Source organism: Papaver somniferum, chromosome 1 (assembly GCF_003573695.1).
Source record: "Papaver somniferum cultivar HN1 chromosome 1, ASM357369v1, whole genome shotgun sequence".
Lineage (NCBI taxonomy): Eukaryota > Viridiplantae > Streptophyta > Magnoliopsida > Ranunculales > Papaveraceae > Papaver > Papaver somniferum.
This window is the reverse complement of record NC_039358.1, coordinates 74770512-74842600: the sequence shown is the minus strand read 5'-3', so window position 1 is coordinate 74842600 and position 72089 is coordinate 74770512. Positions and strand designations below refer to the sequence as shown.

Below are 72089 nucleotides of genomic sequence, written 5' to 3'. Positions count from 1 at the left end.
ATTTGTTTTGTGGTTGGTTTTATTTGCTTTGTATGAAGAGTTCAATAATTGTTCCAACAATTTCTGCCGGTGAGATAATAGGGAAGGCTTTTTAATGGATGAGAGGAGTATGAACCACCATTCTCATGGCCCCATTGCAAAAATTGGTGACACTCCATCATTAGTTGTTAGTAATGCTTCTCAATTTCATGTCTTAAAGAATCTGCTTTCTCCTACTTCGGAGGTTTGTGAATCAGTGTCACAGATTATACCAGATTCTGATAAAATAAAAGATTATATTTTAACAAAATGTAGCGAGTTGCCGCTGGTGCATAGCTCCTATTTTGACAAGTAAGTTTTTTTTTCATAACAAGTATATAATATCTTTTCTTAAAATATGCGCAATTAGTGAAAGATGTATATGGTCAAAGATATGCTTTATCTCAGGAACGTGATTGAGGTTTAGTTTCCTTTTATGTATATGTAAGTTTGTATTATGTATTTACTTCTGTTGATATCACAGTTATAATTATGTAAAAAACCACTACAAATTTATGTCTTTGGTTTGGTTTTCTCATCCATTGAGAAACAAAGAAATCTTTATGTCTTCATTTAGTATCATCCTCTTAACCGACCATATGAACTCTCCTAGTTTATAATCTTCAACCAACATTACACCTTCACCATATTATAATGTCCTAGTTTCTCAACTTCACAGTGTTATTACAACAAAACTTGAACATTCTAATTATATGTTATCGAGATTGGAATTTCTTCCTTTGAATACCATAAAATGGGTATATATCTCTATATATTGTATATGTTGTATGAATTGCATACTTGATTTAATATATAGAGATGTATGGTTGATATCAAGGTTTTGTTTGCAAGCAAGATACAATGGAACAATATGTATATAGATATATGATGATATCAATGTTAGTGTTATTTTCTTATTAAAAAAAAGAAACATTAGTGTTGATGATAGTTTTAGAGATAACAATCATTTTGTCCTTTTTAGCTTATTAACACATCTTTTTTACATCTTTTCTGAGTGTTTGGATCATGTATTTATACTTTCGTGGATGAAAGATGAGGTAGTCTTAAAAGTTTTGGATGCATATAGTTGTCAAATTATGTTGAAGGACCTTGCTATATAATTGACTTCCTAGTAGTTGATACAGTAGGAATTCAAACTTGACCTATGAGAGTGGTGTTAGTGTTAATTGTCCTCGGTGCGGTTGAAAAACGAGGGTACCCAAATACACCAAAATATTTTTATTTCAACCTATACGTCTGATACCAAGTGTGATCGCCTATGGACAAAGTCGAGACAATACAACAACTTGATATTCACTTGAAAATAGTTACGGTACAAGACCGATTGACTACAAGATCAAAGTCAAGTGATTAGGAATAACACAAAAGTGTAATTTACTTTATTATAATAAGATAATTATAATGCGGAAGTAAAGTAAATGACACAGCAATATTTTGTTAACGTGGAAAACGCAAATGTAGAAAAATCCCGGGACCTAGTCTAATTTTGAATATTAAGTCGTTATACAAAGAACAAAAGCCAATTTCGTATAGTTGAGACCAAGTAAACTAACCCTAGTTACTTAGTTTCCTCAGCATCCTTGCGTCTTCGACCTTTTGGTCACGCACGTGAATCTGAAGACATAAGTCACTATCTTGAGTTGCTTTACCAAGTAAAGTTGTATGTACTCAACTCCTTTTGATCGCATTCCAACCAGTAAATGAACAAATATGTTTGGTAACCACTCTATTTAATTTTTAAGTAAAGATACATTGAGTTGTTGACAAAGGTTCTTATGTTTAATCTAATAAACTCCTTTGTCTGGTTAGATCAATATGAATCTTAATTACTGAAATAATCAATTTTCGGATTTGCAATCAAACAATATAGAACTCAAAGAGAAACTATAAAGTGATGTCAGTCGTATCAACTATATAATCACAAGTCTATCAAGGATAAACAAGATCTAGTTGGATCCCTACCGATCAAGATGTGTGCACAAATAACGAGGTATGAAAACCAATAAGAAAATTTTTTTTGTCTTCAAATCTTCAATTTCTTTCTTAAATAACCTGGACAACATAAATTTGAATTCTCTTGTGATCAATCACGCACAGAACGGAGTCTGTTAACAATGTATTATCACAAGATGTATTTAGATCTACAAACAGTTCTAAAGATCTCGTCGATACTTTGATCTAGTTTGAGTGACCTTTATATCAGAAGAGAAGGCTCTCAAGAATAATCAAACAAGGTGCAATAAAAGTTTCAGCAACCGTTAGTCAATCAAATCAATAATCGGAAACTAAAATAATAATGTAATTATCTAGTTTCCCACCAACGGTAATCGTACAGCTTATTGACCCAACAGAAGTTTTTAAACGAGCGGTCGTAAGAGATTTCGCCTAATTAGGGTATTTTCCTCTTTGGATAAATAGCTCCACCAGAAACAAAAATGAAGTTTGCTTGGCTCTTAGGATAGTTTGAAAGAAATGCAAACTCAATTATTTATAGACCAAGGTTGTTTGGACAACAAGGAAATTCCAAAACCGAAAACATTCTCAAGATATGCAATAAAGTACCCAATTTCAGTTTTCCTGTTTCCAATTAATGTCAAACAATATTTCCGAAATATCTCATAAAAAAATTTTATTATTAGTTTAACACATTAACTAATAATCCTTTTATAGAGTATATGCTTTAATTGTTTGTAGTTAAAACATATAAAATCAAAAATCATGATTAAATGTTTTTCAATATTTCGGTTTGGGATCACTGATCGAATTTTATATAGTGGTAAAGGTTGTCGTTCACTCAGACTTGTTGAGAATTTGTTTTAAGACTTAATAAAGAAAATAAGGAAATTATATACAAAAATCGTGACGGGATGAAGAGATGACTGGGACTCGGGATTCCACCAATTCTCACATTCATGCGGTTCAACTATTAATTCCGGACAATTAAAGCTCATAAAATAATAAACATCGACTCTAAATCTTTGCCAAGGTAGATTCTATAATGAATTATATGTAAATCACAAGCATGACGCATCAAAAGTACCTAAGACTAAGCATGCGACATCTAACGAAATCACAAATAATCAAGAAAAATCATAAATCAATTATAATAGTGCAAATAGTCATAAAGGAATTAAATAGAATTACCACACGCATGAAGAATGACTTCCTCCGCCGTCCCAGAGTTGGGTTTAGCTCCTCATGTCGCAAACACACCCAAAAGATAGAAACATGGCCCAAAAGGTGTTTTTATTGGAAAAATATAATGCAGCGATTTTGTAACAGGGATAACTGTTACAAAACCAACTGTTACAGAGAAACCCTAGCAGTATTGTTACGAATTCGAAATAATTGTTGCAAAAGTTGTTACAAAGATAATGAATTTGAAAGATAAGGTAACACTTTATGCGACTGTCTTTGCTTGCTGTTCTCTGGTTTTCTTCTCTGCAACTCCTTCTGTTCTTCACTGCAACTTCCCAATCGGTCCCCTCAACTCCCCAAACTCTCCATCCCCTTCCTATGAACCTCAACACTTTATTTATACTCAACAGGGCTGAGAGATCACGCGTAATAACTCTATCTGATTTTTTTTTTCTTTTCTGCTGCTGCATGGGAATAATTTTCTTTTTCTTTGATCTTCACGTGTCTTCTACAGCTCAGCACACTCCAAACAAGATTTTGCACGTATGTTTATCCAGTATAAGTCGCCTCAGCACACAAAATCCTCCAAACATATCTCAACTGACTCATGGAAGACTCGAGATATCCTTGTGTCATGTTTTTCTCCAACCGTGAAAATATTCTTCTTTCCTTGAATCCAACTGACTTACCGATCCTGTTTAAGCATAACATGATATCTCCAATTAAAATCCTCGAGAAAATCTCACGGAATCACCAACAAATCTTCCACAGAAAATCACTGAAATTTGAACCATTATATCTCGTACTCCTCTGTTTATATTTATCTGAATATCCAGCCATTTTTAACCGTTTCTATCACTCTTACCAACCTTGTTTGTCCGAATATAATAACCACAGTAAATTCCAGTGATTGAGTCTCTTTAAATCACGACTAAAAACTCAACCCTAATTCTGGTTCGTTGCTGCCAGATTTTCCCGCCAGTTTTCTTCTCAAATCAAGGAAGAAGATGGAGTCCCCTTAACCAGTGACAGGGTGTGATTAGCAGGTGCCCAACTAAGGTGCCCCTTAGTAATTGAGTTTCCCTTATCCAAAAGTGAGAGTCCGAATAACATGCGCCCTCCGGGTGCCAAAATCAACTTTTCAAGCCGAATTTTCCAAAAATGTTTATTTCCCAAAAATGCCTACAAACACATAAAATACCAAAATTAGTACAAAATTGAGTGCTAACAATATAGAAAATTGAGGACAACTTAGACACAAAAATGTGTTTATCAATCACCTTGAGCTCCAAGGAATATATTTGAACAATTAATGATAAGAGTTACGCACATGTTCAAATAATGTCTACATCTACAAGTTTCATATCTTAGCAAACCCTAATTCCGAATTCATACAAAACATAAAGAAATATGTGAATTTTGGAAACTCGGTTTTGCATTTGGGACTGGTTCTACCATGACTCCCAAACTAAGTTAGTATCGCCATGACTCCAAATATAGGTTATGACCGGTTATACCATCCTTCCCAATACTAGTTAGGATCGGTTATACCATGTCACTAGATATAGGTTATGACCGGTTCTACCTTGTCTCCCAATACTAGTTAAGATTGGTTCTACCTGTCATCTTCGAGTAATACATGTAAGTCTCAACATTCCTACACTCTCTAGTCTAACCCAAACGAAGTTGACTCTAGTAATTAATCAAGCGACTCTAGATGAGTTTTGATACTAAAATATGACAACCAAACTTGACATACCGACGCATGGTGGATTTAACCGAGAAATGCTCTAACATCAGTAATCATGTCATCCATATACTAATGGTCTAAAAGCATGGTAAGCATAAGATGCGAAATTAAAATCCAATGATAATTTTCTGTAAGAGTAAGCTTAATATTAAATGCATCCAATATTCACCAGCAATCAAATAGGCTAAACCAAAGTCAGTTTCCCCATATTATTTATCGGGTCATATCAGTTGAGGTAAACTTCGGTTAATTCTCCAGAAGCAGAAGTCAATCATAGATGTCAAAGGCGGAAAAAAACATTGACTTGCGAAAAAGGTTAAGTTTTTTGTTTCTAATATCCATTTAAAAAAAATCCCAACTCAAATTCTAATTTTTTTTGTTTCAAAAAATCCAAAAATTAGTTCCACAGGTCTATCAAACACCATCTTAGGTCCTAGTGCAGATTACTGGTCGCAGGAGTCATGGAAGAAATTCCAAGTCACAATGACAGTTTTTGAGTCAATATGATTATAATGTGGATTTTGTGTCACTATGATGCAGATTACAAGTCTCCAAATACATCGGTCACAAGCAAAGTAATTAATATCGTGTATCGGTATCGTAACGACGAGGTATGATACACCTAGACAAATGATTATACCTGATTTTATCAGCAATAGATAATTAACTTTGTAATTTTATAATTTCTAGGTATATGTACATTAAGTTACTTAAAGTTCTAGTGGAAGTCATTTATAGTGTAAAAACATCAATTAAACTAATTTCACTTGATAACCTAATATCCCAAAATAAAATTTGTATTGGAAGAAAAATTTAAATAAAAAGATAAAAATAACATTGTTAATAAATATATTTGTATGCTCACCGATATTATCGGCCGGTATAATCAAAGTACACATGTATCACTGATATTTTATGCATCGTCTAAGTTAAAGACCGATAAACGATAAATTTCGATATTATCCGCATGTACGATTAATATTTATATTTATTATGTTGGTCACAACACAAATCTTAAGTCACTGGTGGCATATTTTGGGTCATAATGTAATTTAGGTTCTCTTGGGTTCATTATCGAGGTAGACTTTAAGTCACCGTGCAAATTCTCAGGGTCATAAGACAAACTTGAAGCCACTCAGCAGTGTTCGAGTCACATCCAAGATTTTGGACTAACGTACATATCTTTTCATTATGAGTTTAAGTGTGGATTGCAGTAGCAAATGAGGTGGCAGACCGCATACTTAGGTCCAGGTAGAATTTATTTAGTTCATTAAAACTGAATTGAAGTAACATTGAAACACCTAGGTCTCGAGACAAGTTTCAGGTCACTGCAAAATGAATTTGGATCAAGAGGAGATTTTGGGACCCACATAAATTTTTTGTCTCGGTATATTTTGAGTGTGAGTCATATGACTGACTAGGCATATTTTGTGTTACAGAGAAAAATCTTAGTTTTGGTGCATATTTCAAATCACGTGGTAAATTTTAGGTCTTACGATTAATTTTGGGCCGTGATGCAGATAAAGAAAATCACTTCGTATTTATCTACCCTCATTTTTTTTCATTTTTTTTCTGTTTTTGATGCAAAGAAAATCTATTAAGAAGTCAAACTGAAGTGCCATATAAAATAAGCTAGAAATAAACTCATGCAATTGTCCATCCAAGTAGCAGTAATCCCATATTTACGTGCATGTTTTGCTAAGGCATCTGCACACATATTGGCAAGTTTACTAGCGTGTAAATATTGTCAACTATCTAAACAACCTAAGTGAAATCTAACACTTCTTTTATTCCTCTGAGCTCCCAAAGAACATCCGACCTTTTGCATTCCATTGCATATATCACTCTTATAATCATTTTTCGCAGCAACATTCTTGAAATCCAATTCAATTCCCAAGTAACAGCATCCAGCACCACCAGACGCTCCAGGTGTTAAAAACCTAATGCCCACATTAGCTTGTGCATTCTGAACCAATGTGTGAACTTGCAAAGTATCAAATTATTAGTCCATAGCCACTGGTTTTAGTTCTTTTTTTTTTTGCTCCAAACAACTGAAATTTTATTAATCAATAATGTTCGATGAATCGAACGACAATTGAGTTTCAATAACAGAGGGAGGTCTTATTGACCATGTTTTTTCTACTGTATTTTGCAAGCTCATCAGCCGCTTATTACATGATTTATGAATAAACAAACATTTCCAACTAACTGTTTTGGTATTTAGATAGTTTATAGCATCTTGCAGAATAGGTTCATTCTCCCAGGAAATGACAGGAGAGTTGTTGTTGATATACCCGTCAATGTTCTTCAGGTCTGTCTGTAGGACGAGATGAGATATCTGCAACTCCTTGCTCCATGTAACCGCTTCCAAGAGAGCAAGACATTCTGCATGCTCTGAATTTATTACTCCTGCATAGCATTTTGCACGGCTGCCTCTCCAGTTTCCTGCAAAGTCACGTAAAACCAGACCAATTCCAGTCAGTCTAGCGTTTAAATCATAAGAAGCATCACAGTTAAGAGTAATTTAAGGTGCAGCATAAGGCTTCCATAATGCCAGTGGTATTTAGGGTATAGAAGTTCTGTTGATCAAAGAAGAATCCTTCTCATGAAGTTTGCCAATATAAATGGCAAAGTTGATGGCTTTGGTAGCAGTAGTTTTTGGATTAGCTTTTTTATTCTGGAAAACTACTTCACATCTTTCATTCCAAATGCTCCATGTGACCACCATTGCCATATTCAGCCAGTTGTGTTTATCACTTTGCACCATACTATGATTGTACCAGGTCTCAAACATGGCTTCAAACCCATTATTAGTTGCTGCTGAAAGAACATTACAACCCCCTGGAACTGACATCCAGACTTCCCTAGAGAAGGAACAATTGAAGAGAACATGCATTATTTCTTCATCATGTTGAGCACAGAAAGGACAAAGCTTTGAGAAGTGTCCACTATATCTTGTTAAAATCACGCTGGTAGGAAGTATATCACTAAGACATTTCCATATAAAATGTCTAACTCTTGGCCATGTATTGATTTTCCAGAACTCCTTCCAACTGATGTTAGTATTTTGAATAAAAGTTGATACTTGTGCATTGCCCAGACTGTTTTCAAAGAGTTTGTTGTAAGCATATTTAAGAGTAAAACTGCCATTCTTTGTTAATCTCCAGATTAGCTTGTCACCAGAATAATGTGGTATCCTCATTTGAAGAATAAGAGCAGCAATATCATCCTGGAAAAGATGTTGTACTAGATCCACATTCCACTGCCTAGCATTTGGCATGAATAAATCCTTAACCCACACAAAATTTTCACTATCTACAGCTTCTTGTTTTGGAATGGGTGGGGAATCCAGCCCAATAATCCAAACATCAAGCCATATCTTTATTTGATCTCCTGAACCTAGTCTCCAACAACTGTGTTGCTTTTATGAACTCTATATTCTTCTGCACCCCCTTCCAAGCCCAAGAACAATCATTCTTTTTAATGGCATGTAACATACTTGTATAAGGGAAATATTTTGCAGACATGCACTTGACCCATAAAGCATCTAAGTTTGTGCAAATTCTCCAAGCTGCTCTAATAAGTAATGCTTTATTTAGTATTCTCAAATCTCTGAAACCTTGGCCACCAATATCCTTATGTCTTTTAAGGTACTTCCATGAAACAATATAGGTACACTTTTTCTCATCAAAACCCCACCAAAAGTCCCTTTGCAAAGCATTAATATTGTTAATAACTTCCACAGGAATTTGTAGGAAGCTCATTGTATAAGAAGGAATGGTGTTAGTGACAGTTTTAATCATTTGAAACTTTCCACATTGAGACAAAGTACTCCCTCCCCAGATAGAGAGCTTATTCTTAACTTTCTCTTGTAAGTGAGTGAAGCATTGTTGTTTATTCTTGCCAATGAGCAGTGGAATACCCAAATATTTTTCATTTGGGTTCATGCTTGAAACTTTAAGTCTTCTTGAAAGAATTCTGCAAAATCTTTGTGGAACATTTGTACTAAAATGTACACTAGACTTGTTGAAGTTGACCGTTTGACCTGATGCGGCTCCAAAGTCTTCAATGATTTGAAGAAGATTGTTGACATTGACCAAATCAGCCTTGGCAAACAGCAGACAATCATCTGCAAAGAAGAGGTGTGAAATAGAAGGAGCACCATTGGTGTAGTTGCAGGAAATCCTACACTACACTCTTCATGTGATTTCATTATTAATCAACTCATGTTAAGTTTGTATTCTTAATTTTATTCATTAATCTTTGGATGTTCTTATAAGAAAAGATAAAGAATTCAAGAATGATCTCTGCTCTAAACTTTCTCTCTCCTATTTATTTCTTTCTTACTTCAAAAAAGATCTCTCTTATGTTTACAATTCGAACGACTATTTATAAGGAAATACATAGTGGATGACAGCTAATCTGTCCCTTATTTTCGGGTATGGTTTGCGACATTCTCGCAACCTTACAGATGTTAATTTCGCAAACTCTCTAATTTTCGCAGGATTATCATATCTTTCTCGTGATCTTAGCTGACGGCATTTATTTTATCATTTCTGAAATTTTTCTGCGACGTTGTTGTACTGTGTCACTGATAATTTCGCTGAAACATTGTCATTGCGAGATTCTGATCCTACATCTTGCCTCTTCTCATATCTTCTCTGCAAAGTAGAGAATGATGTGAGAAATGCCGCAGCTGTTCATCTTTTCATATTCTACATTTATCACACGTACTCTCTCTTCCATTTATTTCTTGACACGTCTTCTGTAACCGCTGCTTTTCAACCGCTCACATCTTTTCGTATTAATGGTGTTTATTTCTTCGAGTAAAAAATCTCCTTTATATACTCTTCTTACCTCCTTTTTCCACTTTTCTTTTTACTTTCTCTTCTATTTTTATTCTCTCATCTCTGCAACTCTGTTATTCTTCTGCAAATTCTACTGCTGTAATTTTTTCTTCCTTCAATCCTTTTACTTTCTATACATTTCCATACTCTATATTAAAACATGGCTCCAAGTGGTCATAGATATGAGAAGAATTTACAAGATGTCCAAAAAGATCTTGCTGATAAAGGTTTCACACTCTCCACCATTCCTGGTGAGAATGCCAAATAAATTCTTTCTGTCAAGCTTTTCTCTGATCAATCAATCATAATTTCGCTAGGTCATATTCTCGCAGGTCTCCCTATTCATCTTTATAACCCAGATCTTCCTTTATTTTATGAAATTCTCGCTCATTCGGGATTTTCGCGAGCCATCTTCCAACTGAGTGGGGACTGCATCCGTCTGATGCTAGAGTTCGCTAACCGTGGTGCTGGTGAAGGATCTCTGTATTCCAAAGAACTTAGGGATCCTAAATTCGCAGACCTAGAGATAATTGCTGAGAAATACACAGTAGCGAGTTTCTTTGAGAACTATGAACTGATCTCCATGAAGAAAAATAATACTTGCTGGGGTATTCGCTTAAAAAGGAAAGATAACATTGATGAAGCTAAAATTCTCATGCAAGACATTGACTGGCATTCTGGTAAGAACACAACTCCTCACCAATCCAAAGATGATAAATGGTGTGTTTTTCCTTTAATGCTTAAAGGACCTTACATTGTTGGGTCAAATGTTCTTCCTGCGAATCTCGCTGCATATCAACCTTGGGCTTTCTCTTGGCCCGAGAAGGATAAAGAGGTATGTTTCTCCCCTTTAACTCATTTTATATTTCTTTATTGATTTTTACTATTTTGTTCGCTAACTCTTGCGACATTCCGCAGATCCAAAAACTGAAGGATAGTTATAACAGGACTGGGAAATCTAGTACTCTATTAGCTCTTCGCTCATACACAGATGAGGTAAGAAATTTTCTATTATGATTTTAAATAGTAATGTTACTTCCATGCTTCCATTTCTTATTTCTATCTGTGTGTGAAGATTATTGCTGAAGTAGAAGAATCTGTTGATGTCGCGAAGATTGGTGATAAAGGGAAAGGTGCTCTTCGCAAGGAAAAATCAATTGGTCCTCCTCCAAAGAAAATGAAAGTTCGTTCTTCTTCCCCTTCAAATATTCCTCCTCACAAAAATTCTGAAAGTGATAAGGGTGATGAGGACAACGATGATATTGCTGCAAGTGAAGATTCTCCACCTGAATCTTTTATGGCTAAGTTATCTGGCCTCTTTTCTGATTCTCTACAAGGAATGAGAGATAGCCAATTCGCAGATACCTGCAAAGCTCTCGCTACCCTTTGCGATGTTCCTTAACTGGATGGTGATAGCTCTCTTCGTGGAGTTTCTATATCAGTGACTCCCGATTTTTTGCATTGTCTCAATAGTCTGGTATATTTTTATCCTTTTACTTCTTCATTTTTATAATTCAAAATTTCTTTCTATATTTATATTTTTTCGCAGGCTGGAAAAGCTTCTTTTGTTGTTGCCTCAGATCTAGAGAGAAGACGTGAAAATCTTGAAAAGAAAAATCTTCAATTTCGCAAAAAGAATGAAGAATTGGAAGTTGAAGTTAAAAATCTTCGCGAGAAAAACAGACAATTAGAAATTGATTCTTCCTCGTATAAGAACAAAAATTCTAGTCTTCAGCAAGCTAATAATCACCTTTACGGTATGTTACTTTTCTCTTTTTTCTTTATTCATTCATCCTGTTGTTTTATCTTATTTAAACAATCCTTTTTGCAGACATTTATGGTCTTTCTGATGAAGCTACCCTTCTTCGTTCATTTCCTAATGCCTTGGATAATAATACCCTTCTTGAGCGTCTTAACAATTCCTTAAATAGCTTCTAAAATGATAGAATTTCTTCTCTTTCTCTAAATGAGCTTAGATCTAAATTTCGCCTCTTAGAAATTGATCATAGATCTAGTTTAGGCTTAGCCAATCGATTTAAGCGTTTCATTCTTGATTCTAAAGAGAAAACCAATGAGTTAAGAACCAAAATTAGCGGTCTCATAGATGATAAGGATCGCATCTCTGATCAAGGTGCCAAGGCTTTGGCGAAATTCCAAGAGGCTCTCTTGAAGTTCAACTTGAACGAGATGAAGCTAACCGCAAGAAATTCGAACTCTGCGAAAGGGAAAATCAAATTCGTTCTCGTCTTCTATAAGTAGTGAGGATGAATTTGTTTGGGCTGCGAAAATTTAGATGATGCTAGAAAAGATTTAGGTGTAAATGTTAGTCTCCAAGTTGCATACACCTTGATTAGAGATATGATTTCTGACAGAGAAGGTTACTAACTGCTCTTCTTTACTAATTTTTGCTTCTTATGAATTTCATCAAGTTAATAATTGATTGTCTTTTGTTCGCAGATTCTGAAAATAATATCGTGAAAAGATTGAAGAACTGAAGCTGAAAAGGAGGAACTCGCAAAGAATCTTTCTTCTCGCAACGACAAGTATTCTAGATTAAAGAATCAAATCAAGATCACTGTTGCGAATTTTAAGAATGATGCTATGCATTTTCGCAATCAAACATCCAAATGGTTTGTGATGATCATAATATCCCACATTCTGATTATCCTTGTCTTTTGGAAGAAATCCCACAGAATACTCCCAGTTTGATTATCTCTGATAGCGAAGCTGACGATGAAGAATCTGATAGTGATGGAAGTTCTGATGGTGATGAAGATTCTGACGCAGAAGAAGGGAAAAGTCTGATGAAGATAATGAAGGATTAACCAAGAAGTAGTCTTTATTTCTTTCTTTGATTCTTTGTAATACTTGTACATTTATTTCTTCTTTCTGTATATTTGTGTTTCTTTCATTTTGACCTGCATTAAAAAACAATTCTTCTTTGCAATACAGTTAATCAATATAATCATTAATTCTTGAATTGAGTAAATCTATCATATGGAGACAAATAACATTTTCTAATTTCATACATTCCCATACTTGCCTCTGTTATTTGAATCCAAATGAGAGATTTCATAAAAAATTCTTATTGTATAACTTCGCAATCTTTGCGAAGTGAATTTTGTTTCTTTTCAAAATCTCATTCCTGTGTGGTCTTATTTTGCCTTCCTAATTAAAGGTCTTATTATGCCACCTCTTGTCATTGCGACAAAATCGCAGGACGTCCTTGCACTTTCATGCAAAAACCCATTGATCTTGCCTTAACTTTTTCTTTTGTATTATGGCCTCTTCAGGAATGTTGCGACAATATGACAGGCCTAAATATTCTTGCGAAAATAAAGCCCCATGACATTGCCGTCTTGCGACGAAATCGCAGGACGTCTTCGCACTTTCATGCGAAAACCCATTGATCTCGTCTTATCTTTTTCTTTTGTATTATTGCCTCTTCAGGATTGTTGCACAAATATGACAAGCCTTAATATCCTTGCGAATAAAAAGCCTCATGACATTTGCGTCTTAAGACACTTATCAGCTCCCTAATGGAGGGTGCCGCCCTTATCTCCCCCTGGTTGCCCCTTCAAGGAGGCGTACTTCTACCATACAAGGTTAGCTCCCATCCAGTCTTAACAACAACCAGTTGTTTTCGCAGCCTCTTATCCCTTTTACCTATAGGGCTTATGGTTACGAGACTGCACCCTAAGTGGGGTTTTCTTCAGGCCGAGTGCAGTATAAGCCAAGACTTGTCAAGAATGGCAAGGTACGCTTCAAACGTCCCTGGCACTCTTGACTCAACCGTGTACCTCGGCGCCTTGATCAGATCTGCACTCCTTGGGAGAGTCCTTATTACCTTAGTCGCCCAACCTAAGTCATATGCTTAAGCTGAGAATCCAAGGTGCCTCTCCCGGATGGGCTTATTGACCCCAAATCTCCATGACTCAGGTTCCGGTGGGGTGTAGCCTTTCCCTGAGCCATGCAACAGGTACCCCCTTATATGACGTACTTTAGGTCTTACATTTGCCTCTTGCGAAATTGTATTCGCGAACTAGGGTGTACGCCATAAAGGTTCGCCTCTTTCTCTTTTGTCATTCTTCTCTGATTATTTTCTGTAAAATTCATTATCTCTGCGAGAGTCTCGCAAATCATATATTGTATCTGAATTTCGCAATCTCAATTTTGTTGTTCAATCAAATGTATTTTTGAGAATTTTACTTATTGCGAGAGTATCGCAACAACTTAATCATTCATACATTTCTTGTTTTTATTACCTTTGCCATCCTCTGCTTCTTATTATTTTCTGCTACTGCTTCCTTGGTAGTGGTATGTTCATCATTTTTATTCTGAGCTAGCATTAATTTCGCAACATCTCTTCTCCTTTCCTTTCGATTGTATCCACCATCAACCTCTCACTTCTTTGTACATCTTTGATTTTGTGTCGCCAGTTTTCCTTCTTGTTTGCTCTTCCTTCGCAAGATTCTATCTCAGTTTCGTAACATCTCTTTCCTTCAACCCAATCTCCCTTTATGATTCCTACACCATTGGGGTGAGGGAATTTGATGCACTGGTGGAAAGTTGAAGCTACACCTAGAATCCCATGTAGCCAAGGTCGACCAATTAACGCATTGTAGGGTGATTCTACATCAACGACACAGAATGAGATTTCAGAAGATATTCCCTTCAATGGAATTCGCATAGTAACCTCCCCTTTAGGCTTGTTAGCAGTACCATTAAAACCATATATCTTATATGTTGATGGTATAAGATCATCATCTCTTCCACCCATGGTTTTATAAGTATGATAAAATAAGATGTTCACAGAGCTTCCAGTATCGACTAGAATTCTATTGATTGCCCATGAATCTTCAGCTTCATCATCCTCATCTTCTTTCGGTTTTGGATTAATTTCTAATTTTATTACCAATGGATTGTCATGCACCTCTTCTCCTTCGGGAATTTCTTCTGCGGTAAAAGAAATGATCTGTTTCTGCCATTCCTCTAGTGCGAGATTTTCGCAATATTCATAATTTCTCTTCCATCATTATCTCTTGCGAACACTCTACTCAAAACATTATCATGAAAATCTTCAATTGTCTTATATGAATGTACGATAGAGTGACAGAATAGATTTTTTGCTTTTGCACCAACTTCTATGAAGAATGTTTCTTTCTTTTTCATCGTATTCACTTTGTTGTCTGGTGGTGGTGGTAATGGTTGAGATTGGGATGCCCTACCAGAAAGTCGTTTAGTTTTCCTTGATCTATCATTCTCAAAATAATTCTTTTTACATTTCTGCAATCATTTGTGGTATGTCCATGAAAATGATGATAAGAAAAAATTCATGACTTCTGTGGTTTGGAGGTGGTTCCGTTCCCATGTTCCATGGTGTTGGTATATTTTCCATCAAGATTATAGCTTCCCATATCTTCTCCACACTTGCATTTAGAGGTGGCATCTTGATTTCTTCCCATATTACCTTGTGATCCTTGTCCTCTATTATAGTTTTGTCTTTGACCTCCATAAGTTTCTTGCGGTTGATCGAGTCTTTGAATCTTGTTATTTCCTCCACGATTGTAGAAATTTCTTTCTCTTTCATACTCTTCTTGATCTCGGCTCCCATAGCTACCAATTTCTGCTGATTGTTACTTGTCACCTTCTCTTGTTGTACTTGCGAAGTATTCGCCACTGTGTTTATTAGCTTGGGTAATAAGCTTGCATTCGCTGTTTGTGAGCTGGTGTTCGCAACTGGATATGATTCCATTTCATTTTGCCTTTCCTCTAGAGCAATGTATTCTTCTTGAAGTTCTCGCAATTCAGTCATTGTAATCGTATTCTTGACTCTGAAAATTTGGACATACAATAGGTTTGTTGCAAACATAGCATTGATAAATGATAATATGAGATATCTCTCATCTACACGGCCAGCCATTTCGCTACACATAGTTCTCCATCTTTTAGTCAAGTGTTTCAAACTTTCGCCAATCCTTTGTTTTAATCCAAACACATCTTCTATACCAGGTCGTGAGGAATTATTACTTATATATGCCCCAAGAATGTAGTCTGCAAATGATTGAAGGAGGTTATTGTATTCTTTGGTAACCTTCAAACCATTTTAACGCTCTCCTGTTAAGCTGGATGCGAAATATTTGCACAATACCGCATCATGATTTTCCCATTGTAACATGCACCTCACATAGGCTTTAATGTGTTGAATTGCACAAGTTGTTCCATCAAAAATGCTGGTTAATGCGGGCAAATTGCATTTCGGTGGTATTCCTCCTAATTGTACTTCCCTTGTAAATGGAGTTTTCGCAGCTTCTTCTATTGCTTCATCCAATTGTCTTCTACCTACTTCTCCTCTGTTATTTAGCATTCCTCTCATTTCTTCTAATTCTTTCAAGATTTGTTTATTTACACCTGAATCTTGATCCATTGGTCTCTTTAATTTTGCTTCTCTTCTTCTGCGTTCACGTCTATCTTCTCTCGCGAAATTTTGCATTCTTCTTCATTATCCTCATCTCGTCTTCTTCTGCGATTCTCTTCCTCATCTCTATCTTGAATTCGCAAATGATGATGTCTTTCATTTTCCCCTCCAATTTTGTTCATTTCTTATCAATTCAATTCGCTGTCTTTCAGCCATTCTCTTTACTCTATCATACTCCTCATTGAGATTTCGTTATTCCGGTTTTGTGTACGCCTTCTTTCTCGATTGTCATGATTGTTCTGGCGAATTGTCTCCTGAAGCTCTTGTTCTTCCATTTCCGCTCTCAATCTTTCACGTTCGCAGATTAAACGTGCTTGTTCAGCATAATGTCTTTCAATTTCTTCTTCAATTGTCTGTTGATTTCTTTGAGTTTCTCTCACATGTAAAATTCTTCTTCCTTCCTCTTGATTTCCTTCGCCATCTTGGTTATTTTGTCCCTGATTTTGTCCGTTCTCTTGATTTCCTCCAATTTTCCCATCATCAAAAGTTTCATTTTGTGGAATGTAACGATCATCAGTTCTTTCTCTATTTTCGCGATATTCTTCATTAGGATTTGATATTTCTTCTTGAATATTGTTTCCAGCATTGATTGTGGGTGAATTTCTCCTCATTTCTCTTCTAGTCGATCTTGAATATGATTTTGTAATACTTCTCGATCTTCTATTCTGTAGTCTTATATTCTCCATCCTTAATTCGTGATTTTGCCTTGTTAAATTCGCATGTTCTTCTGCCTCAGCTCTTCTTTCTTCATGTATTCTTCGTCTCAATGTTTCTAACGCTCCAATTTCCTCACGTCCATGAATTATTTCTTCATCTGCTTCTTGATTTCTCTATTCTTGTCTATAATTTCTGTTTTGTTGCTCTTCTTTTATTTCTTCTGCTGAATTTGATCGCCAAGTGTGTATGCTCACCCTGTCATAATCTGTATTCCTCTATTGAACTAGTGTTTGTTAAATAGGTGGTTGAATTTGACTTTCTCTATTATTTCTTATTCTAGTAGATTCTCTCATTTCACTTCTTTCTCTTCCAGCAATTCTTTTGCTTCTTCTAATAGTAGTCGGTTGTTCGGATGTATTTCTTCTTCTAGCCATTTCTTCAATGTTAACAGTATTGCAAGAAATTATGAAAAATTCTTAATCAATCACTTTAAATTTTCACAAATCTCAATATCAATATTTAGCTTTTTCTAGAATAATCTTCAACTCCTCCCTGCTTCTAGCGCCATTATGTAGTTGCAGGAAATCCTACACTACACTCTTCATGTGATTTCATTATTAATCAAATCATTTTAAGTTTGTATTCTTAATTTTATTGATTAATCTTTGGATGTTCTTATAAGAAAAGATAAGGAATTCAAGAATGATCTCTGCTCTAAACTTTCTCTCTCCTATTTATTTGTTTCTTACTTCAAAAAGATCTCTCTTCTCTTTACAATTCGAACGACTATTTATAAGGAAATACATAGTGGATGACAGCTAATCTGTCCCTTATTTTCGGGTATGGTTTGCGACATTCTCGCAACCTTACATATGTTAATTTCGCAAACTCTCTAATTTTCGCAGGATTTATCATATTTTTATCGTGATCTTAGCTGACGTCATTTATTTTATCATTTCTGAAATTGTTCTGCGACGTTGTTGTACTGTGTCACTGATAATTTCGCTGAAACATTGTCATTGCGAGATTCTGATCCTACAATTGGCAATTTTAATCCCCTCAATTTTATGATTTTGTTCAGCTGTATAAAGTTGTCTTGAAAAAGCTTCCATGAAAATAATGAAAAGATAAGGTGACAAGGGGTCACCTTATCTAATACCTCTTGTGGGATAATAAGCCTTGCAGGGAGAACCATTGAGAAGAATTGAAATCTTTGTGGTACTAACACATTGCATTATAAGATGGCACCATTCTTCACAAAAGCCCATTTGAAGCATAACATCCTTCAAAAAAGACCATTCAAGCCTGTCAAAGGCTTTTGACATATCTAGTTTCAGAGCAAGATAATTTCCTTCATCTTTTTTATTCTTCATAGTGTGAATGATCTCTTGAGCCAACTGTATGTTGTCTGATATTTGCCTGCCTGGGACATAAGCAGCTTGTAATGGTGAAATAATTTTATTCATCACCTTTTTCATCCTTGAAGAAAGAATTTTTGATATAATCTTCTATGAAGTATTGCAGAGTGTAATTGGCCTGAGATCAGAAGGATATTGCTTGTTTTTGGTTTTTGGAATTAAAGAAATATTAGTAGCATTTAACTCCTTTAGAATGTATCATGTTTGAAAGAATTGGTGCACCATCTGAATTACATCATTCCCAACAACATCCCAATGAGATTTGAAGAAACCAGGTGGAAACCCATCTGGTCCTGGTGCTTTCCAAGATTTCATATCTTTCAAGGCTTTGAAGATTTCAGCTGCACTTGGTATTTGAATTAATTCAGCATTATCAAGAGAAGTGATGGTGGAGGGTATACACTCAAGGATTGCATTATCTCTTGGGGAAGAAACTGAAGTATGCAAAGAACTATAATGATCTGTAAGAAGAGTTTCCAGCTCCAGTCTGCTTGAACACCAGTGGCCATTGTTATCTTTCAGTGCAGCTATATTATTCCTTGACCTCCTCCTATTTGCATTAGTATGATGGTATTTTATGTTTCTGTCCATCTCCAAATAATATTGGTCTCTTGCTTTTTGTCCCCAAAACTCACTCTGAATTTGATGTCAGTGCTCTATCTGTTGCTCCACTTGTTGGATTTGAACAGTAGTAGTTTGGTTGGGGTGTTCTTCTTGCTAGATGGCTTCGAGTTGTTGATGTAAAAGTAGAATATTGCTTTGTATATTACTAAATTTCTCTTTATTCCAAATGGATACAAACTTTCTGGTAAACACCAGTTTTTTTGAAAGTTGGTAAGCATAGGATTCATTAATGTGTTGATTCCAAGCAGCAATGACTTGATATTTTAATGTATCATCTCTTTCATAACACTGGAGATACTTCCAAAAAAAAATTCTATCTTCATTTGAGGTTGTAGAATCAATTAAAATGGTACAATGATCAGAGCCCAGTTGAGGAAGTTGTAAGAGCTTTGCATCAGGAAAATGTAGTAGCCATTCACCATTTATGACTGCCCTATCAAGTCTTGATCTTATCACACTTGTGCCATGAACATTACTGGGCCAAGTGAGAGACCTGCCTGTGTACCCCATATCTTCCAGACCAGCTTCATAAATCATATTGACATAAGGAGAATTTCTTGAAGAAGAAGCAATGTTTCTTGTATAGGAAGCAGCATATCTTGAAGAAGAATTATCTTGAGTAGAAATCGTATCTTCATTGTTAAAGACCGAGTTTAAATCACCTATTACCACCCAAGGCTTTTGAATGGTTTGTCCAAGTTCCTTGATGTAAGACCATTGTTTCTCCTTATGCTCTTGATAAGAAGAGCCATACATGCAGGTCAGGAGCCATTCTGGCTTAGAAGAATCTTCATGAACTAAACAATTTATAATCCAAGTATCTGCATTAACAACCTGGAAATTGAACCCATCTTTCCAAAGAAGTATAAGACCTCCAGCAAGTCCTCTAGAGGGTACAAGCTTGTTGTTTGGATATTTAAAGGGTTTAATTAATCTAGACAATTTATCAGCTCCTAACTTAGTTTCAGATATAAAGATAATATCAGGGTCATACCTATAGATTAAGTCCTTAAGATGATCTCTAGTGGTTTTACTATTAAAACCTTGACAATTCCAAGCTAAAACTCTCATAGTATCAGTTTTTAAAAGATGCAGATGTGACTTATTATGGGGAAATCTAAGAACAAAATAAGAATAATTTAAACAACTATAATGTGAAGTAATGATAACATAAAAACTGTAATAGTAAAACCAGTAAATTACCTTAGCTGCAATGTTCCCTTGATCTTGTATGGTTTCCAACTTAGTGCTTTCTGCTGATCCTTGAGGCAAGTCCATGACTATGCCCTCCATGATCTCAGATTGAGTGTTGTTGCTGGCAGTATGATCATTACAAGGAATGTTACCACCATGGGTGGCAACAATTGGGCCTGAGATTGAAGGATTGGTTCCTAACATTTTATCAGTTTGATTCCTAGCTCTTTTGGTGTTTCTACCTTCCTCCAAAGCTTCATTATCTTCCATGTTGTTGTCAACTAGCACATATTCTTCATTAATGGTTTCAGCTCCATCCTTCTCAGTACTTTCTCCATTCTTCTTAGCCATATGTTGCTCATACTCCTCCTGTGTCATTGCTCTTTCCTTCAAGATTTCAGCAATTTCCTCACAAGTTTCATCATTATGGTCCACTGTATAGCATTTGGGGCATAGGCTATGTGGTTGCTTTACCCAATGATACTTAATCCAGACAATATCACCAGAATTAGTGTTCCACCATTATCCTCTCTTGAGTGGGGTGTTAAGTTTCATCTCAATCCTAGCAGTGATCATGTTACCTGATCTAGGTATGCAGTTAGGAGGGTTGGTAGAGATTTTCCTTCCAAGATCCTCAATAGCTTCAGTGATAACAGCTACATGGTGGTACTCTAGCAAGAGCCCCTTAAAATGCACATTTCATTCTTGTGTAGGGAAGGTATACTCCTGGTATTGCTTTTCAGTAGTGTACTTTTCAAGTGCAAGAAGGCATCTTTGAACATTCCAAGGGGATTGTTTGAGAACATCCATCATGTCTCTTGGAGTGTTAAACTTGAAGACATATAAGTGGTTTCCTACAACCCTTGTAACCCTTTTCCTATAATTTCTCCATAAAAGATTCAGCTCATCCTTGACATCACCAGTTTCAATCTCCTCATTATTGATGATAAGTTTTCCAACGAGACTGTCTTCCCATTCTTCAGCCGCTTCAGAAATATGTTTCGAGGAACCAATGGCACCTCTGCCAGAAGGTTTCTTAATCACTGCACTTTTCATCTTCTCAGTGATGTCATTCACTTTGCTGCTGATACTGCTAGAACTCATTTTTCCACAGGTATGTAGTTTTTCTCTAGGGTTTATGGTTTCTTTGTGTTGAGGAGAACAAGTTTTGGGATAATGCTTTATATCTAGGGTTGTGGATTGATAAAGAGGAAAGCAAATATTTTGTTTCCTTGAGGAAAGGCGAAAAATATTCGTAGGTATATTGAGTATAATTATGTTGTGGAATGACAGCATATCTTCCGAAGAATATGGAGAATTCCCATGATTCGGAGCTCTAAGGGGGGAAATGTTGTTTTTTGAATTTCTTGACTTCCAATCAACTGAATCGGTTGAATCAGGATAATTACAATGGGTTATAAAATCTAATAATGTAGACGATCATACTGCAACACACTATGATTACATATTGTATAAGTTAGCAATACTGCTTGATTGGACAATACTGTCTGGCTCAAAACTGTGGGATTTGACAATACTGTCAATAGGATGCAAACATTGTAGGTAAAAACCCAATACTGGATTGAAACCATGTTTATCGATCAAGGGAAACCTGCAATATTAGAAAATCATAGTTCAGAAAACAATCAAAAAGAGCAAGACAAGATTAGAAGAAATGACCAAGAACAAAACTAAAGTAGCACTAAATCGATAAAAGATAAAATAGAATATAGATTATGCAATAATGGATGATATTTTTGAATGCGATTGAGAAATTCTTGCCATAAAATGAAAGAATCAGTAAAGATTTAAATGTAAAAGAAGCTAGAACAAGAGAAAAAGATTGATTATAGGTTAAAGTTTTGAGATTTTTTCATTACTGAGTTAACTCAGTAATCTCCCGATTTGCAGAGCCTTTTTCATGAGCTAAATTCCTCGTTATATGCTGCAACCAATGACGACTTTATGTGAGAAGCTGATAGCATTTCCACGAGCGTTTTCATGTCCACTAGCTTTAGTTCTAATACAAAAAGAGACATCACAGTTAATCTTAATAGAATTTTTACTTAGTGGAATCCACCTTAGTATATTTATATTGCTAATAGAGTTAGTAGTAGAATTATTATAAGTAACAGAGACATAGTTCTCTAAAAAAGAACTTTATTTTTTGAGATGTCTGTAAAGAAATAGCTTGCTTATTGTTGAATGTGAAAAAGCGGGGGTACAACAACCACACCCAATATTTCGCTTAGCAATATGTATGGACAAACTCCAATATACTTTCAAGAGAATCAATAAGATTCAATCTTAATAAAGTATATCAAAGAGTCATATCTCTCTTTCTCGATTCAATTCTTACTCAAGCAAATAAAAATTTGCGAGTCTAATTGAATACAAGAGAAATCACTTGAACGGTACCAAAGACCAATGTTCAAGGATCAATCAATTTCAATAAACAACCAAATGTCAGATTTCCAATTGATTGATTCAAAAGCACAACCTGTGATATTTTAATAATATAACAATATATAATGCGGAATAGAAATAATACAGACACCAGAATTTTGTTAACGAGGAAACCGTAAATGCAGAAAAACCTCGGGACCTAGTCAAGATTGAACATCACATTGTATTAAGCCGCTACAGACACTAGCCTACTACAAACTAACTTCGGTCTGAACTGTAGTTGAACCCCAATCAATCTCCCACTGATTCAAGGTACAGTTGCGTTCCTCACGTATCTGATTCCAGCATGATACTACGTACTTGATTCCCTTAGCTGATCTCACCCACAACTAAGAGTTGCTACGATCCAAAGTCTAAGACTTCAATAAACAAATCTGTATCACACGGAAAATTCTACAGAATAGATAAATCTATCTCCCATAGATAAACCTAAAAGTTTTTGTTCCGTCTTTTGATAAATCAAGGTGAACATGAACTAATTGATAACCCGGACTTATATTCCCGAAGAACAGCCTAGTATTATCAATCACCTCACAATAATCTTAATCGACGCGGCGAAAGAAGATATAGTAGAATCACAAACGATGAGACGAAGATGTTTGTGACTATTTTTCTTATCTTGCCTATCGGAGATAAAGATCTCAATCCAATCGTTATGATTGTACTCAACACGGTAGAATCAGCAAGATCATATCACACAAATACGAGAAAGTAATATCGGTCTGGCTTCACAATCCCAATGAAGTCTTTAAGTAGTTAACCTGGTTTAAGAAGAAAACCTAAGGTTATAGGAGAATCGACTCTAGCTAATACAACTAGTATCACACGGAAGGTGTGGGGATTAGGTTTCCTAGTTGCTAGAGTTATCCCTTATATAGTCTTTCAAATCAGGGTTTGCAATCAATGTTAGCTTGGTAACAAAGCATTCAATATTCACCGTTAGATGAAAACTTGATTAGATTCAAGATAATATCTTTCAACCGTTAGATCGAAAACTTAACTTGTTACACACAAATGGAATGTACTATTTTGGGTTTATGTAACCGTACCCAAACATGAACATTTGTTGGTTCAACAATAGTTAACCAATAGTTAGCCATATGAGCACTTTCATATCAACCATGTTCTTCTTCACCATAACTAGTTCAAATGACTCAAATAAACTAGTTAGAGAGTTGTTCAATTGCAAGGAAATCTTATGCAACTATACAAGACACAATCGAAGCAAAAACGATTTGATTCACTCGAATCGATTCATGAACTATATAGCCGCGGTTTGCATTTATCATTCCTTAGTTAATATGAATAAGTTCACAAAAAATCGTCTTTAAATATAACCAAATCAAGTTCGCAAACTTAGTTCGCGGACTTAAGTTCCCGGAAGGAGTTTACAAACTCCAGCAGATATTCTCGGGTCGATAACTTTCGCCAGTTCGCGGACTGAGTTCGCGGACTTAGCTCATACTACTATTCCGGTTCACTTGATTAACAAAGTTTGCAAACTTCGGTTCAAGGAAAAAGGACTTATACATATATGTGTTACCATACAATACTTATATCCATCACTGGTTATATAATCTAAACTCTTATTTCAATCATTGAAACATTCTCAGAGGACATTATATAGTTGTTATTCACAAACCATTTTTCGTCAGAGCAATTTCAAAGTGATTAAAACATAACATGACTTTTGTCACTAGGTAAAGATGAACTTGGCCAAATCAAAAGCTTACCAACACATATTTTGAGAAATAGATAGGCGAGATAAACTCGGCTCGAAATAGCAAATGTGCATAATCAAAGTCTATATAGAAAAACGACTTTTGTCTCAAAATAAGAGATAAAGTAGATAGGCTTTTGAGTGACAGATAAGTTCAAGTCTCCACATACCTTTTAGTGGATGAAGATCCACCAGTTCCTTGAGTAGTCCTTCGTCTTGTATGATGATTGCCATGGAGTTCTTGAGCTCAACTAAACTTTATATCCTAGTGCAAGACTTAGCTATAGTAGACTAGAAATCAAGACTTATAGTTTTGATCACTAACATTGACAAACATTCTTGAGATAGCAACGCATGCGAGTTCGACCGAGCAATGCTCTAACAGAATGATCAGATCTATCCTTCCGTATAAAGCTAGCAACATTAGCTATTCTGACAACATCACCAGCAAGGTTAAACCCATTCTTGCAAAGAGAATCAGCTATCAGGAATGCATTTATACCCCATTACACTGAACCATACAATATAAGCATGGAGACATTCCAAATTCGGGATACTCCCCTAAATTCAATGTCATTTTGAGAATATGCCCGAAATTCCAGTTTTTGATAATATGCAAACTTTCTCATCCATCCGAGTTGAAAAGTCAAGTTATCACAATTGACCGGTCAAAATATTTTTAGCATATGACACGTGCTATAACGAAAAACCTGAAGTGACAGTTTCGCATTTTCACTCTTTCTCTGTAGAACCCTTTTCTACCGCCATCGAACCATTGACAGAGAAAATATCACAGTCATTTATCATCAAGATTCAGACCTAATCTCTAATTCAGCTCGTAACCCTAGTTTTATACCTAGGCATTCTCTGAACCGATATGGAAAGGGTACTCCCAGCAGATGTCACAGTAAACATACTTTCCCGGTTACCTACCGAATCAATCTACCATTGCAAACAAGTATGCAAAACTTGGAGGAATCTCATCAACTACGATCAGTTGTTCGCTCAGAAATATCAAAATCGTGTCTATGAACAGAACGGTGATGTCGTTGTTGCTGCTTCATCTTATGGTAAGATGAGTTTCTCTTCTATGACGCTACTAATTTTGATATGCAGAGACAATTTTACTATGCTAAATATACTCCACCTGAAAGTTGCATGAGATTCACAAGGATCAGTTTAATCCCAATGGACGAGTCAAGAATTTATAGAATTCTTGGTTCTTGCAATGGTTTGAATTGTATTTCTTCGGATATCGAACACAAATATTTCATGGATAAGCCTATTTACATATGCAACCCTCTTACAAAAGAATATCTTTTACTTCCACGTTTGAATGATGTAACATATGGTTCATCTGATTATTTCAGATGTGGATTTGGTTATGTTCCTTCTAGAAATGAATACAAGGTTGTTAAAATTCATAAAGGGTGGGTTTATGTGTACACTCTTGGAAGTGGTAGAGGATGGAGATACATTAGAAATATCACCTGCAAACTAGATGTAATGTATCTAAATCCATGTGTATTTGTGAATGGGCCTCTTCATTGGGTAGAGTCTACCATAGGAAATATTGTTGCTTAATTTTGATTTGGAATAAGAAAAGTTCAGTATGATATCCTCGACACCACCTTGTTTCATAAGTAATTGTCCTTTGGGCACACATCACTGAATGAACTACCAACTTCGAGTCTTGGGAAGATCCTTGTGCATTGTCTATAAATACGGAATTTTATGTGACATATGGTCATTAAAGGATGGGGATAAAGGAACTCAATGCAGTCATTGGAGTAAGTATTTAAGTACTTCTGATTATCCAACTGCCGCCAAAATATTCGTCATTACGAAGGATGATGAGGTTCTATTTATCGATGGATACACTTTCTACCGTCATGACTTGAGATAAATTAGTGATAAGAAATTGGAATGTCTTGATGAATTTAGGCATTATAGGCCTAGTGAAGTGCTACTTCATGTGAATAGTTTTGTATCACTGAAAGCATTGGGAGAGGAAGATATGAAGATTTTGGAATTAACTGAAGGAAGATAAAGGGGGAGCGAGTAAAGATCATCCGATGTGTATATTATCGCAAATGAGGATTGAACTACATTCTATCACAATGATGCGGGCGGGAGGAGAGGTAAAGAGGGTGGAGCAATAGAGTGACGCACCGGTATTGTAAAATCACCTGACTCATGTGTTTCTTATACACACACCTAGTGCACGAATTTTATTATACCTACCATGTGTGCTACTATGGCATAAATATATATATATATATATATATCTTCGTAAAAGAAAAAGAAAAAAAAACTAATCATCACATCTGGTAGGAATCCTCAATTCAAAGAGATCCAACACTATTTCCTGTTTTTTGGTCACATTTTTTTTTTGTTGAACAGACAATCTTTTTATTTTTTTATTATGGCTTATTCTTATCTAGTTTGTCCCACCAAAACCTCAACTGAATTGAGTTTAACTTGTTAATAATTTCCTCGAGAAGCTTAAAAGAGGTCGTTTGGTAAACTGGAATGGTGCTGAGAACAGTGTTCACCATAACTGACTTTCTAGCTTCTGCAAACACTTTTCCTCTCCATTTAGATGTCTACTCTTCGTATTATCAAATTGGACTATTGAAGTAAACTTTCTGTCTTCTATTTAGAATAAGAAAAATACCAAGACATTTCTCGCGTGGATTCTCTTAACCTGCAATATGTGAGTATATCTCTACTAACATGGCAACCAAATCATCCTTAGTTTCACTTATGATGGTTCTCGTATTTGTATGTCTAATTGTCGCCTTTGCAAATGCAACCAGACTAAGAGTCTTTAAAGGGACAGGTTGCACCGCAGAGAGAGAACTTCTACCCGTTGTGGTGTGTGCATTGAAATTCCCGATGGCTTTCGTCAGGGTTATTTTACACTAGATGTACGCCCGTGCGTTGCACGGGTTTAGATCGGTTTCCCAAGTCTTAAACTCCATAGCTCGTACAACAGTTTTTAGACTTGGGATTATTTAAACCCGTGTAATTATTATTATGTATTCTATTCTAAATTTTTTGAAACAATTTCCTATTGATCTAAATATTCTTTGCGGGACCGGAAGCTCTAAAATTTATTATTATATATTTTAAATTTTGTATAATAATTTTCCTACTGGTCTAATTATTCTACGGTGGGGCCAAAAGCTCTAAAAATCAAGTTTGATTCAGTTTTTAACCACAACAGAGAAAATTCACCTAAAATCATATTATTAATTCAGCGGAGGAAATGTAGCTACGGTTTACACTGGCCATGGGTGTAATGCTGCAGATATTCTAGATGTTTTTTTGTTGAACGGTTAGCCAAGTGTGACCGGTTTAAAATCCGAAGTAGGAGACTTATTTGTCCTTGACCACCTCGTTTATATGCCTCAAAATATACGTGAAATAAGTTCTCGATGTTGTCCTTTATATGTTTTCTGCTTTGTGGTTTCATGCAGTTTGTTTGTATGTTTGATGTATTTGCTTAAGTACTTAACTTAAGGTCAGGCCATTACTCTTTCTGTTTGTTCATATTCTATAAATAGCTAGCTATTGAAAATATATGAATGTGAATATGTATTTGAATTTGAATTTGATTTTTTTGCATTGGATCTTTATTCAGCGGATTTTTCATTTTATTTGATGTCGATTCAACACAAAAAAAAAAGAGTGGGAAGTGAACAAATACGTGTATCATTGATGAGCGTTTACGGATACCTTACAACTATAATTATAACCCACTTTTCGGAAAGAAATCCTTATTTTTCATAATTTTTTATTTAACCTTCGGTATCTTTTACATCTACTTCAGTTCTTCGTGAAAATGAAAATTAATCACACCCACCACCACAAGTTGATGTACGTGCTCTACTGTGACTCATAAGACCCGGTTCTAACTCAGGCCCGAGTGAGTGAGACTCAAATACTCAAGGGTTATTTGTAATTCCTAACTTAACTGGAAGTTCAGAAATAATTCAACAAAAATGAATAAAAAATTCCCACAAATCAAGTTTGGTTCAACTTAAATTTAATCATGAGATATTACAGGAAAAAAAATTTCTCATGACTTGAGATGTATTATGTTTTCCTGACAGAACTCAACAAAACTGGCAAAGTGAAAAATGGGGATCACATATTCACAATAAAATATTTAGTTTAGACAATTTCACCTAGAGACGTCGGTTTGCATCAAGGAGACATAAGGTAAAAGAATCTCCTATCCCACATCCTAAAAGGTCCTAGGGTCGATCCTCAAGAGTGTAGATGGGGCAAAATGAGTTGTTGGTTTTTACGGAATTGAGGAGATGACCGTGCGGGGGAAACTCCTTGAATCGAGCGAACTGTCAAACCTCACACAGATGCACTGCAATAAGGGAGTGCTTTGAATTCGAGAGATCAATCTGTAGTACTCCGGCCTAAACCAAGACAATGGTCGTTCCAGAGTAAATTCGGTCACAAGAAAGGATGGGTCGATCTGTAGGAGGGAAGCTGAGAAATGTGTGAGATCAATGGTGATCGAGATTGTAAGTGCGTTGTGTATTCTGCGTGGGAAAGTTCTGAATGATTGAATTTGCTCAGTTGAGAGTGATTTCTCAGACGATGAGTTCGTATAGACGAAAGATTGTCTGTATGAACTTGTCGAAAAATTCTTGTCTCCCTCAATCATGATTCAGAGACTTATTTATATTGCTAGAATTATGAACACCTTGATCCCATGAAGTGTGACAGTTGCTGGAGTCAAAGAGTGGGGAAGTGGGAAATCGTGTCAAAACCAGTTACTCATCGTGCGGAGACTTGTTTGATTTTCCATCCACTACTTTTCTAACTCCTCCAACTGATTGCATGACTTGCTCACATTCTCATCATGTGTATGAACACACGTGCCATAGACCTCCAGACCAAAACCCTAGTTAATATCCCCCAATGTGACACGATTGATGTCTCGTGGTTTTAGTTAGTCAGTTGTTGACTTCGTGGGACGATGAGTCCATGTATTGCTTAGTTGAACGTGATTTGCAAACGTTCTGAAACTCACGTATTGAACGTGTCTGTTGAGACAGAGATATAATTCTCGAATAAATATTGATGGCTAAAGTGAATAAATATTATTCATTTGATGAGTTGTTGAATATTGATAATTGAACCAATATTCCTTGATCTGAGCCAATATTGCTCATCTGAGCAAATGTTGCTCGTTTGATGAATTATTGAATATTGATAGTTCAATTCGTGAACCAATATATTATTGTTGAGCCAATATTGCTCATCTGAACCAATAATTTATTGTTGAACCAATATTTGCTCATCTGAGCAAATGTTGAACCAATATTTTATTGTTCATCTGAACGAATGTTGCTCACTTGGTGAATTTTTGAATATTGATAGTTGAACTAATATTCCTTAGTATGAGCAAATATTGCTTGTCTGAGCAAATGTTGCTTGTTTGATGAAGTATTGGCAGCAGGACCAAATAAATATTGATTTAAAATAATGGCAACCAAACCAAGTATAATTAATTAGAGTGCTGATCACGGGATCAACATAAAATTTAGTGTTTGAATCTGGAATTATGAACCTTGGACTCAAAACCCTAATTTTGATCAGTTGTTGAATTAATGATTAACTGACGATTTATTGAAAATCATTCATGAAATGAAGGAGGGACCGGCTACATGGGATGATGAATCGACCATGTAGCGCCCAGATGCTCAAGTGAGCAAAATACCAAAGTCTCTTGAAGACCAGTTGGTGAAAGGATGATTAAATGTTGGTTTAATCATTTGTTAAAATAATGCTCGTCTGCTCAGGTGTTAAAATCTAATTATGAAGGGATGAGGGACCGACCAAGGGATCATGAAACCGACCCTGATTGGTCACGGGATCGACTGACAATCATTTTATGAAGTTCCAAATTGTTTGGAAGAGTTTGAACCTAATATGAAAAAATTAGGTCAAATGATGAAAATATATGGGACCGGCCTCTTGCAAGCCAAAGAGCCAACCTTGGTCGGTCAAGGTTGTATGCTCATGTTATCATAGCGTTTGTGTCTCAGTCCTGAGAATTTTGATATTTTCTAATGTGCGTTTGAGCAATATTTTGAGAAGAAATCAGGGATTTTTGCTGAAACTGAGAAAACTTCATGAGATGAAGAAAAATAATAATAAAAATGAAGGAATCATGAAGAGTGGGACCGTCTATTGCCAAGGCATGGCCCTCCGGCCAAAGAGCCCGGTCCCAAGATACTTTTTCTGATTTTACAATATTTTTCATGATTTTAGGGAAATATCATAAAATCAAGGAGTTTGTTGAAATCAAGGAGTTTTCATGCGATGAGGAAAACATGAAAAATAATAATAATAAAATAAGGGGCGTGTGCGACCGGCTAAGGCATGACCGGCCGGCTAGGGCCCAGTCCCACGAGTTTCCCTAATTTTATATTATTTTTCATGGATTGAAGGAAATATCATGAAATTAAGGAGTTTTGTTGAAATCAAGGAGTTTCCTTGAATTGAAGGAGTTTCCATGAGATGAAGGAAACATAAAAAATAATAATAATTAAATAAGGACGTGTGGGACCGGCTTGGGCATGACCGGCCGGCTAAGGCCCGGTCCCACGAGTTTCCCTAAGTTTATATTATTTTCATGGGTTGAAGGAAATTTCATGAATTTAAGGAATTTTCATGAAACGAAGGATATTTGCTCAAATGAAGAGATTTTCATGAGATCAGGGAAAATAATAAAAATATGATAAAATATAAAGTTGGGCGTGGGATTGGCCACGACACGACCGGTCGGCCGGTGGGCCCAGTCTCCCAGCGCCATGATTAATATTTTATTGTTTATTATTTTCTTCCTATTTTGCATAGGTTCATCATTCCTTCGTGTTTTTGGAATGCTCGTTCGTGCATTCAGGTGCTCGTTAGTGCATTATTGCTGAGTACACTTGCACCATTTTGGTCGGGGCTTATTCGATAGTGCTCAGATGCTCGTGTGTTGAATATTTATTACTAACCCTTGGAATTCTGTTGGGAAGAACCATGAATTGAAGTAACGAAATATTATGAAAAACCTAGAATATTTTCCAGGGATTCAGTTAACGAATCTAATAATTTAGGAATAATTAATTGAGGGCTCTATACTAGTACGATCGTCTAGGAACATTAATTTTTCAGGAATTGAGTGATATGAGCTTGTTGAAGCATCATATTTCTTTTATATAGTCAGGGAAAACATTGTTACATCCTGAAGACGTTATTGATCTATACTAGCAGACAAGCTTTCGATTCTATATAGAAGTATTTACTAAAATTGCTCAGTATTCATGAGATATGTCGTTGTCTCAGCTGAGAGACTACACATCTACATATACCCTGAGAGACAGTATTCTCAGTCAGAAATTCTTGTGGCATGAGCTTTCATGTTTTCGATAAGAGACATGAGCCTCAATACTCATCTGATTGCTGGATCAGGAGTATGTATAATTATGGATTTACGATTTTAGTGTTTGTCGAAAATCCACCGTCTACAAAAGAGCTACGATATAAGATGAAATCCAACAGTGTTGGCTTCGATATAAATCCGCCCAACACATTCAGTTATGGCGCGAATCCGCTAAAAAAAATGGGCGAAGAAATTTGGGAGGAGATTCAGAAATCAAATCTTTCAATATCTTCAATTAGGTCACTAATCGTAAACCCTTCTACTTCTAAACACATCATCTCTGCTGTATTCAAAACCCTAACTCAGTATCTACAACAAGAACAAGAACAAACCTTAGAAAATCAAAATCAAAATCATTACCTCAAACTCCTCTGTGATATAGCTACTCATCATCGTGACTTCACAAGTATCGTATTCGACACGGTGCGCTCTTTCGCTTTCGGTAGTTCTGTTAATTCGCAATTTAAAGTTGAATCTCTATCAGTTCTTCTCACTATTGCTGAGCACGATGAAAATTTAGTATATGCTATTACTGAATTTGATGAGAATGTTATAATTGAGCTTTGTTTTGATTCATCTGTGTCTGTTAGGTATTGGATTTTTAAGAATTTGTTTAGATTTCGGATTCGAGATGAAATTTTACTTCGAGTTTTATTAGGTTTTGTTAATGATCCTTATCCTTATGTGAGAAGAATTTCTTTAGATGGTTTAGTAAGGTTGAGTAAGTCAGTTGTGGAATTTAAGAACGGTGGATTGATTGCGCAAGGATATGATGGGGCGGTTGATTTGTTTGTTGATAGAAATGATTGTGTTAGGGCGGCTGCAATTGGTGTGGTAAGTGGTCGAATCGATTCTATGTTGTTCTTAGTTCGATGTCCGTGTGTATTGTTGAAATGAGTTTATTGTGAATTTTAGGTCTGTGAGTGGGGGCAGATGTTACCGGATTCTGGTATGGAAGTTGGTGAGCAGGATTGGTCGGATTCGGTGTTTGTTCAGGTAATGCTTGAAATTAGACAGTTAATGTGATTGAAAAATAGATTTGGACACCAATTGGTACCATGTGTCTAGGATTTCTTGCGAGTCTCTAGTATGGTACTAGTTGGACTTCAAATTAGAAGGATTGAAATGTGAACATATTTGATTTTGATAGTTAGAAAATTGTGAAAATCATTAGGAAAAGTGTGAGTGCTTGAATTTCGAGGAGGACTTGCTTGAGTTGTTTTCTAGGTACTTGTATGACTGAATTGGAACCAAATGTTGTGCGATGAATTATGATTAATCCTGTTTTGGGTTTTTTAATGTGTGTTCTTTTTCAGCTGTGTTCCATGGTAAGAGATATGAGTATGGAAGTACGGAATGAAGCTTTTGTCTCTCTTGGGAAAATGAAGATGGTGTCTGAAGATATACTACTGCAGACCTTGTCAAAGAAAGTCCTGGGTAACCTAAAAGAAAGAAAATTTCCTGGGAAGAGGAACGCGAAAAATTTGGACCTACCAGCTTCAAATGCTGCTGATGCTTTTATTCATGGACTTGAGGACGAATTTTATGAGGTCATTCTATTAGTATTTGCAATACAATCTGCTTTGTTGACTACACCTTGTACTCGACTTTCTCACACACTGCACTCTTCTTATTGCTCTTGTTGAAGGTCAGGAAGTCAGCATGTTATTCCTTGGGGATGCTTATAGCTTTTTCTGTCAGATTTGCAATTGATGCCTTGGATTTGTTAATGGACATGTTGAATGACCATTCTACGGTTGTTCGGTTGCAAACATTGGAGACAATGTATCGTGTGGTGACATGTGATCGTCTAAAGGTGCAAGAGGCACACATGCATATGGTATTCCTCCTGTCCATTGTACTTTCTTTTAATGAAACCAAGGAGCATCCATTAAACATAATACGTATAATTGCATTTTTGGATCACATTGTTGGGCAGTGGCAACACATTCAACGAGAGAAGTTTTTGGTTTTCAAAAGTTAGACCTACCAATTATCTCATATCTTGTACTGGGCCTATCTTTGCAGTTTCTTGGTACCCTGGTGGATGCAAGTAACTTGATTAGACATGCAGCCAGAAAGGTCCTCAGTTTACTGGAACTGCCATTTATGAAGATTTTTAAATCATCAATTAATGGCCTTCTTACCAACTTGACGACTTATCCTGAGGTGTGTACATCAGTTACAATTTTTTTTTTGTTGTAGTTTTATTCTGGTTGACACTTCATGATCCCGAACAAATTTTATAGAGTATAACTTTTTCTCTGTTCTCCTCCCAGGACGAAGCTGATATCTTCTCTGTTTTGTTTTATATGGGTAGAAACCATGGAAGTTTTGCCGTCAGCTTTGTTACAGAAGTGTCTCAAGAGGTTTTTGTCTTTTCTTGTCTCACCATTTAGAATAGTATCAAATGTAAAAGAGAACTGTTCCCTTATTTTTGTTTCCCTTCTGCCCTGCTTACAGATAGAACCATCCTGTGAAGAAGAGCTCAGATTTGATAATCCAAGAGTAGCTGCAATATTGGTTTTAGCCATTCATGAACGTCTTGCATGCTCGATTCCAACAAAAGTATTTTCATATGCAATTCCTTTTCTTGGAAGAATTGTTATTTCTTTAAAAGATTGTGCGACTCAAGATGCCCTTTTGGCCTATTTGTACAAGTTCAGTAAAATTACACATGTTCCTGCATCTGTAGAGGATGATCTCTTTCATGTTGCTGGAGGAAAGCTTCCGCTTCATAATATTGATGAGATATTCAATCAAGTATTACCCCTGCAACAAATTTGTGGTGGAGCCTCTGAAGATCAATTTCAAAATGATATGCGAGATCTAAGGCAAACAACTTTCCCTCTATCTCATCAATGGAAAGTGATTTTCACGGACGAGGAGGCAGAGAAAAACGTGAATCTTATTCTCAGAACAGTAGCTGCTACCTGGCAACTGATAAAATCAGGGTTCACAGATGAAGTACAAAAGACTTCGAGGTTCTATTCTTAAACTAATTTCTCATGCAGCTCACTATTTCTTTACTTATTCGGTAAATATTATGATACTCGCTTTTCTTTTTTCTTACATATAGGAGCTGCAGTAAAGAGCTGGCAACAGTAGCTGTGAACTCGAACAGATCAACTGGTTTGTTGGCCTTTGCGTCTCAATATGTTCAGGTAGTCCAACATATAGCAGAAATATGGATTCATTTTCTGCCATTAAGTAAGTTCCATTATCTGAAAACAGGAATGTTGGATCATTTATTGGAAAAGCTAGATTATAATCTTAGAAAGCTAAGGTACGAGTTTTCAGGGTTGAGTAAAAAAGAAGAACTACATATCTTAGAATTGGTACTTCTTGCTTGTGTTGTGAGGTTGTCCGAAATGGAGATCTGTTGTAATGTTAATACATTGAAGAGGGTGCAATCTACCATCTCCGTCATTGAGCTTCTCTGTGAGGACTTGCACATTCAACTTTCTGAATTTGCTGGAGAACTGAGAAAGTCATTGAGTGAAAGGGGATACATTGATGATGGTGCTTTGAGTCAGCAGTTTTCGTTTAAAAGGTTACTTGATTTATTTTCACTTAAAGAAATGGTGTTTGATGGAATGCTAAAACACATCAAGGCAGAACTCGGTGTACCAGGTAACAACTCAGAAAACCCTCTTTCCTTTGTTTCTGGATTGCCCGCCGGTGTTACATTCCAAATCACATTATTCAACATATCAGACAAAGACAGATTGTGTCTGAAGATGTCTGTACAGGAGGCGGGTCTATTTCAGTATGTGTTTCTGGATATGAACCAAATTGGAGGGTATAACGAGATCAACAAAGTAACATTAAGTGTACCATTTTACAACACCCCTAGAACAGCTTCTTTCGTATTGAGAGCTTGTGTTATGAAGGAATGTCCATCTGAAGATGTGGGTCAACGAGCAAGAGGTTCTGGAGGGCCAAAATGGGAGCGCATCATCATCAGCAATATAACCAAAATTTATTTGGTTGCAGCCAAATGTACAACCTGAAGGGTGGAAAAAGATTTATTTCACTAATCTCCAATATTCTCTGGCCCAAGAAGAAGTTGTTCAGTGGGAGCTGTCGACAGCATTTCTTTTCATGTCATGGATTTTTGACATGTAAAATGAAATCAGAGAGCAAATGCCATTGAAAATTTAGGTTGTTGAGGTGCCAGCTCTTAAAGACAACTATCAGTTGAGAGTCAACTAGAATGATGAGATTTATCGCACGATGGGAGAGAGGATTATTGGACTTCACTGAGTTCGGATTCTGATCGGTTGGCAAAAGATTTTTCTCAGCTAGGCTTGCATTTGACTTGCATTTTCTCAGCTAGGCTTGCATGTATTAGTTCGTGAGTACCAATTCTTTCATCGTCTCTGTTATTTAGACCTCTAATACGTATTGCTCTTTCTATTCACGAATCTTACTTATAAATACAGAATGCATTTACTTCGGAAAATAGCAAACAACTTCGATTTACTTCCCAAAATATTTTCTACTCATATCCATCTACCTCTACAAGCAGCAGGACTGAGCTTCTCACCTGATATTATCCAAGTTAGCGTTGGCAAAAATATCCATCTACCTCTACAAGCAGCAGGACTGAGCTTCTTACCTGATATTATAAGTTAGCGTTGGCAAAAATATGGCAGTCATGTTCAAGAAGACTGATTTGAGGTGCTCTTCAACAACCATGGGTCTTGAAGAAGTCTCCGTAGCAATAAAAAGGAGGTACAGAGAGATTGGAGATTCGATCTCCTTGCCTTGTACTGAAATCTTAGTAGTTGAAATGCACTGCAAGACCAAACCGCATCATTTGCCTCCAAATCCGATCCTTTTCATAAAAGCAATAAGAAAATCCCACTGGTATTGGACATCCAGTTTGAGTGCAAGATAAATCCCCCTTATTCTTTTTTTATAGTAGTATGGTAGTATAATCTTATGTACAAGAAAAATAATATCAGAACACGCTTATAGTTGTTGCGTATCAGAACACGCTTATAGTTGTTGCGTCATAGAAATCCGCATGTTTTGACATTCCGAGAAAATTTTGATGCTCGAGGAATGTCATAAGACGGGATGTTTTGCCAGGATATTTAATGGCAGCTTTTGCCAGCAAGGTAAGCCGGGAGGCTGGTTAAATTTTGGGTCACAGACTCCAATCGGTTCATGGTAGTTTTTAACAGCTAGACGGTTAGCTAAAATCACCGTCACCACCCAAACCCCCGTCACCACCAATAGACTATCACCTATTGTATGAATAATTAAAATACACCCATAAAAATAAGCACACAAGCCAAACAAGTAAAGACGTTGGCAATCTACGCTTTAAGCTTAGCACCATAAGATGTTCTGGTTGTTATCAATCCTGACTGACGACTTGGTGAAATAAAATCCTACCCTCTAGCTTTCTTACTAAAAAAGAGGAAAAGAAGGTAAGAGGAAAAGAAGGTATCCGAACATGGCAGAAAAATATGAACTTTTACTAATCTAACAAATGTGAAACTTTCAACACATTATTGAAGAACTGTGAAGGGAATCCAAAAACGAAACAGAAAGAATTCGCTATGACTGGCTGAGATGAATTAAGAATTTACAAAGCCAACCGAAAGAAGAAGAAAAGAAGCTTGACCATTCTTCAGTATGGGACAGCAAGAGAATCATTTCCTCGAGCACGATTGATGAAAGCAATCTCCAGAATGTTGGTGGAGTTTTGACTGCGTTGAGTGCTTGTTGATATAGAGCATATACTATGATAATATATACTAACCAATGGAAATTGGCTTGTTGAATACTCAGGATAAATCGAATGATCCCTGCCCCTCACTGATAGCATAAAGCAGTTTCGTATACATAATTGCCTGTCGACACAGAAAATATTAATGAAGCTACAGTACAAAGATAATGAAATATGTTCGACATACTGCAATATTCAATTTACTAAGTATGGATTGAGTACCTTCGTTGAATATGGAGGAAGCTTGAGGTAATTAGCACAAGTCATCACACTGGGCAAATCATCATCTGCTGATTCTGAAGGACCATTTCCATTTGATGTCGTGTTTGAAGCGGTTGAAGAGAGCTGTACCAGACATGCATTTCATTATATATACAATCATCATTTAAGCAAAGAACAAAATGTCTGCATGTTATGGATAAAGGTGAATGAACAAAATTGCACAGTTTTAGCCAAACACCAACATATGGCTAGCATTCTGTGGTGTTGCTGACCTACAAGTGGAATACCATTGCATTCCCAGTAACTAAGCTAACTTATACACCTGCAACTAATAAGAAATATCAACCACATACCTTCCTCACTATAGTTAGCTTGGGGTTCAGAACAGCCAGGCCACCAGGTGGAAGCCTGGGAGCTCCTGTTACGAACTGACAGAAGGCACGCTGTTGCTCTGAGGTGAATTCTCCCATGATTTCAAGCAACTGAAGGGAAAACAAACAACACATTTTGACGAGGTCAGATTTCAGCATATAGAAAACACCAATTTCTCCTTCAAACACAACAAGTGTAGAGATCATACATTAACGATGGCAGGGCTCTTGGCAGTGTAACCGTGGTCGAACTTTATATGATCAACAAGCGTATCAGCCTGCAGAGTTATCAAGTTCTCAGTTCTGAAGGATAATCATGTGAAACAAGCTAACCAGATACAAGAGAGCTCACTTACCTTCCATAATTCTCGACGGCCACATAGTAGATAATCTAGTTCATGTGGAGAAAATATTTGCAGCGATGAAATGTCAAACACCTGTTGTGTTTATTTTGAACGAAGAAGAGAAAGTTCAGACTTAATTTATCAATTTGGACCAAAATAGTGACAAGTAGAATTTCTAATCTTCAAACAATATGCATTTCAATTCCAAAATGTCAGGAGTATCAAACACAACATTCACAAAAGTAACTGCCCCATTTATCCAAGAAAGAGGAAAGATTTGTAGATGAATGCAAACTATCCAATATCATATCAAAGATGAGGACTGTGCAACACTAACATTTACCAGTCATAGCATCCAACAACGATTATCAGAAAATTCGCATTATACAAGCTCAGTGCATGATATAAACACAAGCATGCGAGCTAAGTGCATGATATACAAGCTAAGTGAAAATCGTTACCTGATTAAATCCTGCTCTAAATGCTTCCACTTGCCGCATGATTCCAGTCTTCACAGTAGCATCCACCACCAAGGAAACGTATTCTTCCAAGTTAGTAATATCCACCTAACCAACAAAAATCACAATGACATTCAGAATAACTGTAAATGATGCTGGAACTAAAAGATGGCATGCTGATGTAAGATGGGACAAATCAAATGTTCATTTACATTTTCTTCCCCTGGTTTTAAGATGTACTCTGGATAGCCAGGAACAGTAAAATCCAGACACAAATCTTCAATCGGTGTTCCTCGGAAACGTAAATCGGTAACTGCAATACCACCGTCACTACCTACTTCTTCCAGATGTTGTTTCCGGCAAACAAGAACTTGTAATTCTTGCAAAATCTTCCCGAAGTCGCTATCGAATGATAGAATATCATGCAAATCAAGCTCCTGTTGTGAAGTAGAATGTTAAAACCTGATTGAATACCCCCATGGTATGTAAAGTATACACAGATTCCAGAAAGAAAAAAACTTAATACAAAAGAGAAACAGGGACATGAAACAAGTATTGCAGTTTCTCTTACTTGGCCAAGCACCAGCTTATAAAACGCTGTCGACAAAGGCAGGTCCAGAAGTCGACCATCTTGAAGAGCTTTTGCCATAACTCGTCCAACCAGCCGAAAATAGTCGATCACTTTAGAAAACTGATTACCATCAGAAGCATCTGAATTCAGAGGCCATGGGCGCGGAAATAACCCAAGAGGAGCTTGTACAAGATCTCTTCCATTAGTAGCATTATCCTGTTCAATTTTCTTTGCATCTCCAGGATCGCCACTTCTACTTTTCTTTTCATCTAAATCAACTTCCATTGCAAGTTTTTCTGACGATGTCGAAGACCTCCACATTCCAAGGCTGACCTTTTGCAAGTCATGACTTAAAAGGGTGTAAAACTCCAGAGTGGGACCCAACCCAGTGCCAACCTCTCCGAAGTATTCGACTTCAAGCACAGCCTTCTGGCTAGAATACATCTCCATAACTTTTGCAGCAGAATCCAAAATGCGATTCCTAGAAACTCGGACCTTTTGTCGTTGTAACCTCCCAACCCGAACCTCTCTTTCATTCGTTGAGCCATTACCATCTGCACCTTGTTGCTGCTGGAGCCGATGAAGTGCACGAGATAATCCGAAAGCTGTTGAATAAAAATACTGCCTCCTAGTTTCAAAAGGAAACAAGAATGGACAAGCTTTGGTCAACTGATAACACCATGATGGAAGACTACCACTGCAGAGTGCTAAGGCATCCTGAATTTGCCGAGCCAATTTGGGCGTAAGCTTGTTATTGATGAATTCTGCGGAAGGAACCATGGAGCCAGTCGTACTTAGTTCGTCTAGACTAGAAATCTTTCCCTCTGAGAAGTTATCAGACACCGTTTGTACTCGTAGACGGGCTGCTAGCTGGTTCAGACCCTCCAATACACGCAACAAGGCTAGTATGTTATAGGTAGGGTTTGATCTCTCCAAATCACAAGGGAGCTCTCCTTGCAAGATGCTGTCAAAAAGTGAGATTTGCTGCCATGAGGGCTCAGAACTGGAGTTAGAAGCGGAACCAGCCTTCACCGTTTTTGCTGTAGCAGAAGAAGATGACCCTCCTGTAGACGTTCTGTCAGCTTGACTTTCTGCCCTTTGATACATAATAGTGTACATGTCATTCCAGAGCCTGTTCCCATCACTTGATAAAAAGTCCGACCCATTAGACCTGTCATCACCATCCTCATCTTCATCATGCACAAGTTGACGCTGGACAGCTTGATAAATTGTCAGATTCCTGTTAAGCTGCTTGCCACCAGCTGAAAATACCAACTTAGGAGGATCATTAGAGGCACCACCTACTGGAAGCCCACGGCGATCTCTACCTCCTCTTAATCCTCTTCCACTACCAGAGGTAAGCCCAGCCATAGCAGCTGCAGCGAATGACATTGCACCCTTTGTGCCAAAAGAGCTCCCCCCACTTCGGAAGTCACCCGACTCCATGCCTCTAAGAGTGGAAGCCCTATGACTAGAACCAGCAGGAGTGGTCTGACTATCCCTTGTCGCAGACGCATCCTCGGTTGAATCTCCAAGTTTCACATCGTGTACCTTCTCAGCCATGCATAGGCGGACAGAATCATCTCTCAATACCTGAAAAATATGTATATCACGCAGTTCAGACGAAAATTCAACATTCACGTCAGCCCACCACCAAAATACAGTTTTTAATACTGACAGTGATACGACATCATTCAGTAAATCCGTGTTTATGTAGATTAGCCACCAACTGAACTGTCTAAAGAAAAAGCTAAAAGAAAAAGGGTGGACGCAAATGGTACTTCCATCAACTACATAACATATACCTCTTCTTCATTGTCATCATCCTCATCCTCGGACAGATCATCCTCCTCAATCACCAATGCGTCATCAATTTCCACGGGAGAGATGTCCAACTCCTCGTCCTAGGGGATAAAAGATGTAGCAGTAACATGTCAGCATGATACATGAATGTGTTTGTGTGATAACCATGTAAGAACAGGAAACTAAAACAACAACTCTTGATAGAAGAATATCCTGCACCAGGCAATATGTGAAGATATCTTAAACAGCTCTAAATTAAATTATGCATCAGACAGGAAGTATAGATGAAAGGGTGTGGCCTTGTGCAAAATTGGCATACACGAGTACAGCCACTCTTTCACAGTCGGATCTGCATCATTCGCTGTCTATTTGTATATTTCTATGAACTTTGTACATTTCCTAGTTCTGTTAACTTAAACAATTTGTTGCCTGAAATACCTCACTCAAATTTGAAATCAACATGATAAATGGTAAACAAAATATGTCCTGAATTTAGGAAAATGCATGTTGTTTTTGTTGTGCTTCTGGTTAGCTACTTCTCAAACAGCGCAAAGCCGCAAACCATTGCGCAGCCCGTAGAGTAACTTTTATTCATAGATATAATGTCATCGGCTCAAGTGATGAAGATATTCATCCATCACAGAAGAATGCTTCAATATAAAGAAAGCAAGATAAATGACAGAAAAAACATGAGCAGACTACGTTGCACTAGTCCAAACAAAATATCGAAATGATTATTAAGAAATTTATATCAGAAGTTAAAAGAGGAGAAGGAATCAGTGAAACGGGGTGTATGCTATGTTGTACTAGTCTTCATAATAATTTAATCCGAGAGGATAAATCATGCAAGATAAACGGGGTGTGTTAACTTCATTAAGCCATGTTACTCCAACCTATATATTTCATACAGTGGTTTAGAACGACAACATGTATTTACCAGCTTAGCTTTGTGACCGAGTCGTCAATCAGAATGACATGGAAAGTGGTCCTTTATCAACGGATCAACTATCAAGTAGAGGGCTGGCAAGTGGCATTTTTGGAAACATGATGTAACGAAGGGGTACACGTAATGTTTAATCCTATCATAATTCTAGTCACCAAATTGGTTTCTTAAATGTTAGAATAAGCCTAAAAACCTATTTCTTCCGACTACAAAGCATGGATACCAGTTTCGATTGTTATCGCACAATGGCCATACAAGATTATGTACAGCTAAAAAAACGCAAAATTAATGGGATTGGGTCCAAACCAAAATTTAACCCATGATGACTTGATTTTACCTAATTACAATTTCCTGTGGAGTAAAATGTGTAGCAAAGTTTCTTTGTAGAGCCTACATAGTATGTCACTTCCTCTAAATTTCACCAATTTTTTTAAACATATGATATTAAACACAAATATTTCAGTATCATATAACGCAACAATGAGAGGCTTAATGATTGGGCTATATGTACCTCAGAACTAAAGTCTGCCTGAGCAGGTTTCGGTTGTGCATCTTTGTCTGTAGCTGCCCTTCTACGTCCAGCATTTCTTGTTTGGGGTCCTCTTCGCTCATCTGGGGAAGATCTCAAAACAGCTTTACCTTTCCCTTTGGAAGAACTTGCATTTCCCTCCTGCGGAGGGTCCTTCTTGGCTGAACCTCCTATGGTCACTGATGATCTGGATCTTGTTGAGTGCCGACGTGCAGATGAAGCCGGAGTAGAGTTAGATGGTGATGATACATCTGCTCCCGTAGCTGCCGTAGGATCAGTATTCCCTGAAGCCTTATGTGTGAGTTCACTACGTTGGACCCTGGGCCAAAGAAACTCCTCCACAGCTGCTAAACTTGCCAGTGGGTCAATGAGTACAATATTTGAGGAATAATCACGAAGAGATTTCTCCCCTTGAGCTCTGCAAAGACGCAGCTTAAAAGGCTGGCATAATGCACTCAACCCTGAGGAGAGGCGTGCATTACCACCAGTTGACCTAGATGCATGGCTCAATACAACTGGAAAACGCTCTAAGGAGGATAATGCATTTTGAAGCTTCTGAATAAGGACAGCCATTGGAACCTCACTCCCATCATGAAAACCAGTAGGAAGAGCAACCGCTACAAATGACTTGAACCTTTTAAGAGCTTGTTGGCGCAGCTTCAGCAAATTTGCTTCTGAAGCTCTGTCCTTAGAAAAGGTTCCACAAGAAAAATAATTGAGTAGAGCTGCCACTACTCCACTACCGATGAACTCAAATGTGGAGACACCATCTCCTTTACTAAGCTCCGCTAGCAGCTCCGACATAACACCAACCAAATGCTCCTCGCTGTCGTCAGAAACATCTAATAAGCGAAGAGCAGAAGCTTTTGATTTACCCTTTGCTTTAGACTTTTGATCATCTACACGGCCATTCAGTTTCTTGCAAAGATTCTTTAAGCGTAAAAGGTCATCAGTTACACCAACTTCAGTGCCTGTGTCAGCAGAAAAATATTTATCCTTGAAGTCTTTCGCTCTTGCACTAACTGTCGCACGAAGACTAGAATTAACCGATGGAATTTCTACAGTAGCTGGGGGAGAGCCAATATTCATGGGAGCAGAAGACTTAGATTCCTCCAAGGAATTTCCTTCTGCATTCGAGCCAGCAGCGCGCCGTCTATAACGCCGAGAACGTGTTGCTGATCCAGCTACAGAATCAGATTCCTTTTCAGCGGGAGATGCCTGGAGAGCAGAGCTTGATGAATCAGACACTATAAGAGTCTCCACAGCATGTACCACCCCTTCTCTAACAAACATCTTTGAAAAGGTCCCAGGAAGTTTCTCCATGAGAATTTCAGCTATCTGAAGGGCAGGAACTAAAACTTGTGGATCCTTCCATGCGAGCACACCAGCTAAGAAACTGGAAAAACAAATAAATTCAAACACTGGTGAATCAGCATTTGGAGATTCAAACATATCATGTACATAAGAACGTAAACAGAAATGCAAAGAGAGTACCTCGATATATTTGTTACACTTATTAGAGTCTGAATCATTTCTGCGGAGCTGAAATACATCAGTTTGCCTATAACTGACAGACATTTATGGCGAACTGGACCGTTCACACTGGAACCATAGATCTGCCAATGTGGAAGACAAAAGAAAAATAAATCCATGAAGCACCGAGTCATTACTGGTTCACACAAAAGCAAGTGAGTAAAAATAACGGACCTGTACGAGAACAGGAAGGAGGTTGATTCCAAATTGCTGCAGAAGCTCGGGTTGCTCACGCAACAGCTTCTCACGGGCTGAAACCTCAGAAACAGCCCCGTTCACCTCTTCTTGTTTACTAGAACTGCCTGAAGGAGTCTTCTTTCCAATAGATCCTTTGAGTGAAAAATGAGCGCATGATGGCAGAGAAATCGTTCCTTGTGGCAGTGGTGGGAGAAGCTCGTCGGAAAGGTTCACAATCTCAAAAATCTATGTGATAGGACCATAACAATCAGAAAGCAAGGAAAGCAGAATGCTAAATTGTCAATAGAAATGACCTACTCCAAGGGCAATGGAAGGCAAAAACGGAGATATTGGCCTTTCTAGAGTACTAAGGTTGAAGTTCCAAGGTCCCAGGAAGTTTCATGCACACACTACTATTTTGTTTCGAGGAAGATAGACTAATCCAATTTGTTAGAAGAATGAGATAACATATACCTAACACATCTACAGTACTGTTTGCATATTCTCAATGCTTCAAAATATTTCAATCAGGATATTTGAGGTTGGTGCAGAAAGAACAAGAAACAGTAAAAAGAAAGAATGAAAAAACTAGCTCACACCTGTTCTGCTGGTCTGGTTAAAGCAGGTGAAACAGACAATCTTGCATCTAGGCCAGCTCCGGACAAAATATCTTTGAGAGTGCCACTTACACCCAAAAGGAGCAGTGTCTTTGCTCCAAGAGGAGAGCCACTTGCACAGGTCGAAAGGAGTCGGATTAAACCCTGCATGAGCTTAGATGTTAAATAACGTCCAATGAATCAATCAAGACTACTCCATAGTGTATTTTCATTTACCGTATATGTAGGCGTGCTAAGGGATGCTTGACCACCCCCAGAATTAGCGATTGAAATCAGTGATGCAGCTTGAGCAACCAGACCATGATTGCAGAGTTCGTCTAGTTTATCAGGAGAGGATGCAAACGCCTCTGCAATCCTAGTCAAGCAAACAGAGGCATGTTCTAGAACCTGTGAAGTACAACATTTTAACAAGAAGTAACAAGTAAAACTCTTAAGTTCGACATTAACTTGGAAATAGTGCCCTTACCTTTGAATCGTGATACTGGAGAAGGTTTGTAAGCAGAGGAACAGCTTCCATCACAAAGTCAGACGCATCCGAAGGGAGTTTCTTACACATATTCGCAGCAGTGGATAACGCTACTCGCTAAAACAAACAATTGTATACTAAATAAACATCCAAAATATGAAAATCTGGTCTCCATAGTCAAAAGATAATCAACTAACACTAGTTATCAGAAGAATTTACCTGTACTCCTGTGGAGAAAAAGTCAAGATATGATAACACGGCCATAAGTGCACCAGCACGTAGACAAGCAGTTGGGTGTTCTTGGGATATCTTCTTGAGAGCTTGAAGCGACTGCATGTTCATGGAACTCAATTATCAAACTTAATACTCATCATTTACAGCATGCTAAAATGATAATTGGGTCTTAATGATAATAAAACATCAGAAACCCAAGTTGCATAACACTAAGAGAAAAAGAATCCACATTATTCTCTCTTAATTTACATTAGTTCCTTGTCACTGAATTTTATATGCTCATCACATGTAATAAAAGGAAATAACAGTAGAAACAAAGAACTTTACCTGCTCTGCCAAGTCCATGTACTCAATGGTGAGAAGCCTAGCACAGAAGCATGAAACTGCACCATAATGAACAACAGCAGCACATGACGATGGGAGCACATCACATAAATGAGTAAGTGCTCTAGCAGCAAGCAACATGATATCAGCATTGCTTTCATGGTTAAGTAATCCAACCAGAATAGGCACAAATGAATCAACAGAAAATGTGCTAAGTGAATCTTCAGTCCCAATTGATAGCATTTCACATAATTGGGTTAATGCTTCAACCTGTTTTCCTTCTTCCCCATCTGCTCTTAACCCAGACAAAATCTTTTCAAGTCTTCCATTCTGATGCGACGAAGATGTAGCCATTCCAGAAGAAGGCAATAGATCATCTAATCCAGCACCAAGTTTTCTTAATAACCCTTGAAGGGCACTACTAGCTGATGTTAAATTCTGATGCAATATTCCAACAGCTCCATCACTATCATTATCATCATCAATCCCACCATCCATACTTAGTCCTAAACTCCTCTCTGCATCTCTTTCCCTTTCTCTTTCTCTTTCCCTTTCTCTTTCTCTAACCCTAATTTCAGGTTCCTTCTCTTTCCCTTTATCTGAATCTTTTTCTCTCTCAACAACCTGATTTTTTCCTCGCCGTTCACGGCGGGCACCAGAACCGGATGATTCAGTGGTTGAATCCATTGGAGCAGCAGCAGAAGCAGATACAGATGATGAATCTCGAGAGCGTGAATTCTGGCGGGAACGAGTTGGGATCGAAGAAGGAGGAGGAGGAGGAACTGATGAAGACGAAGATGTTGTTGTTGATAATCTAGCTCTTTTACTTGCACGAGTTGTTGCTGTCTGTTGTTGTTGTTGAGATGATGAAGAAGGGGCTGCTGAGGAGGCCTCCGCCCGCTTACGACTTCTCGTTTCCATACAAAAACTCACTCAATACAAGATTAAATCGCCACTCGCCTATTTGGCGGGGCGATCAAACACTACTTGATCCACCAATTTCTATCATATCTTAATCACCAATTTTTCCCCAATTCGAAAAAATCCCTAACTTTTTCTTAATCGACTCAAACAAAACCGAACCCTAGGTTTTCAGCTTCTCTGAAGATATAAGGTGGTAATATGTATTTTTTGTTAAGTGCGATTAAACAATTGGAATCCCGAATATGAGATTGTAATCTTAAGAGTGAGTGAGAAAGAAAATTGTTTGATTCTATTCTCTCTTTAAAGTTTTTAATAAAGCTTTCATGACGGTGAAGGGGGGTTTCCTTTTTCACCCAACAATTTTTATTGTCGTGACAAATGTGCTTCTAAGAATCTCAAGGATTATCTTTATCAGTTACAACACACATTTTGGGTATTGGGTATATTATGTCAACATCTTTGTTGCAGCACTACCTGGGTTATGCGCGTCTAAGATCTCATGTTGTAACATGTATATACTATCAACAATGCGCTTAAAAAAATTATCTTTTTTTTACACGTGCTTAAAATTTCATTTATGTGTATTTTGACATCTTTGTTGCAGCACTATTTGGATTACGTGTGTTTAAGATCTTATGTCTTTGCATAATACGTTTAAAAAAATTATCTTTTATTTTACATGTGCTTATAATTTCATTTATGCGTATTTAGAAGTTGGACACTTCATTATTGTTGATTCAATACTATAACACTAGTTTTGTCGTTAAATGTTATTACCAAATTATTATTATTTTTAATAAGACTACTAAAATTGTTGAATTGGTAATGTATCAAATCACAGCATTGCAACATTTAGTGTTGCATCAATGCGTTTGTGATGCACAATCAATTACTCACCTTCTTTAATCAACTTACCCAAATGTTTAACTATATATATTAGTAACTTAAACTAAAACGGAAGATAGTTTCTTTGTCAAACTAAACAAATAAAAGAGTGTAAAAGGGTTTTTTTTTTCACCCAAAATTTTTATTGTCGTGACAAATGTGCTATTAAGAATATGAGGGATTATCTTTAGCAGTTACTGCACACATCCTGGACATACATGTCAACATGTTTGTTGCAGCATTTTGAGTAACGCGTGTTTAAAATCTCATGTGTTAGCACGTATTTACGGCTTTATCCACACTGTTTTTGATTTTCTAACGCGTGTTCAAGATTTATCCATATATATACGAGTATCTTTCCCGGTGCATACGCACCGGGCGTGTCAGGGGTTGACAGTGCAATATTAAAATATATCCTGACATATACTATTGAATAACACAAAAATATATGGATAATAGTTACATTCGTTGGGTTAAAATCTATAATTAATGTTAGTGTCATCGCTCTTTGATCTAATTTATTACCTTGGCTACTTGGGGATATCCGATAGGAGTATCTTTTTGCTACTTCCAAATGACTGTTAGAGTCGCTTAGTGTGTTTTTTAATGTTAAATGACTGTTGGGATTTCCCGTTGCCAACTAGAAAGTGTCTTCCAGGATTAGACAATCGAATAATGATGATAGGGATAGTCAGTGCTTGGTGGCTTCACCAAAATCAACAGAGATTGTGGGATCGGTATGTGGTGACTTGGGGGTCTCTTATTATAACTTTTTTGTTTATTTTATCTTGCCTTTTTTTAAGACTAACCCAAAAGATTTTGGGACTACTAATAAAACGGAATAGCTTCACTAAGAAGTAATATCCAAAATTCTTTATCCACTGTTTTTTCATAATAGCTAATATGCCTTTAATTAATGTCCAATTGTCAAAGAAATCGTAAGGTTCCTATTTTGCTTGGCGGAATGAGAAAGTTTCAATTTTGTTAACTAGATGGACAGAGCCAAATCAGTTGTCTTGGTTGGCACAAAACCGGTCTGAAATGACTTTCTAGTCCCTTAAGTGGTTAACTTAACCAAACAGGGCATGTGCAAAGTGAACAAGCCATACCCGTAATATGGACCCGATACCTAACTTCCATGGCCCTCGTTTTATACGTCTTTTTTCTTCGTTCTCCTTCCTTCCTCCTCCTCCTTCTTCTTCTTCTTATTCTTCGCTGGTAGCCCTTGATGGTACTGGTGGTGGTGTTTTCTTGTTATTGGAGTTGATGGCGGTTGTGTTGGTGTAGGGGTGAGCTCTGTTATTTTGGTAATGGTTGGGTTGTTGCTGGTATAATTGGAGTTTGCTACTGGTAGGATTTGGTGGTAAGTGTTGGTGGAATTTTTTTATTTAGCTACCAAAAAAGTTTTCAATTGGATTTTTCCATTTACTAATTCTGACCTAATTTTCTTTCTTTTGAGCCTATTTTACAGATTTTCCAGAATAAACCAGTTAAGGATTTTATGGTATGTAGTTGCTCTATGCCATCACTACTGAACTTTCTCTACTCTTACAGGAATTTCATTCATCATCGCATAACAACACATAAAACCTCAATAGAGAAAATGGACAGTTAATACTTGTAAAAATCATCGTTTTCAGGGTACTATTTGTCAGCACATGTCATCAGCTACTCACAGGAGACGCTCAACTATCTTCACAAACTCAGGAAGCTGTTCAACAAACCAAAACTAAGTCTGGTCATCAACAAAAAGCTCTGACTAATATCTAGGATCTTCAATGTACTTTCTGTTTTACAGTTTTGAATAATGTACTTGTTTTCTGATATAAATAGAAGATCCCAATCTCTGCATCTCTTGTGGAAGATATTCACCAAAATATATTTTCTAAGTTGGTATCAGCCTAGATCCAACCCACGCTTCTCTTCAAAAAAAAAAACAACCACAAAACAAAAACTCTATCGTGGCTACTAACACCAATAGCCTCCGTCAAATCCAGATTCATCACCTTGTAACAACACTGAAACACATAGAAACCAATTATTTATTATGGAAAACTCAATTCAAACCAATCCTTAAAGGATATGGTTTAACAGGCTATATTGATGGAACCCTAGAAAAACCACCAAGAAACCTACCTAATACAGAAAATATCAATCATGTTTTTACAGATTATGAAGCACAAGATTCACTCCTTGTAGGATGGTTGAATTCTACATTAACACCTGAAGTCCTTGGCAAGGGTGGAGGACTTGAAACATCCAAACAAGTATGGGATACTTTGGAGAGGGAGTTTGCACCAAAAACCAAGGCTCATCAGATGAGTCTCAAGAAACAGCTTCACTGCATGAACAAATGTAATAAGACTTTGAAAGCTTATTTGAATGACACTAAGAGTTTATTTGATCAGCTTGCAACATCAGGATATACAGTGTATGTTGATGAGATGAAGCAATCCATTAACAATGGATTGAACCAGTCTTATGATCCTATTGTAACTGCATTAAGCACCATTGAAGAATTGGATATAAAAATGTTTACTGCTCATCTCCTCACTTTTGAGATGAGACTCGAACAACAGCTTGCACAAATACAACAACCCATAGCAAATATTCGCCTTCAAAATATATATGTCCTAAGTCTATTAACTAATTTTCATTCCAAGTTTAGAGTTTTGCATCTATTTGTTGTACATTGAGTAGGTTCCGTTAAAATGATATCCCTGGGAAATTGTTATTTGTACTTGGTTAATTGAATAAAATACTAATCTTGGTTACAACTAGAAGATGTTCAAGAGATCATTTCTCTAATGTGCTTTTGTTGTTGCCCGAGACATGAACTTAATGGTACTTGTAAAATTTCAGCTCCTCACTAATTCATTATTGCTTGCTGGGATGATTCTCATTTAAACATAATCCAGCTTGTGTAAAGCACCCATCGACTTACTGCATGAGTGTTATTTGATTACTAAAATGTGCATATTTTATGGAAGTAGTACTTGTTTGTAGCTTGTACTTTTTAGTGGCTAAAGCTACTTCAAAGCTATTAATTTAGAGGTTCTCATATAATGTCTCTAGAAAGGTTCAGATTTCAAATGAGTGTGGATGGGCTAGTGGAATTAGATGTTTTGATGTATGCTAGTCTGATGTATCTGATATACCAGTATGAAAGTGCGTGCGGAGAGTATGGCATTTTTTGTTATTCAACACTTTACTAGTTCCCCTCAAGGTTCTCTGTGACGAAAAAAAATATAAGTATTACAGTTATCGGGGTCATCTTTTACTTCATATGTGTAGTATCTATTTCAGATTGGATTCATTTGTCTTCATTGTTAGCTATGCTGGTGTACACTTTGTATATTGGGTTCTTATTTAGTGAAGCTAGAGCTTGCTATGAGATTTAGTGGAGAAAGGCCTTACTTTTCCTTTTGCTCAACATATCCAAGGTAATTGTTTGCTTTTTAGTCACCTCATATTTTGTGTAGAAGAACTATAATTAAATGAATTAGACTCATCTGATTCTGCTAGAAGAAGTTGTTCATGCAGTCGTTGGGGAATGTGTCATTGATTTGTTTCATATGCAACCTTTCTCACTTCCAGGCTTACGTTATTCGTAAACTCGTATATATTAACTATGTTAGGAAAAATATTTGAACTGGGAATATGTTGTATTATCAGTTTTTACTATTTTATTTTACTTTTTTGTGTAACCATCGTATACTTACATAAACTCATGATTGTCTGCTTGTTAGTGATTGGAAACAGAGTTACTGATCTTTTGTTAAAGATCAATTATAACACATAGATGTAAAGTTTAAAATCGTATAGTTGGGCCATTTTTACGTTTAATTTTTTGTGGATTACCTACATGGTGTAATGAAATCCTCACCTTGGTTATAATTTAGACTATGAAACACAAAATGGCAGATTTATATTGACTATGTTTTCTCCTGTTTTTTGTTGTAGAGAATTAGTTTTTTTTTTCTTTTCTTTTTTGCCAACGACTAAAACTTAAGATGAGTAACCATTATGGGTCTTATAATGTTCTCAAAATGCAATCTTGAGGATGCCCAACCTGGTTTAGAGATAGTGAAGTTCTATTTGTTTTATGATCGATGGAGGCGTGCGGAAATTGCTAACTTTGAGCATGACATTCAGAACTTGCAAGATATTTGGTATGAATGCATTTTGTTATCCTGTTTTCACATTTAGTATTGTTTCATATTATCTAACATATGATACGGTTAATGGATATTAATTGTTTAACGTTTTTCTTATAGCAGTGGTGTGTTGCCTCCAAGATTGTGTAAGTAAGTTAACAAAATGTCACGGAGACAAAGAAAAATAAAAAATGCTCTGGGTTTATGTATATTGAGTTTCTTTTTCTCAAGTTGGTCCTGGATCGTGGTTAGAGAAGTTCAATGGTGTGAAATGTCTGGTAAGGTTTTCTGTTTCTACTTATATTGGTCGTACTTGACGTTGATTTTGAGAAATTTTTGTTTGGTAAATATTTTTTACTAGTTTTGCAGTTGACGAAATAGAATACTGCATTAAGCACAAGTGCGCTTTTCAATCAGACTTGCAAAAAGCAAAACTAGGTTAATAGCATTTTCTTACTTGTGGTTAATAACTCCACAAATTTCTTACAGATAAAGGACAAACAAGACAGGTATTAGTTGAATTCACATACCTCAGACATGGTTAAAAGGGATGTAGTGCATCTAATGAATCTTCCTTGTTGTTATAGATCAGCATACCCAATTTATTTTATAAGATCGTTTTAATTTGTACCTAATTTATTATATACGACATTTGTAGAGGTCACACAATTTATTTTGTACGATGGTTTTGATTCGTACCTAATTTATTATGTAAGCCATCTTTTGAGATTATCCAGTTTATTTTTCTAGACAGTGTTGGTTTTCTCGTGCCATACTAGACATTATATTTTATGAAAGAGATTTTATTACTCTGCAAATGTAACAATTGACACAACTGGAGCAATAATTGGTGATTTGATGCTGCTCTGTAGGAGAAACACCTAGGGTTAAACCGACTTCTGTTGGAGTTTTTTTTTTTAATCTGTCATATGGAGTATATATAGTACCCATATTAGCGGGTCATAAAAACTATCCATATCACGAACTACGATTGGCTCATATTAACTATGATTGAGGGGTAAAGTTGGAAGAAGAAAATGAAACTTAAGGAAACTAGACGGACAACCGATTTTGTCCGTCAACATCAGTTGACTCAAATGTTGTCTGTATATGATTCAAAACCAAACATTTGGATTTTTATGACGAAAGGCCAATTAAATAGTGTTAATGTCGGTTAATTAGTTAGTAAGTATGGGTTATATATTACAAACAGCGAGCACGTGCGGTGCACGTCGGCGATGTTAAAGATGTTGCACCTAATGACATACTTCGTCATTGAAAATATAAATTTATTACTCTAGTTATGTGCTTATATATGAATTGAAGTATTGCAACACCATTTAAGCAACGTATAAATATGTTTTTCAGTTCACCTTCAATTATATCTAATTTAATGGAGAAACATAAATATATTGAGAAATAAAAACTTCATATTGTTATTTATACTCATAGCATAGATAATTCAAATAAGTTTTTGAATATATAAAATTCAAAAAAATCCGACGTATAGTTTTGAGGATACAAAGTTTTAAAACATTTATTTTCATTTTTTATAAAAATGACATTTTCGTAAATAAATGATTTCTAACATAACCCTATTTAATTGATTGTAAATTATATATATTACTCCAGAATCCTTATTATGTGCATTTTAGTCCTTATTTCATTTGGTGTATAGTCTCTATTTTGTTTGGTAAAGAAAAAATTTTGTTTGGTGAACCAAAATTGGCTAAGATTTTAATTCTAGGCTTGCTCTCCTTAAAGAGGTGGGAGATGTTAAAGCGATGATCGGTTGGACTCATAAGTTTTGTTATCTTAAGCTTGTTGTTAATGTTAGTTGATCAAAACAACTTCTTGATTTCTAGTCTACTAAGTCAAGTCTCAGACTAGGTTAGAATTTGGTAGTTGAGTATCAGACATCACCCTCGAAGACTGAATCGACGAAGAGATTTGCAGAACTTTTTATATCAGGTATGTGAAGACCGAACCATTCAATTTTACTTACCATCTTACCATTCTATCTATTGGGACTATGTTGTATGACTTCTAGTATATTTAGAAAGAAAAAAAATCGAGTCAAGCTTGTCTTGTTAAAAATATTGAAATATGATTCTAGAAAAGATGTTCAAAGGTCCTTAACATTTTCAGTTCAAAACAATTTATTGTTTGAGAATTAATTTGTGGATCAATTGAAAATCGTCCATATAAGTGATTTTATCATTGAGAATGTTTCAAACATCATAAGAGAGAAATTCAGAACTTTTGATACTTCTGCTCAGGGTAGGTTGGCGAACCATTTCGCAAACCATAGATATTTGAGTTTCAAAAATACATGAAAGGTTGAAAAACCAGTTCACAGACTGTAAGTTCAGATTGGGACAGTTCACGAACTGTAGTGAACTGAATTTACAAAGATTGGTAAATAAGGATAGCAGTTGGCAAACCCGGTTCACGAACCGTGTCCAACTGAGTTCTAGAGTCTTGTAGGGTTGGCGAACCCGGTTCACGAACCGTGGCACCCTGACTCGTGAACAAGCCGGTTCACGAACCATTCTATCAATGGTCCCAGTAAATCTTAGCAGATGCTCAAAGACTTATTTTCTAAATATGTTTAGCATCGTTATGATTCTCTCAAACGCTTTTAAGACTTCATTAATCGCTCAAAAACTTATGTGTGTGCTTCATAATCAAACTCTTAGGTGTTTAAATGAACATCAAATTGCTTATTGTTCTCATGAAATACATGCCAAATCGAACAATCATTGTACACGGTTCTGTAACCGGACCATAGTGTGTATTCTTCTATTGTATATTCAAGACCTAAAAGTGTTTGCTTGATTCTCAAGTTATCTTAGCTTGAATTCTAAGCAACCCTTGGTCTTTGAAAAATATAAATAAAGATGATCTTTCAACTGGGAAAATCAATCCCTGACACTTCGTATCCTAGTTGATTCTAAAGTCGTCCTCTATTTACCAAGGTTTCCTCTGAGAAACATAATTAGGTCTACGACTGCAAGACTTAACTTTGGGGATTCATGAAGCCATGTCTGAATATCTTTACCTTGATAGTTCGTATATGCTGATATTGTTTTTTCGTTATTGAGGTTTTTGTAATCTCTTTCGGGCAAGATAGGCAGTAATTGCAAAGTTCTCTTCATATCAGACTTTGTGATTCCTCAAGATAGATATCTGAAAACTAGTATTAATTGATCTTTTGAAGATTGTTCTTGAAAGGTGGTAAACTATACAGGCTTCTCGTCCAAGTGAGTGTAAGTGTTCCGGATTGTGAGGTTCGCTAGCTTTGTCTATTGCAAACATATTCGCAAACCTTACTCTTTGATCTAAATGGAAATTAAATAGGCTTATCTGTTAGAGGCAGATTGGTATCAAAAGTCTTCAATTCGGATGAAGCAACTCTTAAGATGTAAAGGACGTCAGATAAGGGAATCAATTGCGTAGAGCCTTGCGAGGTTCAAGAGACGTAAGGAGCGCGGCTATAACTGAATCACTTGGAGGATGAATTCGGTCTCAACTACATTCCAGTCTGAAGTCTGATAGTTGTCTAGTGTCTGTAGAGGATTAATACCGTTAATTTGGTGTCCAAATAGGAGTGTAGGTTAGTAATAAGTATTGTTGGCTAAGTAGTGAGTGGAGGAGACTGTTCCACATATAGCTTTTGTATTAGGTCTTATATGTACCTAGTATATAAAGAATGAGATGATGTGAGAGAATGTAATCCAATCTAAGTTATTCAAACAAGAGAAATATAAATCAATAGAAAGTGAGAAGAAACAATCTGTTTCCCACTCCATTAAAACATATCCATACCAATTTATCATTAATACTCAATCAAATATCCAACACAATCAAATAATTCAACCGATCATGCATCAATCATTTCCAGGAGGTGAGTCCGAACAACAAATTTACTAATACATGACATCGTTCAATAAAATTTGGATAAGTTAAAATCAAACAGTACACAGGGATACGACAATTCAAACACTAAAGGATATACAAAACCGACATAGACATAATCTGGACTAGAGAATACAACTATGCAAAAATATAATGGAACCCAAAGAGATAAGATTGAAATTCATGGACAGGTCAAAGACATATTCGTTTACTTTTGAGAGTAATTTTCAATGATCTAAATTAATTTGTTGTATTATTTTTATAAGAAAATAGTTCACTACCAAAAGGTAATAACTCAACCGATACAAGCAAGGTCTGCAGAGCTGCCTCCAACATCATGCACAGGCTTTTGGGAGCAATCCCGAGCAATGTCATTTTCGTTAACTCATACAGACTGAAGAGTAATTTTTTCTATGTTATCCTGATCAAATCTCTGGTAGTACATATTGGTCAGAATACGACTTTGGTTGTATATCACTCTATTATAAGAGCAAAGGTGTTGCTTAATCATGTTGCCAGTAAGAGCGTCCACAATCATGAGATGGGGCAAAGAGAGAAAACCAAACTAAACACCAAAAAGATTTTATATTTTTAGACGTGAAGCGCAATGGGAAAAAGAGTAAATGTACTCAGGTGCACATTATACTTGCGCTTGGAGTGGGGCGAACATTATATTTTCGCCTGATGGTAGTGTAGTTGGTTAGGCTTGGTGATCAGGCGAACATTATACTTGCACCTGATGGTAGTGTAGTTGGTAAAGAGAACTTAATATCTCTTCTCCCCTATTAAGCGGATGCTTCACTCTGCGCATGTTACGAGACGCTGATTATACATGCGCCTACTCTCAAACGCTGATTATACCTCCACTTGAGCAAATATAGTTTGGTCGGGAATTTAGACGTGCTCCTGAAACCTAAAAAATCTCACCATATTTGGTTATACTCCGCTCCACTGCGATTGGTTTTTTTACCATGTTTGGCTTTACTCCATCTTTTGCTCGTCCATTGTGGACGCTCTAAGCATAGCAGAAGGTTTATTCTTCTGAAACAGAATATCACATTTGGCTTTACAGATAAACCAACATATGATAGCAAAGATTGGAATCCAGTCATTGAAATGATATTGAGGAAGAAACCAAGAATTGAGCCAATCATTGAAGTTGGTGGTATCACCAAAGCATTGGTGTTGTGGACCAAAAAGGCTTATCCACACCTCAGAAGCATATATACAAGAGATGAGAGTATGGGTTATGTCTTCTTTAACATTTTTTGCAGAGATTGCAGATTGAATCAATATAGTTGAGGATGTTTGTTGTTTTTACATTGGTAGGCAGGATTCCATGGGCACACTTCCAAATGAATATTTATATGGATGATGAGGTTTCCAGACTCCATATCTTTTCCAAGCTGGATTATGAATGTCATCTTTGTACTTATCCTTAATCTTCCTGTCATATAGGAATTTGACAGTAAGTTTCCATTGTCGGTAAACCCCAGATAATTCTATCTTCCTCCTGAAGATTGAAGGTTGTATTTGGATATCATCTTGGTCTTCTTTATTGAACCCAAGAGATATAAGATCCATGCCCCATTCCCCTACGGTATTGATTAATTGGATGACAAATATCATTGGGGTAGTGTTGAGGTTTTGTTGTGATTTTTCTTTATTATGTATCCATCTGTCCTCCCATATTATGATGTTTTGACCATTACCAACCTCCCATCTATAATATTTCTGAACATTTTTCACCCCTTTCGGAATTCCTTTCCATATCCTAGAATCAGTTCTTTTGGGTTTGGTGTCCATTCTGATTACATATTTTTCTCTGAAGTGGTTGGCCTTTATGGTGAAGGACCAAAGAGAGTCTGGTTCAAGTATTAGTCTCAAAGTCATTCTAGTGATCATAGTATTGTTAAAGAAATTTCATATTCCTAAAACCAAGACCCCCTAGATCCTTTGGTTTGCAAACTTAACAAGGCTTCTTAGGAAGTTTGAAGCAGTTCATCTGATAAATGTTTGAAGTGGAGGTTACATTGTTTTCTCATTTATATTATTTACAAGATATTCTACAACTCAAGTTTATTGTTTACGTTATCGTATGGTTCACCAGGTCTAAAAGCATGAATAACTTTTTGACTAGCTTCGATAGTTCACCTCATTATTTACCTTATTTTTGTTTTGGTAAGTTGAATTTTTATTGAGATCAGATTGTTTTTCTGTTCGGAATAGATTTCCTAAATTGTCTTTTTTTTTTAAAAAAAAATTAGACTTTTTTTCTTCAAATTCTTAGAAAAATATTCTCCAGAATAATTCACTAAGCAAATATGCTGGAATTATTCATTTTAAGTAATAATTAAACTTTAACTATCATTAACTTTCACAGGTGATGTTCAAGTTTAATCAATGGTCATCATTTAATTACCCAAAAATCAAAAAAATAATAAAACAATGCACAAATGGAAAAAATATATAGGTAAGCATCAATGATAGCTAGTATCTAGATAACATAAACCAGACTATACCAGTAGGGATCCTGGATAACGTACAAAAAGCATATTAACAATATTTTAAGTATTTTCACGAGACTTACCAAGCCCAAAACCATGTATTAAATACCAAAATCTACATAACGCATAAAACTAGGTTGAGCGATAACATACATACCCAATAAGTCTTATCTCCCGACAAGCTTCCTCTCATAGGGGAGGTTGGGAATTGAACCTATAATAACGTAAATTCTAGGTTGATGTACCTTAATGTAGTTCTAGGGACCATTGTTCTATGTAATCAATTATAAAAAAAAATGTAACCAATACACACATAATTCATAAATGCTTAAACATAAAACAGTTCACACATAATTTATAAATATTCAATCATAACACAACACAGTAAACACATTTTTTTTTATATTATTACGGTGTTTTCCCATATGGACGATCATCTACAATTCAGACATATAAAAGACGGTCAAGATTGCAGGAATAATTGTTTCCATATGGATGGTGATCTACATTTTGACCTCATAAAGAATGGTTTACATGGGAGCCACTAATAGTGTTTCTCTTTATGGACAAAGATCTAAAGGAGGATTCAGATTGTTGCAGTTACAAATATCATTTACGCTGGATTTGTTCTTCTACACTTCAATGCAAAACCATTTCGCTTATATATTCATAGTAAAAATGAAACGCCTTTTATCCTAATCCCTTTCATAATAAAAAAAACTCTCAGACACTCATCCACTGCACAGATCTATTATCCCAAGTATGATTCGTTGTTATTTTGGTTGATTAATAAAAAAAAATTTATTTTTTTCAATTTTTTTCATAATAAGTTTGACAATTGGTATGTTATTGGATAAGGGGTATTATTATAATAAACTAGTTGGAAGCCTAACAAGCTAAGCTCCAACAACACAACCTCCATAAGATAGCTAGCCAAGTCGTGGCGTGGGGCACCAAGTCGATATGTTGTAAAAGACCTCGAGGATCCAAGGTCCCATCTCACTATGCATAAGAATTGGGTTCCCGCGTACTGGCCGAGACCTCTAGTTGGTGTGTGGGTGATTAATATAGATGCATCATGCTACTGGACAGATCAATTTGGTTATGGGGCAATAGTCAGAAACAGTTCCGGAGAAGAATGCTATGTAATCTGTGGGAATGTGGTAAATACAACCAAGTGTACTCAATATCAAGAAATGTATATAGTTTGGAGGGTTTATTAATAATAAATGTAAGACTATGTCCCCATATAATAATCACATGTTACAATCAAAAAACCATCTCATGTGCAACAGATTAATACAAGGTACGCGAGATGACCTCATATAATGACCTCTCGGTTATTATATGAGAGGGTTTATTGAGCGGATGTCAATACAAGGTACGCGAGATGTTAATAACCGAGATATCATGTGCACAGTTTCATGTGCTTCCTCACCTTTCAAAAGATTGAGCACAAAGGTGAGCTTGCATATTTCAACACAACGAAATGCATAAGACTATGCTTACATTTCAACATAACTTGGCTAGCTCAAAAATAGATACCAATTCAATAAGTCAAAATAGAATTGACATAAATTTTCTTAACCGAAAACAATTGAGTCACAATAATCAATCCATATAACATAATGGAAATTATAACAATTGTACCGAATTTCTTTAAGCAAAAGAAAAGAATATGCAATAAAATCAAGCTTTTCTTAACAGGATAAACGATTAACTAACAAAATTAACCGTTACCTTGGTTTCTGCAGCCGCTTCTCCCTAGAAAGATATATCATTAATCACCAATTCAATAAGAACTCTCCCCCTGTGGGTTGTTATTCCTTTGCAAAACAAAAGAACAACAACAAAAACAACCTTTACCAGAGAAAGGTTGAAACCGGTTTTAGCTATTGCGTGCCAATAGTAAAAGCCTAAACCGTAACTCATATGTTATGCTAAATACACAACTTATGTAAACATAAATTGATAAAATCATCATTGTGACTTTCACACATGAGTTTATCAGTATCTCTTCATGATCCTTTGATAAAGCCTACCTAAAAAGGTAGAACTTAATCCCGCTAAATCAAAAAGTCACACAAATCATAAGAGATCACCATAATATGAGATCGGAAATTAGGGCTAGTGAAAACCGAAAACAAAGCATAAAGATAGTCATTCACAACAAGGTATGTAATTGGAACTATCACAAAAAACGATACAAGAGATTTAAATAAAAGCTTAATCATTCATTATTATTGATAGTTTTGAATAGACTTTACACAAATATTGAAATAAATCAACAATTGGTTAGTCTATTATTGTAAACTTTAAGATGGCTAGAATACCCTTTGTTACATTAAATTTCTTATTTTTTTTCAATCAATTCGATCATTTATGTTTTGACATATTTTCCGGTCAATTTACCTGCTTTCTTTCCTTAAAAAAATGCCTTTTCTATTTTTTCTTTCACATCTTTTCTTCTTCTCTGATTTTCTTTATTTCTTCTTCTCTCATTGTCCTTAACTGGGTGGTTTCCATTTTCATAAAAAATCTGCATTATGAATAACACAACAATTTTATGGACGAAATCATCTTCATCCTTACAAAATTCAAGTGAACTATTCACTTTTTGTATATCATAGTCCTCTATCAAACCTTGCAACCATTCTTCATCCGTTTCAGCCTTAACCAAAGTCCCGACATCAACATCATCATTATAATCATTTGCAAGCTCAATTGGGTTTTCAACAATATGGATCAAACCATTCACATTCTCAACACACTCCTCGTGGTTTTTCGACACAAATTTTGTTGCGAAAATAATTCTGTCTATAAAGAATTTCTTTAGAACACCCATTGCATCAACTTCAAGCTCTACCTTTTGAATAGGTTTTTGATCATAATTTGGAATTTTCAAGATCTTATCCGACCTGTCAAACTAGTTTCAGACAACACAAGTAGTCTGATGTCACTGCTACATACTGATACAATTGTTATTATTATTATTATTATTTTATTTATCTTGGAATTGGAAACCAGAATTATTCTATTACAGAAATTAAACGGGTACCTAGATCAACTGGTCATCCCCATTCCCCAAAGTTTCATGCGTTCCAGGAGGTCCCAGGTTCGAGCCCGCAATGGTGTTATATTGCAGAAATTAACATGGAAGGTAGAGTTAGTTTGCCCCCCTTGTGATACAATCTCAGCCCCCCATCCGTTTCGGCTCATTTGGATAGGTTACCCATGAGGCTCGCTGGTAGGCTAACACAACAACATGTTCAATTAATTTAGTAGTAGTATAGTGTTGGAGCTTAGCTTGTTAGGCTTCCAACTAGTTAAATGTAATACATGAATAAATTAATAATTTAAAATGAACTTTAAATTCTATTACTCAATTGATAAAATGCATCATTGTTCTTTGATCATGACTTGTGACTGTTTATGTTCTAGTGTTCATATGCCTTCCATTGCTCCTTCATTTTTATTGTAGGCGTGTCAGAAAGCCCTTCAGCCGCGTATGAGCGAATTCGACAGAAAAGCTAGTTTTTTAAAGCGTCGGTTGACTTGGCAGTATGTAAATTTCCATTACCAAACCTTTTAGTTATTACTTACATTGAGCTAAATGACCTGTTGTATTTGTTAACAATTGTGCATATAACTTTTTCTTTCCTGCTACCTATTTACTTAGTTTCCTCAGTATCGCTGCGTCTATGACTTACTAGTCACGCATGTGAATCCCAAAACATAAATCACTATCTTAATTAAGTTGCTTTACCGATGTAAAGTCTTAAGCACTCAACTCCTTTTGATTGTATTACAAACAGTAAAAGAACAAAGTTGTTTGGTATCCACTTTATTCAATCTTTAAGATAAATATTTGTTGAGTTCGACAAAGGTTTTTCCGTTTAAACTAGTAAACTCCTTTGTCGGGTAAGATCAATTGCCATAAATTTCTTAATACAATATAGCGCGTTAGTGCATAGTAATTCGTCGAAATTTATAAATCTTCACTAAAGGCAATCACAAAAGCTTAAGCAAGCGTGGTAATTAAGATGCATAAACCATTTAGTGACACCCACTGAAAACATATATGTAAGTTCTCTTATTCCAACTATACAAAACAAGAAACAATCATTAATGACCGCGTTGATGTTAGCTTGCAAACATATGTGACTTGTGCAAAACATTAATATCATTTTGAACTTGGAAGACCAAAAAAAGCGTGTCATATCCAACAATCATAAGAAGCAGCAGCTTCAAGGATAACGGTTGGTTTCGGACATGACCCTTATATTGACCGGCCTAATAAACAGGGCATCCTTGCCATACACAATGCATACAATCAAGACTACCTAGCATTCCTTAGAATCCCCTATCCTCATTTTCCCTCAATATTTGTCTAACATCTTCCTCGGTTGGTTTTCCTAAAATTTGTTGGACCAAAATGATTAATTATTACTTTGCAATACAATGAAAGGTAAGTGAATGAAGTTGTGTTTCCCATACAAGGTACTCATCGTTCGTATCCGCTGGTTTGCCATAACCTAAAAACCTTAAAGCTGAAGCAACTTTTTGTTCAGGACTATGACCTCTAATATTCAATGCATCAAACTGATAATTAAATTGAGGTTCTACTCGACAAAGCTCTTCAATGTTCTTTTTCACCAGATGCCGAGGCATGCGGAATCGACCGTGAAAATTTCGATCAGAGTACACATAATTGGGAAGAAAATAATCGTGCATTAGCTTTTGGTGGTAAAATTCCCTCCCTCGATACCTATATCTTCTTAAGAATACTTCTTTTGGCTCTCTAACTCTAGGTATTTAGCCCAAATGTACAAGCATCAGAGTTTCAATTAGTTTATTATCTTCAGGTTCCTTATCGTTAAGTTCTTGCAACCTCCTTTCATGCATTTCTTGTTGTAATCCAAACCGTTTCATAATAACATTCCTCTTTTCATTGGATCTCGTCATCGACGATTATGAAATTTAAAATTACGGATACAAGTACAAAAATTAGTAAGAAATTAGTAAAATATATGTAGAAGTAGGTGTGAGCGATTTGAAGAAGTATATGGGTGTATATATAGGAAAAGAGGGGGGAAATCGCCGTTATAAAGTAGCGTTGAGCGATATAGTGTCAAACGATCAATATAAAGAAAATTGAGCGATGGTAACTATGATGCCAGTGATATTCACGTTATCGCCAGCGCTTTAATGAATAATTATCGCTAGAAAATTTATCGCTCAGTAGTTTTCCCATAATGACGGCAACTCATTTGCCATGCCACCTTGTATGTCAAACGTGTTTTTTTAACCTTGTGAATAGGAATATGCCTTAGTAATCTGGATGATGGTAAAAACAAAAAAGGAAGAAAACAACATTTATTAATCAAAATGCAAGGCTTACATAATCACTGAAAAGAGCAGATGAGTTTATATCAATCTTATCATCTAAGTATAGCTTATTATAATATAGACTATTAAAAATGTAGTATATAAAAGTTAAAATAATATAAGTACTTCAAGGTGTATTCAGCGCCTTGATTGAAACAATCTAATCACAGAGGGTCATACCCGAACAAAAGAAATTAAAACAAATTGGGTAGCTAGCTCAGCTGGTCATCCCTGTTCCGCAAAGGTTTGATGCGGTCCAGGAGGTCCCAGGTTCGAGTCCTCGATGACGCAATATTGCAGAATTTGACATGGAAGGTGGAGTTAGCTTCCCCCCTTGCAAAATAATCAATCCCCCTATCCACTTAGGCTCCCTTGGATGGTTACTGATGAGGCTCGCTGGTAGGCTAGCACGGAAACCTGTTCAACTAATGTAGTAGTTAGCACCAACTGGTAGGTATTCACAATACCTATCTACTTCCTCACCTTTTTAATCCAATACTTTGAATAGGTGATACAATGTCTTCTCGTTTGCTTCAATTTCTCAATATTTATGCATCTTCTGAACCTTGAAACTTTTGCTCTTGTGCCATCAATTCTCACAAGTAATCCTAATGGACTGAATTTTAGAAGCGATAGAAGAGAAAGCTACCTCCATATAGATAATCAAAACAACTTTTCATTCTCTATTAACTCGAAGCTTTACTAATAAAATAAGAATTTTTGTTTTATTGAAAAACTGCATTATGATAAACCTTTATCACAATATTATTCGAGTTAAATAAATACTACAATCCTTTGAGTATTTAAAAAGGAAGTTTTGTCTCAACTTCTCTATTGGAAGTAGAAATATGCACTCTCCACATAATGGTTTCCTTGAAACCACAGGCTAAAAGGAATTTGTGACATTACGAATTGTTGTATTCTTATTCCTAAAACTCCTTCGAACATGACTACCCATTGTGTTATGGTCATGTGCTATGGACCGGTTCAGTTCATAGAAGCCCACGTGTGGATCGATATATTATTAGATAACAAAGGTTCTTATTTCTGGAAATATGTTGGTTCCTTGAAAAAGGATGAATTTCCGATATCGTAAATAAACATAAAATCTTGGTCCATTCTGCAAGTTTTTAAAATATTTTCGAAGAAGAAAAATATTTTGATTATTCAAAATATTCATCTTGAAATTTTCAAAATAAATAAGTTATAAAAGATGGTACTGAAAGAAGACCTAAGAAGAAGGCCGAAAGCTTTGGTTCTCACTAACAAACTTGCTCGTGTGTACGAGGGAAAGTGTTATCACATTCTTTATGATGCTAATGAGATAATCTGAGGAGAACAAGTTTACCAAAGGGTATTAGAAACATTCCACAATATGTTTGAGAATACAAGAACAAAAGTGTAGAATTTAAAGAAGCTGCTAAAAGAATATGCGGAGATGTCAGGGGAACTGATTAACTATGATAAATCCTCTATACACTTTAGTAAAGGGATCACATTTGGAGAAAACAAACTATACTCCAGGACTTGGGTTTAAGGGAAATGACAGCAGAGGATAAATATCTTGGCATATACGCATCAAAGTCAGACTACAAAATCTTCAGTTTTGACTTCCTCATTGACAAGGTTACTTCTAAATTGCCTGGTTGGAGAATTCAATTTGTTAATTCTGCAGGCTTATCGAAATAAACTCTCTCTGCAATTCTTATTACTTCATGGGATTTTTCCTGTTAGCTAAAGGCTACCCAAGAAATCGAAAGGATTCAAAGATGTTCATGGTGGGGGCACTCAACTGAAGAGAGAAAACTTCATTTCATAAAATGAAACTAAATGGAATTACGAAAAGAATGTGGATGTATTGGCATTAAAAACATGGAGCTGATGAATAAGTTATAACTACTACATGATTTAAGTATAAGTTATTGCGAATTAGAATAAACATCTTGTGATAATCCATTGTTAACAGACTCTGTTCTGTGTGTTACTGATCACAAGAGTGTTAGAGCATAGCTCGGTTGAAACCACCAAGCGTTGGTATGTCAATTTTAGTTGTCATATTTTAGTGAATCAAAACCCATTTAAAGAGTCGCTTGATTATATACTAGAGTCAACTTCGTATAGGTTAGCTAGAAAGTTACTAGGATAGAATGTGAAGAAGTAAAGAGTTACATCGACGACATCATCCTTCCTCTTGAGGTTAGTAATATTTGACTTGAACTGTTTCATTCCTAACGTATCTTTCAAGTCGTGCATATTGAAAACATAACTGCGAAGCTGTGAATGATTATACTCTAGTTAGACATAGTATTAAGGAATTACAATACGAAGTATAACGTCTATCTTTTGAACTTCGTATATAAGACATCGACATAATCGTATGAATGCTATTGTGATTATGTATGGGTATGGGTGAAGATTTCGTCCTAGGAAACAATTTTTTACATTCGTTTAAAGGAAGTAAATTCATAAACTTGTTTTGTGAATCGAAAGGGAAATCGCTAGGCTTATTGGTATTGTTATTCATTGCAAATCTTTTGATTACCAATATGTGTGTTTAGTATAACCATTCATAACTTGTTTATGTATCTTGGTAAAAATATTCACAAGGCCTGACTTTTGTATTGGTATGACTTTTATTAGTGAAACCGATCTTAAGTAATCACCTGAGATGGTAAGATCGATATCTTGAAATTGGTGTGACTAAATACTAGCCATTGGGTAACCGATCCTAGTAAGAGATGTGACCGATCACAAGAGATAGTGTAATCGATCCTTGTAAGAGGTTTAACAAGTTTTAGTAAGTTGGTGTAACCCATCCTATAACTTGGTCAACCGATCACAAGTTTTACCATAAGAACTGGTAACCGATCCTAGTACTTAGTTAGCCATTTTATGGTAACTAGTGTAACCGATCCTAGTACCCACTTGGAGATAGAACCGAAAATTTATGTTGAGGTAGAACCGTGAAACCCATTAATGGTGATTTGATAGGATAATCAATCACATAGTTCTTGGAAGTCAGATGAACCAATTCTAAACTTGTTTGGAAGTGTGGAAAATCGGTTCCAAGATTGTAAATATGAAAAAGGATTTACAAAGTAAAGATGTCGACATACTTTGAACATGTGCAGTAACTCTTATCTTTTATTGTTCAAAGATATTCCTTAATAGATAAAGGAGAATCCCGCATCGAAATAAATTGAGAATCTTTTAATTAAGATTTTTTAGTTTTGTATGCTTTTAATTTCCAGCAATTAAAATGCATATCTTTAGAAAATAAAAATTAGTAATGTGCATTTACTAGTTGGAGATTTTCTGCTGAGATTTCATTCAATATTTGGACAAAGCATTTCCAGGAATTATGAAAACCGTTTTTGCCCTTATTGCATATCCTTGGGAATATTTTCGGTTTTGGAAATTCCATGGTGTCCAAACTTCCTTGTCTATAAATACTGAAGTTTGTATTTCAAGAAAACTAATCCTTAGATCCAGCAAAACTACCTAGTTGTGTTGTTACTGGTGGAGCCGTCTATTCGGAGAGGAAAGTACCCTAATTAGGCAAAATCTCTTACGACCGCTCATTTTAAAGACTTCTTTTGGATTGGGAAGCTCTACGAGTACCGTTGGTGGGAAACTAGATAATTGCAGTTTATTATTAGTTTTCGATTGATTTGATTGACTAACGGTTTTTGAACTTTGATTGCACCTAGTTTGTTTATGCTTGAGAATCTTCTCTTCTGATATAAGATTCGCTCAAACTAGATCGAAGTTTTGACGGGTATATATCTTTAGAACTGTTTGTAGATCTAAAGACGTCTTGTGATAATCCATTGTTAACAGACTCCGTTCTGTGTGTGATTGATCACAAGAGATTCAAGTTATTTGTGTGCAGGTGTTTATTGAAGATCAAAGAAGATTTGAAGACAAAGAAGATTTTTGGGTTCATAATCTTTGGTGTGCACAATACTTGTTTCGGATGTAAAGGGATCCAACTATAATCGGTTTATCTTTGTGATAGATTGGATTTATTAGTTGAGTAGATCGGCATCAATACGTTTCTTTGTGATTAAAAGTATTAATTACATAAGTCTAAATAATTACTTTGGTAGTTGTTGAAGAGATTTATCTAAGGACCCGAAAAAGGAGTTTATTGGGATAAACGGAAGAGCCTTTTGTAAAACTCATATCACGTTGTTTGAAAATAGTTGTTACCGAACAGATTTGTTGTTCCTTTACTGTTTGGAATACGAAACAAAGGAATTGTTCCAAGTGCGTGACTTATTGCAAGTTGGAGGCGCAGGGATACTGAGGGAACTAGGTGAAGTATAGGTTTAGTTGCTTGGTATCAACAATACGAAGTTGGTTTAATTTTGTATAGCGGCTTAATTATGAGAGTATTCAATTCTGGACTAGGTCCCAGGATTTTTCTGCATTTGCGGTTTCCTCGTTAACAAAATCTTGTTGTGTCATTTAATTTTGTTTTCCGTAATTATAATTGTTGTTATTATAATTTAAAGTAAATTACACAAACGTTAATTCCTATTTACTTGATAGCAATCCTATTGTGTTTGGTTAAGTCCAAACTTATTATCAAGTAAACATACTTCGTTGTTGTATTGTCTCGATCTTGAATCCATAGTCAATAACACAAGTTATCTTGTTGTCGTATTGTCTCGATCTCGTATCCATAGACGATCACACGAAGTGTGAACCGATTTGTTGTATTGTCTTGACTCAGTCCATAGACAATCACTTTCGGAGAAAGGACTTATAGGTGTAAAAGTTTTGGATTGAGGTATATTTGGGTACCCTCGTCTTTTCAAAGAGGATTCAAGTTTGTGTTGTGCAGGTTATTGAGAAGGCAATTGAAGATTTGAAGACAAAAAAGATTTTCTTATTATTTTTCGGATCTTGTAAATTTGTGACACATCTTGATCGGCTAGGATCCAACTAGATCTTGTTTATATTTGATAGACTTGTGATTATCTAGTTGTTAAGATCGGCATCGCATTATAGTAACTCTTTGACTTCTATATTGATTGATTGCAAATCCGAAAATTGATTATTTCGGTAATCAAGTTTTGGGTTGATCTAACCAGACAAAAGAGTTTATTAAATTAAACGGAAAAGCCTTTTTTGACAACTCATAACATCTTTTACCAAAGATTGAATAGAGTGGTTACCAAACAGATTCATTCCTTTGTTGTTTGGAATACGATCAAAAGGAGTAAAGTAACTTGAGATAATAACTTTTGTCTTGAGATTCACGTGCGTGACTCTAGAAGTCGAAGGTGCAGGGATACTGAGGAAACTAAGTAGCTATGGGTAGTCTACTTCGTCTCAACTATACGAGTTGACTTTGGTTTTTGTGTAGCGGCTTAATTCTGAGAGTATTCAAAACTGGACTAGGTCCCGGGTTTTTCTGCATTTGCGGTTTCCTCGTTAACAAAATCTTGTGTGTTTGTTATTTACTTTAATTCCGCACTATAAATGTTATTATAGTTAAGTAAATTATATTGTTGTACCGTTAATCCGAATTACTTGACATTGATCCTAAGAGTCAATCGGCTTTATTACCGTAACTATTGTCAAGTAAATACCTTGTTGTCGTATTGTCTCGACCTCGTCCATAGACAATTACACAACATATAGGACTTCGTCTTCTTACTAGCAATATCTATTTATGTTTAGATCCGAATGATATACATGAGGAAGACACAACAAATAAATTATAAACTACAGGGCTTGAAGGAAAGAAAAAAGATTGAAAATTTTAAAATAACGTTAAATCGGAATCTGTATCTATGAATATCAAAGATAATATATCTGACAGTCAATTATATGCGAGTTCATTTTAGCTGTCACGTGAACGCACGCGTGACAGCACGACTCTACAAAGAATCACAAGTTTTTCGTAAATATTGATGGATTTTTCGATGTTTTGTTGGTGTTAATAACGGTTTAACGGTGTTGTTGTTGTGATTTTGATTTAGTGAAGATCCGAGATTTGATTCTGATTTAATGGTGTTTTGGATTTAATAAAGGAAAGTGAGAATTAAATATTTAACTTCACTATGCAAGTCTAGAAGACTCCAACTACGGACCATAAAAAATGCTAAGTCTTTTGTTTATTCAGAGTTTGAAACTACTTGGTCACAGTTGCCTTTCTTAAGGCTGAGTCAAGTGGAGCAGAAGAATGGTACGAAAGAGACAGAAAACCGTGGTGTATATTCAAGTCCCATTTCTCTCTGCTCGAAAGCAGGGAACATTGGAGGAGATTTAGACGGGGGAGGTTTGTATCCTCGCCCAAAAAAAGTGGAAAGCGAGAACCAAATCTTCGCTTCCTTATTTTTTAAATTTAAAATCAATAGTTAAACCTAACGTGGGACCACTTTATGTATTTAAAATCATAAAATCCTAAAAACGAGGATTGCGCCCAAATATTTATTTTAATTAAATATTAATATATGCGGGACCACTTTATCTATTAAAAAAATTTAAATCCTAAAAGCGAGGATTCATGTTAAACTTCCCTCCCTCACCACTAGACTCAGGCCTTACCCCATGCTTACATGTCACCAATGTACAACTCACCCCTTCCCTCCTCCACTAGACTCATCCTAAACCAGATATCCCTAAAGTTAAGCCGACATCAATTATGTATAATACAATTACATATATATATATATATATATATATAATAACAAATATATATGCTTAAAAAAACAACTTTGATGCTTTTTTGCGAATCAGACTTGTATGACCAGAATAGAAGTGGGACAAATTGGGTTTGGATAAATGAGGGAAAGGAGGTGGCGTTCTTCCCCACCGTAGATTACCAAGGGGTGAGAATGGGCGCCACGTCAATCTTACTAATGCTAGATGAATAGTTGATAGGTGTAGAATACACCTTGATTTAATATCTATTGGTTATGCTTTCTTTGCTATTTTTCTTGTCAATTATGTATTTTACGTGTGTTTTGAGTTTTATAGGTATTTTGGAGTCATGCAGAAGAAATCATCTAATGTTGTGCTTGAGGGCATAATTGTTATTTCACAGGCAAGTGATATTTGGATCCCATATAAGGTTAAGGGGTAGCCAGTCTTGTGTTTGAAGGAAAGTGCTAAATACACCCAGAATTAATTAAGGCTTGCCAACTTGGGTGTCCCTTATCTGAGACTATAGGTTGTCTTAATCCATCCTATTATATAAGCCCTTATCCATAAGGTAGGTGTGTTGTTAGCACCCAAATCCAACACAACCCTAAATTCGAGAGATTTCTCGTTCTCTCATTCACTCACTTCACCTAAAATTGAGAAGAAAAAAAGCTGCTTAGCAGCCATGAAACCGAGAAGTAAGGTATTTGATGTTCATAAGGAGAAATTAATATTGGGGCTGCTGTGAGAATTAAGAGAAGAAATTTTCTGGAATTGAAGAAGGAAGAAAAACTATGGCTGCTGTTGTTGAATCAGAGAGATGAAATTAGATCTGATAGAGATGAAGAAGAGATTAATGAAATGAGGGTTTCAATTTGTATCTTTAATCGAAAAACAAGAACGACAGATATTGATTGGAGGAGATAGTAGTGGTCGAAATTGATATCTGTTGTTAATGAATTTCGAGTTGCTATGGGTATTGTAACTCAGAGAAGAAAATGCAGAAATCGAGCTCATGAAAGAGACAAATGTGCAATCTGAGATGGATGAGAAAGCAGATGGGAGTTTGTCTGAGATAAGGATTGAGATGGGTTTTGACAGACAAGAAATTGATGTTGGTGTGGAGATAGAGGTGAAATTGAGATGGGTATGAGACGTAGAAGAGAGTTGGTGTTGTTGGTGGTTGCTATTGAGAAATAAAATATCCTAATTGAAGCTGCGTTCAACAAAAAAACATGGGTTGTTCTAAGATACAAGGAAGATGGTTGCTGATGATTCCCATGGTTTGTGGCTGAGGATGATTGCAATAGTTGTGCTATTAAACAGCGAAGGATGGATGAATCTGCAGATGTGGGTGTTGATGATCAATGGTTTGGTGAATTAGGGATGGTTCTGTTGCAATACAGGAATAGAGGAAGAATTGAGCTGATATGTGCAATTTAGTTGAGTGAACTGGTAATTTCTCAAAAGACGAGGGTACCCAAATACACCACAATGTTTTATTTATCAACCTATAAGTTCT

General features: G+C 36.1%; 2 protein-coding genes and 1 long non-coding RNA gene across 6 annotated transcripts; 2 read left to right on the top strand and 1 right to left on the bottom strand.

Moving 5' to 3' along the window:
- The first annotated feature begins 31881 nt into the window (after positions 1-31881).
- On the top strand, positions 31882-37262 carry LOC113290953 (protein SIEL-like). 4 transcript variants are annotated; one of them, XM_026540542.1, is made up of 9 exons: positions 31882-32630; positions 32712-32792; positions 33113-33346; positions 33445-33636; positions 33825-33965; positions 34076-34165; positions 34260-34780; positions 34876-35429; positions 35514-36291. In XM_026540542.1, exons 1-9 carry the CDS (start codon positions 31902-31904, stop codon positions 35807-35809), a joined length of 2838 nt encoding a protein of 945 aa, XP_026396327.1. In that variant the 5' UTR covers positions 31882-31901; the 3' UTR covers positions 35810-36291. The 4 variants fall into 4 exon arrangements, 3 of the variants coding, with proteins under 3 accessions (XP_026396327.1, XP_026396320.1, XP_026396330.1); XR_003331610.1 differs by having other exon boundaries at positions 31883-32630; positions 34876-36153; positions 36242-37262; XM_026540545.1 differs by having other exon boundaries at positions 31887-32219; positions 32500-32630; positions 34876-36291.
- A 2-nt stretch (positions 37263-37264) lies between these two features.
- Positions 37265-47417, bottom strand: LOC113290949 (E3 ubiquitin-protein ligase UPL3-like). Its single transcript, XM_026540531.1, has 17 exons — positions 46135-47417; positions 45793-45903; positions 45574-45690; positions 45324-45494; positions 45090-45251; positions 44488-44736; positions 44275-44396; positions 42763-44176; positions 41311-41409; positions 39506-41098; positions 39147-39371; positions 38938-39042; positions 38489-38569; positions 38342-38410; positions 38115-38243; positions 37762-37884; positions 37265-37663 (listed from the first exon to the last, which is right to left on the bottom strand). Exons 1-17 carry the CDS (start codon positions 47050-47052, stop codon positions 37598-37600), a joined length of 5754 nt encoding a protein of 1917 aa, XP_026396316.1. The 5' UTR covers positions 47053-47417; the 3' UTR covers positions 37265-37597.
- A 1711-nt stretch (positions 47418-49128) lies between these two features.
- LOC113330439 lies at positions 49129-49791 on the top strand. Its single transcript, XR_003350297.1, has 3 exons — positions 49129-49303; positions 49412-49444; positions 49581-49791. It is a non-coding gene; the product is annotated as an uncharacterized LOC113330439 (long non-coding RNA).
- Positions 49792-72089: the final 22298 nt, after the last annotated feature.

Bases quoted from the DNA above. Each gene is read 5' to 3' on its own strand.
- LOC113290953 (XM_026540535.1), top strand. From the start codon at position 31,902: ATGAAATCCAACAGTGTTGGCTTCGATATAAATCCGCCCAACACATTC. The intron at 33,347-33,444 runs GTCATTCTATTA...CTCTTGTTGAAG, and splicing joins TTGAGGACGAATTTTATGAG to GTCAGGAAGTCAGCATGTTA. The intron at 33,637-33,824 runs GTATTCCTCCTG...CTATCTTTGCAG, and splicing joins AAGAGGCACACATGCATATG to TTTCTTGGTACCCTGGTGGA.
- LOC113290949 (XM_026540531.1), bottom strand. From the start codon at position 47,052: ATGGAAACGAGAAGTCGTAAGCGGGCGGAGGCCTCCTCAGCAGCCCCT. The intron at 45,252-45,323 runs GTAAATGAAAAT...AAGCTCATGCAG, and splicing joins TTAGCACGCCTACATATACG to GGTTTAATCCGACTCCTTTC. The intron at 38,570-38,937 runs GTAACGATTTTC...TAAACACAACAG, and splicing joins TTAGAGCAGGATTTAATCAG to GTGTTTGACATTTCATCGCT.